Raw genomic sequence first — 72,089 nt, 5'->3', positions numbered from 1 at the left:
CAACAACAATCATGACTAAATGTGGAAAGCAGACAGATGCGGATGTGTCTGATGTGCGAATTAATCTCCAGCACAACAGACGCTCAACATTGCCAGGGGTTACATCGAAGTAAAATAAAAAAATAAAATAAGATTGACTTACTATTTAAACAGCTGCAGGCTTCAGTCATTATTCCAGTTGCAGGTAAGGTCTCTGGAAGCCATCTGGGCCTTGAGTGTGTGTTGTTGAAGCAGCTCTTCAAAGTTCAGTTTCAATTTTTCTCCATCACGTAATCGATTAAAATCACATCCACTGTGAGCGTCTTTAATTTGTAAGCATTGACTGGGGAACTCATTTGAGTTTGTGCACTCAATTTAGTGTGTCCTTCATAAAAAAACATCCAGAGTTGTTGTCTGGCGTTAGCAGATGCACAGCAGCAGGCCAAAAGGCTGCACCTGACGCATGTTAGCCGCTGAGATGCTAACGTTAGCTTTCCTTGCACCAGTTGACGGTTTATGGAAGGTGGAGGTGGACTTCAACTTCCTGTTAATGTATTAAAGTGTACCATATGAAGTTCTCATTCATAACACTCCGTTCGATGTCTCACTATGGGATGCGCCTCAACGCGTATGCACCAGAAGCATCAATCTCATTACGCCAATCCTGATTGGCTGGTGATCTTGACGCCAACGTCAGGGAATCCACCAACCCTATAAGTAGCTTGCGCCACGACGCAGGCGTCATTCAAACACCTCTTCTCGCTTCGGAGCACATCTCGAGAAAGATCAGTAGCTAGCTAGCTTAACGGTCCACAGACTGATTTACGAAGCTAACCTTCGGTCGACGGACGCTCGCCAGCTACTTTTGCTTCGCACGGGAATTCTCTTTATTAACACTCCAGTTAATATCAGAATCTACCCTGCCGTTTTTTTCCAACGGATAACGGTAAGGTTTTGGATTTTTTCCCACAAACGGTAACACGCCTGTTGCTCGTTTGTCCCTTCTACGCCGCACCAAGGCTAGCTAGGATGGACTCTTCCCTCCCTCACACCAGAGGAGACGGAGCCGCCGACCCCCCGTTCAGAAAGCGGAGCATAGATCTTGACCTGCGGAGAGACCGGCGAAGTCGGTCCCCTACAGGTCGGACCTACCCCGGTCGGCCGCAACGTGTGGCCGACGTCCAGGTGCGACTCCGCCCCCTCGCCACCGACGCCGGAAGCGCGGCCCCATCCCCGCTGTACCGGTCGTCGAACCGTCGGACCCCGTCCTGCTCTGCTTCTAAGTTAGAAGCGGGAGCAGACTCAGCGCTTCTGTCTTTAGGCGCTGCCTCCCCATAAGGTAGAGAGGAGGAGTGATCAGGTCGAGGTCTGTAGGAGCGCGCCCACTCTGGTATTCACCAGGTCAACCTGGGGGTTCGAACTTTGTCCGTGCCCCGCCGGAAGGGGCCCGACGGCGGCGGTGGGCCAGCGGTCGAACCTTGGTTGTCCGCGGCCCTGGCGCGTGGGCACCGCCAGCGGTGGTGACGGAGCGAGCGGCCGGCGCGCTTCAAATCGTCCCGTACTCCTCCAGACGCTCGGCCGTACGATCGGAACCGCACGATCGGCACGGCCGCCTCCGAACGAACCCGGCGCAATCTCTCGGCCCTTTTGTTCGCGCGGGCGCCCCCCACAGCTATCGGAGGACCCGTACAACGTCCCCCCGGACTCCGTTTCTCGCTCTCTGGCGACCACAACTCGAGGTCATAAGAGGGCTTATAGAAATTCGGCCGTCGCCCGTCTCGCTGCGGAGTTTTGTTCNTCTCTAAAAAGGTCAAACTTCACTTGTTTTGCATCAATCTTGATACAGGGTACTTAGTATATGTTATAGTTTGGATTCCTAAAGCTTTTAGTCTCATCCCATCAGGGATGAGACTAAAAGCTTTAGGAATCCAAACTATAACATATACTAAGTACCCTGTATCAAGATTGATGCAAAACAAGTGAAGTTTGACCTTTTTAGAGAGGTTTAGGAAAAAAAACACTTCTGGGGTCATTTGGGTGCATTTTCTATATCACTGGCCCCCTCATTCAATTTTGATGATTGATCTCTTTTTAACTGTTGGAGCCAATAGAATCGAGAGGGAAGTTCCTAAAATCCATCTAAACATTACCCATTGGTGAAAAACCCGTGGTGGCTATGACACATAGGTTGTTAAATGTAAAGAAGCCCTGAGACACAGTTTTGTGAAAGAAAAAAGCTTAACAGGTTAAAGCATGGACACACAACAACACAGACTATAACACTCCTTGTTGTGCAATGAGTGAAATATATATATGCTGTTAATAACTGTTGAATAAGAATTGCATTTGATGATACTCAATAATTACATTTAAATATTACCTACATATTTATTAAATAAAAGGTAAATATAACAAGTAAAACAACCTGAAAAGCCAAATAGTTGTAACTGGAGATTTGTAATAAGAAGCAAATATCATCTTAAAGGTCCCATGTCATGCTTTTCTGGTTATTACCCGTCCCCTTGTGTGTTATGAAGGTTTTTATGCATGTAAACGGTCTGCAGAGTCAAAACCCTCAAAGTACACCCTGTAGCGAGTAAAACTCTAACACAGAAAATACCTCCCCAAAACGCCTCGTTGGAGATACGTCACTGTCCATTGATTCTTCCGGGTACCGCATGATGTCATGCGTTACCCGGAACCAAATGGACCAATCCGTGGAGCCGTTACGTTACGTCCGCGGAGCCGTTACGTTAAGCCCCTGCTGATTGGTCCAAATTGACCAATCCACGGACTTCCTCACACACACACTCAGTGCAGACGGCTCTGCTGATCTCTCCTCCCTGGCTGCAGGCTGATAACAGACAGTTGGGATCGTGGCGAAATTCTCTCCGCAGACCCATTCTCACAGCGTTTATCAAGCTTTTTCTTACTCAATATCAAGCCACACTTATTGTTTTTACTTCGGCTGTGACTTTGTGTGTGCTCAGGGTGAGTTTGGCTGTGTTTCGCTGTCGCTAAACAAGGAAACCACACCTTCACGGAGCTCAGCGCGATTCACAACGTCCCGACCAATCAGAGCACACTGTGCTCACAGGGAGGGTGGGGGCTGGAGCTATTGGAGCTACAACGAGCCGTTAAAGGCAGAGAGTGAAATTCATTGAATACACGTAGTTTACAGAGATGCTGTATGAGAAACCAAATTGGTTTGGAAAATTGCACAATATAAATCTATTCTAGTAGACCTCAACAATGGAATTATGATCAGTGGAAATGGCCATGACATGGGACCTTTAACAACAATTTGCCTATTTCCTGCAGGATAGGTCACATACAACTGGTTCATGGGGGTTTTGTGTGGCAAGCTGTTCCTGGTTCCAGCTGTTGTTTGTCATTTATGATAGTTAAGCGTTGGACTGTTGGCCGATATGTTTAATTATTTCATGACATTTTAGAGTCAAAATGAAATCTATCTTACAACGCTTAACATAGCCTTTTACATAATGTATATAACAGCAGCTGGCTATCATACAAATATATTTGGCTAATAACCTGTTTATAACATCATATTACCTTATGTTATCATAAAATATTCCTCTTATACATGATCTAAAGAAGGTAATCCCCCACAGTGGATCAACAAATCATCACCAAATAAAAAATGCTGCTTATATCCCACTGTTAATCTTGTTATAGTGGGGCCGCAGAAATGTGTCCTCATACTTTCCAAAGCAATTTAGATTACAGCTTGAATGTAAATATGCTACTCGGTGTTGGGGGAAACAGAGCAAACTAGTCAGATATACGTTGAAGAGATTGTCTCATTTCCAACTATGAGATCCAGAAATCCTCCACAGCGAGTCAATACCTAGTCAAATAAATGCCATCATTTATAGATGAGGGGACAAACTGCAGTTTCATTTGAATGTGATTGACTGATGGACTTGCTGAATCAAGCATAAGTAAATAGTGTGTTAGTGCTTGAATGCAAATCTTTTTCATTCTGGCATTGAATTTTTAAAACTACTGGTCCATGCCATTTTCAAAACAATCACTCGCATATTATGTGATAATACACGTGTGTGTTTCCAGACACCTGCTGCTGCAAGTGAACAATGACACCAGGTGGGGGATGAAAGCCATCTGTTAATAGACGGGTCATATTGACTGCCTCTGGATAGAGAAGCTAACTATCAGCTCCGTAGGACGCTGATGAAGATGTAATATTAAGAGCCTCATGGCACAAAAAGGCCCTGATATTTTAATTAAAATGCTGCATCATCTCAGTGAAAGAGTGATAAAAGACTTGAAGTATCTGCTTTTCAGCTGGTTTGATATGCCTCATTGTAGAAATAGCTATTCTTTACCTTGTACTTCACATTTTTTCATTTTGTATCCATCCATCTCTCCTCTGCCAAACCAATCACCTGGGGAGGACATCACATTTTGAGAGTGTGAGACGACGACATAATATCTGTCAACATCAACCTCTCTCTCCCTTGTTGTCAGTGAACACTCTGTTCTCTCCTCTTTCACAGCCCCTTCACCTTCCTCTTCTCTCACCTTCCATTTCTTTCTTTTTCAGTATTCAGACGTTAAGAAATGAAGAACATCTCCTGTTTGAATACCATGCTGACCAATGTGCACTTGCTATAGCTTATTTTGGACTTGGGTCGTAATGTATGCATAAGTATTGAATTAATTAAGAATGATTAGACTTGGTAACAAAACTTTTGTAAAGCTTTAGACTTGTAAATTAATTGGCCTTTAATACAAATTACTACTCAGATGGGAAACCAACAGAAAAAAGGTTAATAATCACTAATTATTGGTAATTATTGGATATTTTTCTGATCAAACTGTTGTTTTTCATTTTTGGTAAATCTGGAAATTGTATATTACTTTTTTCATATTCATACTGTACCAGTAATATTGAGACATGTTAATAATTTATGGTCGTGCACAATTACAGTATGCCTCACAATGTCCACGCACATAATACACTACACAGCGCTTTATTAGGAGCCAAACAATATGTTTGTGTGCAATTATTATATATGTTCACCCCTGGCATGCAACATTATTCTACAATGCATTGTTTTTTGAGCTTGTGTAGCACATTTTTGTTTATCAACAGTTCTCTCTCCTTAAGGTGTTCAAATGTAAAAATACTCATCGAAGAGCAAAAGACCATTGTGATAATGAATGGGCATGGTGGTGCTTGTTTTGGGGGCTTTAAAGCTTAAAAGGGTTAACCATGTTTCCAATAGTCAGTGTCAGTTCTTTCCGTGAATAATTTAGGGGCACGGATCTATATAACACTCCTAATGTCATTCTCATTAAAGTAAATATCACAACACATGGGGTTTCTGTTAAAAGTTAGAAATGTAGGAAAATGTATCTTTGAAGTGTTTGCCGGGCAGGTTATCCACGTTCTTATGTTTATGCCTCCAGTCTATTTTCTTCTGTTTTATACTCAACTTCTGTATAGTGATTGGGTATTGGACTCTGAGCGCTGACCTGATGCATCCTGTGGTGACACGGATGTTTCTTTTGACTTTATACTTTTGGTGAAAGACTTAAAACAAAGTAGCAATTAAGCTACTATGCTTTGTTCGATTTGTAAGGGTGGTCAGAGACATTTTATTCAAGGAAAGGGGTTGTCTCTCTGAAAGGGGAATGGCTATAATAGTGTTTCATGGCTTATTAGTGAAGATTATTCACAGTGTCTTTATTAATTCAGAATCTTATCTAATTTCATTCGCTTGTTGCACAGAATACATGCTCAACATTAAGGATAGGATCTGGTGACAGCATTATACTCTTTTTAACAGTGAACCAAAGATTATTAATCCAATCAGATAAATCTGGCATTCTTAAAACATTATTGATGCTCATGCAGAAACTGAGATTGTGTAGCAGGAAATGAAATAATTAGCTACATATTAAGAAGGCCATCATAGATGTAGCTCATAGCTTAATAAAATAAAGAGCAGCAACAGTTGGGTTTTTTCAACTTTGTACATATATTTCTGTTTCATTTTCCAACATGCATGTACAAGGTTTGTAGACATATCAACAAACTCAAGTATGAAGAAACACTCTCAAATAAAAAATAAAGATGAATTCTATAAATTGGTCTGCATGTCATGATTTCAAATTGTTGTTCTTTATTTTCTATATGGAGTAGTTGAAAAGAAAATCACAGATGGACATTTTTGAACACTTATATTTCTCATATTGAAGAACGGCATTCCACTGCAGGCCACCGTGAAGGCAAATGTATATTTATTGTAGCCTTCAGCAGACTATTAAGAATAAGGGATTTACCGCAGGGCTTACTCTGGGTTTCAAAGCTCATAATTTCCAACAATTTATGAGTGTATAGTAGTCAAACTTTAGGCGCAAACTTGAGCATACACTAAAAAATAGTGTGGCCAAGCGTTCCAGTGCCCAAAACCAAATCTACTCTTGCACAAAATACAAATGAGAAACAAATGATTATAATTAATGGCAACAAAAGAAAATGGGCCTATTTTTAACAGTTGCTGGATGTTTAAAAATGTACTGAAATTGTTAGAAAGGTGAAAGTGGGAGCTAAGCAAGCAAATGTTAACATTGCCTATTAGCCCATGTTAATAATCATAAAGAGCTTAATGTTTATTTCAGAAAATACTGTAATGTATTGTGTTGCAACAACAAATCTGTTAACTATACGATTCTCCCTTCAAAGATGTTTCAGTATTCCTGTTATCTGTATTCATTCTCATTGTTTGATAATAATTGTATTTAAGATATTTTTATTTTCACCATCAACTTTTCTAAATATTTGATTGCCATCATTTTGTCACTTGTCAGAGACAACATTATAACCTTTTTAGAGAGTACACTGGCTTGGAAAAAATCAGGAACGTGTACTGTAATGTTCATCTTTTCCTTTCACCTTGACAGGAATTGACTTGTACCACAGTTTGACAGGTCTAGCTGGTAACAGACGTATCCTTAGACTAATAGACTGAATACATTTGGACTTAGCTCATAAGACTGTTTAAAGTGGAGTTAATCCTCCAAAAGCTGCCAAAATGGAAAGTAATATATTCTTGCTCATCGTTTTTCAAGCACTTTATTCTCCAGTTCCTTCCTATTCCCCAAGTTGAGAGCTTCAACAGTTGTGTCTCTTCTCGAAGTGAAGCAATATTTACCTTTTTAGGAATACAAATCAAAATGAACATGACAGAATGCACAGAACACTGTGAAATGAGATCAACAGGAAGCTTTGGAAGAAATAAACTGAATGCAAACAGAATACATTCTAATAGACAGACAGGCATGTTGTATAGGATCCAGAAATAGATGTATGTTCACACCCTTAGGATTAAAGAAAAAAAAAAGTAGAATATATTCTGCAGCTTCCCCTTGTTCATCAATGGGGGGTTACAGCTCTTGATAATTAGCACTACTACTACAACAACAGTTTCTGCATATGATTCTGCTTCAACCAATGAGCCTGAGTTGCAAATGTCACTTTCACATGTGTCCAAGTGTGTGTGTGTGTTTGTATGTGTATTCAAATGTGTCTGAATGAGGAAGCAAGGAATACTTGTCACCGCTGACACTCTGTTGTGGGTCTCTAGAAGTGTCAAGGCGCTCACTGCTGCTGGCATAATTGAGTGGAAAGATTTCATTTCCACTAACATGGAGCGAGACAAGCTACTCACACAAACACCTTGTGGAGTCAAATGTCGCATGGACGACTTTAGTTCACATTTTATCACGGGCCACAAATGAAACACGTATACACCCTGACACAGGCAATCCTTTTCGGTGCTTTGCGCCAATTGATTTCTACATCTGTAGGGAATTTCCACGGTTAACCACGATCTCCACTTCTTGAGAATGTTTTTAATTTAGGTCTGAGCCATAACATTTTCTACAAGATATACATGGGTCCATGGGATGTCACATTTATGATTGTATGATAGTGACATTGTGACCAAACATGTAGGAGCGAGAACAAAAAGAAAGTTGGCACCAGCCCCCTGGGGAGAAACCATTGTGAGGTGTCCATATAGGCAACATCGGAGGCTGCTGCTGGTGAGAGGGATGGAATGAAAGGACAAATCTAACAACTCACAGGTGAAGACATTTTTATGATGTGTCCTTTCTGTTGTTAGCTGTATTTTTGTTGTTTCCGGCATTGAATAAAAAGAAAATAATAATTCTTGCTTCTTTTGAAAACTTTTAATGGTTTTACATTATTTGTGAGATAGCCACTAACCTAATGTTTGTACTCCTAATATTTTAGCAGCATTCTTATTTTACTATCCGTGTGTGTGTGCGTTTATGTGTAAAGAGGCGTGTGTTGCAAAGCACAAACAGTTTAATCATGCCTGCAAACTCTAATGCAGCGTTTCAGAGCAGCGCGGCACACTAAGGCCCGTCTGGGGAGCCGGCCTCCCAACTGCGTCTCACATGAGCAGTCCAGTAAAATTTGTTGATGATTGATCCCACTCTAGTGGGAGTGGAATGTTTTTATTTTTCTAACTCCTAAATAGATATTGTATACAAATAGAAGAACAACCATTGACTTTGTAATCCCTGAGCAACTGTAGCTGACGAGCAGGAAGAGTCAAGTGTTGTATTTGTCTGTGTGCCACGCTTATCTCCTCTGCTCCCCACAGGCCTGGCTTGTCAATGTCTGTAGCTTCAAGCTACGCTTAGCTGTCTCTGATATTAAAGAGCACTATCTCTGAGGTGGCCATTTGGGGAGACAGGTTTCCTTTCAATACAACAAAGAAAGTCTCTGCCATAATATTGGTAGCATTTTTAAAGTGTCAAGCTGAATGCACTTTCACCAGAATATGACATTTGTGGTCTTTATCTCTCTGGATATGGTTTCCACTCCCATCCTGCCCTTCATGCAGATTTTAATCAATTTAATTTTCAATATTTTACTCTCAAAATGTAATCAACTGTATTAAAAAGATGCGTTACATTTTACAAATAAACTACTTGAAAAATGAATAAATACACTCATAAATAATCATCCTGATTGTATTTAGTGGTAGGCTGTAAAAAAATTTAATCAAGGGTTCTAACAATTTTGATGAAATGCAAAGGTTTTTTTTTTGTCTTTTGAAATCCTGCATTAAAATCAGCTGCCCTGCATGCCCCAATTAAGCAGTAATTACAAAAGCATCCAGTTTTATCTCTACTGGCGTGAGTCCGGTGGACTGTTATGTACTTATTAAAGTGAATTATCCCTGATAATCATTCTAATCGAGGTTCAGCTCATGTTAGCAGGCTTCCTGCTGGGTGCTAATGTCTAATTACGGTGAAGCACGTCCTGATGGGAAGGGTGCCCCGCAGCCCTCCAGCGCCATGTTCTGGTGTGCCTCTCTATCCTTGTCTAATCACACACTGGACTGTCAAGTACATATCGTGGCCAATCACTGATGATAAGCAGTTGATCAAAGACACTAGAAAGAAACTGATCAAAAAGACTGAGAGATGTGGGCAGGGAGTACATTCTTGTGAGATTATAGTTTTACCCTCAAAATGACCTTGATACCCTGAAGATGAGCCTGTCATACACTTTGCTCCTTTTCTATGAGTGTATGTGTGACTATCGTGCGTCTTCATGTGTGTCCATCGATGTATGTGCACACGTATGGGATAGATGGAGGGTGCGTTGTATTTGGCAACGACTTGAATGTGGGTGTACTCTCCGCAGGCAATCAATAACCTACTGTGCAGCTCTAAAGAGACATGCAGATACTCTGTTAAATACCCCCATGTAGGTGAAATGCTGACAAAAAGGAAAGTACAACTTTATATACATGTTCCTTAAAGTAATGAGCATTGCAAAAAATGTATTTACCTTTTTATATTGTAGGCAATCCATCATTACCAAGACAGGCGGTGTACATACAGTCAGCATATTAAAGAATATTATAAATATGAATCTTCCTATAAAAACTCTTTGTCTAGAACAGAGACGTTTATTTCCCTTACTGTTGTCTTTCATGAAAAATAAATTGAGTGTAAGTCCACTTCCAAGGTTGGTCATTACCAGTGGTAGAGTGATTTCATGGCAGCAGATTGGAAAATGCCCCTTTGTAGCTACTGCATTTACATAGAGAAGTGCTGATGGTTCACAATAACAAATGTGCCATAGTCGACAGAGAGCAGCTCGGCCCGTTGTCTTTCACTGACACTTGATAGTAGTGCATGTACAATTATGCATAATGCACTAATGGCGGTTTCTCATAACTGTCAGAGAAGCCGTGGGTAAAGTGTTTCCTTTGCAGACAACTTGATGCTAGGTCTACCGCCGGCACGTTTTGATTGTGCTGACGCCAGTACCCTTGACAAAAAAATAGCATTGTATCAGCTGAACGCCTTGGCCATCCTTGCAAAGTTATTGAAAAACGTTTTTGGTTTTTTTCTGTGCTTATTGGACTGTAAATAATGTCACAAAAGTGAGAAAGTTAAGACAGTTCAATATCTAATTTTTTGCAATTATTTAACATTGTTTTTATTTAGTGAAGGTTAAATATCCTCGTTTGACTAACTTAAAGGCTTTCCAGAACTGTGGGGAGCGAGGCAGACATCAGCACAACATTAAAGTATTTATGGAGATATATATTTCATGCTGACTGGTCCATAAGGATTACAGCGGGACACATTAATGGGGAGAAGCAACCATTACAACAACAAGCTGATGAAAAATTGATTATGTTTTCTTGCTTAACTCTGTTAACTATGTCAGAAGGTAATTAGTGACAACAGTTACAGTTTAAATTATACTAATTGCTCTAAAACACGTCTTAGCAATTAAAAAAAAGAAAAAGGCTCTCCTGTACACAATTGTTTTCTGAAAAACAATTAAAACTTTATACATTTGATAAATTACACTGTTTATTACTTTACTGTTTTTTAAGAGATGCATTTGGAAATAACAATTGCACAGTTTGATTGATTCAGTATATGTTTTAGAATTGATTATAGTATGCATTTAACTGAGAGGGAAGGACAATCATTTCAAGCATTTATTTAGTGTTTACCATCTACATTTCTTCAGAGCAAAATGAACAAAAGCACATAAAATAAATCCTTACAATGTCATTCACAATAAGAGCATTTCTGAGAATATTTGATTCTGATTAACCCTCTGATAACACAGTATTGCGTAAATCCTTTTTATTCCAACAGTTAAAACAACACGTGTATTTGGGATTCCACTTTGTATTTCTCCGATTTTTTTTTTACGTATTGTGATTTTTACAAACTTAACTTAAGTTTTGTATTCTTTGCATCGACACATCTGCCTTCTGTTTGTCACGTTGAAAATCTGACAACCATCCATGTCAAGTTCTGCTTCACTAAGTCTAAAACTACAAAGCGACATTGATCTAATATAAGAATAAAGTGGCATGTCTCGTGAAAAAAAATTCAAACCCTGAAAAAGTACCCCTTAATTCAGAACAATTTGTTAGTCCAGCTGTGGTTGCCACTATGCCGGTTTTCTTTGTAATAAGAGGGAAGAAGGTTTTGGTCCAGTGTGAAGGAATTATAGTGGCAGATCCACGTTTTTTAATCATTGCCACAGGAATTTACTTGCCAGTGTCTCATGAACTCCGCTGTCACACAAAGAGCAGTCTGAGTGGCACTGCCACAAACTCACTGAATTAGAAACAGTAGTCTCACACTCTGGTCCTTAGAAGAAAATGTTATTTATTTATTCTGGGCCTCCCCTCGAGTCCATCTCCAAAATCACGTAGCAAAACTCTGGGGGTGTGATGTTTCTCAATCGTTTCCATTCCACTGTTCACAGTTCAAATGAATTTCTCTGAAGACTTATTCTTCACAGCTAATCACTTGTTACTTTGATCGAATGAGTACAGTAAGTCACACTTGCTTGCACTTTAAAGAAAAAGAAAATAACTATGACTGACTGAACGCGTGGTGTGAGAGGATTCACTCAAAAGTGATTTCAGATTTCAGAGAATCCCCCCACCCCCATCTAATGTATGAGCACCTCATTGCTTTTTAATTTAAGATTAACTTGACTTTTTATGTCTCTAGCAAAGACGAGGGTTTATATCTGTTGGCTCTCTCTCCCTGGCTCTCGCCCTAATATGTTTTGTTCGTTCAGTGCCATCGGTTACATGTCTGCCAAGCATCACACGTCGTCAGCTTGCTCTCAATGACATCCCACTGTTCTGACCATTGATTGGCAGGTCAAGCAGCGAGCGCAAGCAGGAAATCAATAGCAGAGGACCTCTAGACAGTACAGGGGGAGTCTTCAAGGAACTGGCCCGCTGGACACTGCCAATCACCAACCTCAAAATGTAAGGCCAGCCAGCCATGAACAAAAGCTATCTCCAGGCAGAAACGCCAGCATGGAACATAGATGGATTTATGTTGAGGTAGAAGTTTCTCCGATAGTCTGAGAGAAGGAAGGAAAGCGGGGCAAAGTTTTCTTGACATATATTTGCATTACTTATGCTCATTCATATGCTAAAACTCAAGTGGAATCGGGGACCTTTGGGATTTGGCATTACCGAATGTAGGCTCTTTATCTTAACATGCAGTTGCACCAGGTCTGACAGTCTAAGCATGACAGAGCAAGCGTATTAGCATCTAGTCAGCCATTTCCAAACAGTGAAAGACATAGAAGATACAAGCGGCATATACACAGCTATATTCACCCGCTAGCCTCCTTAAAATATGGCCTGGGGGACCCTTGAGGCTTAGTGGAGTTATGTGTTGTCCTCCTTGGTGATGCTTTTCCCATTTTTTTCTCAGACACACTTTTGGATGCTTTTGGCGTATAACCAAAACAAACACTCAACTGTCACCGGTGACAATAATTCTGGAGCAGATTTGAAAATAAAACCTGGAAGGGAAATGGGAAGACTGTAAATTTAGCAGTGGCACTCGGATCTGCCGCCTCGTGTGAAACAGTGTTATAGCTTAGGCTCTTGGAGGACCCAAAGGAATGTTTTTTTCCCCTTCTTCCAGACAGCACACACTTCTCTTTGATACATTCCTGACGGTCTACTGTGAAAGCCAAGATCACTTTGTGCTTCTTTGTCTTGTCCTTCAGTGGTTGAGCTATGTTCCACCCTTGCAATGTTATCCTCGCACTCCTGCCTCGCAATCAATGACCTTTGAACCTGGTCATTTATCTCACTGGTCAACACGTATTGAGATGATTCATCGTGCACCCTGCTCAAGGGTGTGAGCGTGATGAATCAATAGAACAAAGAATAAAATGTAAACAACACTTAGGGCACGTGTGATGCAATATTCACAACAAGCCTACATTTGTCAATTTTCTAGATCGCTGCACTTACATTTTTTACACTGTTTGAGTAAGGTTTGCTTTTTAATTGAGGTGTCTGCCAAGCCGATATGATTTCATTGGAAAGTGCATTACTTCTACATTAGATTCCAGTCTCTAGTAAATCATCACATAATTATATATAATATAAAACATCATGGCAGACAGGGAATAATTTTATGTCTGTAATTCGTACATTTGCAATTCAAAGATTGCAAAATGATGGTTGAGCATATTTGTTTGTTCTGAGGTTCGCTCCTTCAGAGTAAAAATAGAAATGCTATGACCTTGCTTCTGGCCCCTCGCAGTCGCTGCAACATTTGAACGCCTCTCAGCTACTGTCACTTTGGGTCCCCGCCATGCACCTGCCTTTCACAGTGCAGCTGACAAGAAAACCCTGCATTTCCATGGTAACCACTGGAATTAAAAATGCATCAAAACTTCCCAGTGCTAAAGAAGAATGGCAGCAGAAAGACGTAATGACAGCAGGTGGTAGCGTATTCTCCGGATGCCTGACAGAATTGTACCACATTACGCCGATGTACGAAACAACCTCTCCCTCACATACATGCACCAATGTACTAACGATCACATACACATATCATCACCCTCACCTCACCTCTCGTGTGCACAAAACAATGGAACTGCTTTCACTATAAATTCAACTGTTGCTGACAATGGCTTCTCCCCAGCCTCTGCCCATCTTTTTACGAGCTCTTGTATCCACACCACATTCCTAATGCTTTGTGGATGGATGTTGTACTCTGAGCTCTTGCCTTCACCCTACATTCCAAATGTGGATGTTTTGTTAAATGGACTGGAATGAAATGGAAAAAATAACCTGTGTCTTATTTCCACCTCTCACCATCTCGTCCTCTCACTTCAGTTTCATTTGCCTCTCTCTCTCTCTTCCTGGAGATTAATGATAAAAATGTTCTGGATTTGAAATGTTGTCTTCCCTTCCCCTTCAATGACTGTTCATGACAGGGTGATCATAGCAATCACTGAAATGGTACATTATACCAATGACTGAGACAAAGTGATCCGATATGGAGGGTGTTAAAAGGCTCTAAGTAGAAAATCTGCAATCCTCAATTTCTTGCTCCACTTCTCTTGAAATTGTGAGTATCTCTCAAACCTAATTTTGGCTGTTGATTCCTTATCCAGTATCACAATATGGAGGAATATGTAATATTGTGGCTGCTTCTGAAGGGCAACATATTCTGGGCAGAGTAGGACGTGTCAAAACAACAACATCTTCTGATTTCTAGTGACGTCACGACGTGTGCCATCGCAGGTTGTTTTGTTTCGCCGCATCAAGATACTCTTATTTCCTAGTGTCACTATGCATCGACGCTCAAAATAATAGTCATTTCATCACGTTCACTTCCTAGATGCACACATCCTGGTTATTATGCAGAGAGTATTATTCTGTCTCCACGCCGTGTCGAGTGTGTGCTACAGGCGTCTCATGACACTACGCTACGTTTCGCAGCCTGCCGGTGTGTTTTCCCCTTATGATTAGTCATACTGTGACATCACCAGGCGCTGCACACTCCTGTATATTACAAGCATGGCAGGTACCTTCCTGATTTGCCTCATAAGCTTTCCACATTACTAGAAAGCTTCCGTCCATAAAGTATAGGTCTGAAAGTTTTTGTCGCACATAAAATTGAGCTGTAGTTTTTCATTGCTTTATATTTCCTTACTAACTTTAAGGTGTTAAGGAAGAGTGCAGCAAATACATTCAACAACAAATCTTATTTGTATTTGGTGTTTGTTTGGTTTTGTACAATTGAAAAATGTAATTGTAATATTTTGCATTGAATTCTAAAGTTGGCACGTAATCCATTTTAATAAACATTTTAGTGAGCCAAAACTCTTAAATACAGACATCAAATTACATCAAATTGTGAACCTTTTATTTGTCTGCTATACATTTTGATTTTGAGTTGTGCTGCATGTATCTTTCTTAAACTAATTCTGCTACTTCTCCGGTAACTACCATGTGAAAAAATATGGCATTTGTAGTGAATTACTGTGTCTTTTTCATAAAAAGGAGTATCTGTGACACGGCTTGAAATAATACATAGTCTTGTAAAAAAAGATAATTGAATTGTTTCCTTTCTTCAAATAAATCAGAAAGGGGTAAATTAATAAAACTAAGACATGCTGTAGCAATTATCCTCTGAGAATGAATCATAGCTATCGTTGTTGGTGTACCAGGTCTGTTGGTAACCCATTTTACACATTGGAAAAGCATTACACAGCACAGATTTGCTTTATTTACCTTTTTAATTGAGGCTTTTAATCCTGATTGAAATTGACAGTTGTGTAAAAACGATTTCATCCATCCCAAGTAATACATTTAACACATTTCTTGTAAGCGGGGCTATTTCGATAGCTGCTTTTTATAGTACAAAGACCCATTATGACTGAGTTTATAGAACTGGAAGAAAGGGACAGGTACACTATGTACATCATTTTGAGTTCAATTGCAGCAATTCAAACCTAAACAATACCTTTTGATTTCTCTAACAAGGCAACATTTGTGCATAAAGGCAGACCATTTGACTAAGATGGTACAACAGAATCACGATGTAATTTACAACCACCAATGTGTAACAATATACATTTTTAAGCAGACAAAACTGGTTATCTGTGGGTATATCCCTGAAAAATGTTCTACACTGACTGCAGACAATGAACCATGTCTGTCAGGGTCCGAAGATCACCAACAATAAAATCTCCTTTAAAGTAGAGAGTACATCAGCAGCTCCCAAAGCCCATGCTGACAAGCCAGGGACTTCTCAGACAACCGTTGTGCTGACAGGGCAATGTTTTGGTGCTCTGGCCTTGAGATTTTCTTCTTCTATGCCTTCATTTTTGCAGCCTGCAAGCTACATGTCATGGGTCAAGCAGAAGAAAATACTTAACTGCTTGTTATTCCTCTCTGCTGGTACTGGAAAATGATCTGGTGAGAGACAGATGAGCCTGTCTGCCTCAATAGAAAGGCAGAAGGCTTATAAAGCACTGCTGCCTATGCCAGTACCTTTTGTGTGAGTTTTTTTGCCGCTCTTCACCTTTGGGAGACTGGATGGAAATATTAAGAGCGGAGTTTAAAGGTACAATTCAGGGACAAACATTCCTCTGAGTCAGAGGGGAACAATGAAAAACTAATGTTTCTCTTATTGTACCCAACTCCAGTGAACGGTTTAATTACTTTTTTAATGAAAAGTAAATAGTGTCACTGAAACAGGGACGTTTCCTACTATCCAATTCATGAAAATGAAGAAAATTATAACCCCTAACTTAGACCCCAAAAATGAATGGCAAAAAACTCCCCTAGATACATACCTGTAGGTTAACTGCCGTCAAATTTTAACACAGCAATTGTTGCCAGATCGTAAGCTCACATCCAAGAGGAAGTTACTTACTAAATTATTGTTCTTTAACAAGATCAAATTGGGGCTGGCTGGCAAGCACCTGTCCTAAACCCTCATTGAAGCGGAGAGGAGGCCAACTTTAACCGTTGTTTACAAAACATGGCATGACAAATCAATTTCTTCTGCCCTTCAATATTGATTTAAAAATGGTGTGATTAAATAATATGATTATTATTTTGATTCTAAGATGTGTTGAAACAACTGCAATGTTAGTGCACAGTCAGAGCAACTTGTTACGAAGTGTTGGCAAATAGTTTTTGCATCTTAATTGGCCATGTTTATTAATAAGTAAGTCAAAAAGCATTGATTTTGACAGTGGAGGGTGAGCTTCTTGCTGTGCGATAGCTAGAACCCATGCTGTTCACTGTGAGCAGGACTCTTGCTGTGTAGCAGTGATTGCAACATATCCTTCTGATTACTGTCAGTGAATGTTATTAGGTGTTTTCTGATTGGGCTTGCATCGGCTGCATGGTTCACTCTACGGGCTTCATGGGAATATGCAAAGTGCTTTGGCAAGTAAACCACCATCTTAAATACAATGCCGCTACTGCTTTGCTTTTGTAGACATAATTTGACACAGATGCTGGGTCTGTCACAAAGCAGTGGAAAACACATTAAGCGATGGAAAAGCCAGCATGTCCTTTCACCCAAAGACAAAGCTGTTTGAGGATTGTGGTTTAACCACCAAAGGATGCCTCTTGATTTGTCTCCATACCATTCCCTCGTTTTCTTTAGTCCCGAAAGTACCGCTTGCTTGTGTGATTATGGAATCACTGGACTGAAAGCATATGTTGCTGGACACTCTCTAATAATTGGTGCGGCTTTAAAAGAATGATATTCATTATTTGTTTTGGAAGATGATGCTTGGTGTTGATCCCCTTGTCAAGCTCCGGGAGGTTCCTCTACCACAAAAAAAAGTAACTTCTAAGAAAACAGAATCCAGATGCCTTTTTTCTCCACTCCACATTTCTGAGCAATGAAATACCACCAAAAACTCTAGGCCCTGACACACCAAGCCGATTTCGGCCTTCGATAGATGTCTGGCCGTCGATGAGCGTCCTGTCGCCCTACTCAGATTGCTGTGCCCCGCACTTTCGTGTCTTTTCGGCCGTGCTGACACCTTACGCTCCTGGCAAAATAAATCACTCTGATTGACTGTTCAGATTAGCGAATCAGTGCATGAGAAGCGAAACGGAAGTGAGGTACGCAAACAAACCGTTAAGAAGGCACACACAGACGGCTATTATTATTTTTCATTTTCCAGGACCGCACTTAACATGTTTTCGATTATAAGTCGCTATGTGAAACAGTCTATGATGGATGAGAGTGAAAATGGAACCCACACGCTATTTGTTGTTTGTATATATCACGCAGTCTGTCTTCCGGTTGCCTCTTTTGAATGACGAATACACACTACGACCGCCTGCTGTTATGGAGAGTTATTGCCACTCACGCATGTGCAGTGCGTACGTGCTACTTGGCCGCCGGCTGAAGTCTTTGTGCTGTGTTCCAGTGTGACTTTTTTGGCCAAGACGCAGGTGACGTGTGGCGAAACAACAGTCTGGTCCGTCGGGACATGTTCTTTGGTGTCAGTTTGGTGTGTCAGGGCCTTTAACGTTTGCAGCTTTTCCCTCACTATATCTTTAGCAATAAGACAAGTAAAGAAAAGCGGGGATATACAGTATCGTCCCAGTGTGCCTCAGATGTTGTCCCACCCCCACAGGCAGTTCTCAGAGGATTACAAACACACTAAAGTATACATCAGCAGATATTCTCATTCCTTTGGTGTGCTTGTAAGTGTTTTTCCTATTATTCAAAAACCTGGCCAGTATTATTTCTTGTTGAGCTGAGAACCACATTCTCACATTGAAGACTGACACTATACTGCATGTTGGCTTTTTCACTTCCTACAGAGTTGTACCTGTATAATAGTTTTATAACACTCTTAATTTTAGCTCTAACAAATTCAAACCATTATCTCATCTTTCCAGTTTCTTTTCTCTTCCGACATGTAATGCTGGTCATTCAATCTGAAAGCAATTTAGCCCCTTAGCTTGATGTTTAGGAGGCTAACTAAACCATATGCAGCTATTCTCCACCTTTATGGAACTGAGGGGTCATTTGTTTGTTAATAATCCAAGCAGTTTTTCTCTGTGTTGGAAACGGAGCACTTATGAAAATAATGCAAACAACAGGATGTATGGAGGGATTGTGCTAATGCTCATTGAGCACGAGGAAACATTTACAGAGATTTCCACAAGGTTAATTGGCCAGGTTATGTTCAACACTGTAAGCTCTGTAATTAGTAAGGTACTTTTTCCATTGAACTATTGTTTTAAGTTACTACAGCCTGTGTGTATTCAGTTACCCCAAGACAGAGACTCTCTAAATTATCCCCTCTTAGAGTATGGTTTTATACTTTTGCAAACAGATCTTTTTAAAAATCAGCTCTTATAATCCAGTTTATCAAGACCATTCACTATTAGTGGTTTCCAGACCCTTTGGCCATAGACATTTTTTTTTTACTGTGATTGTTTGATGGAAGTCAACTTACAAACGTATTGGCATGGGTTATATAACATAGCCGCATACAAAAGCACTTATGACAATTTAAACATCTTGTTTTCATCTTTTTAACAACTGAAGTAATTATAATGTCATTTACATTTAAAAAAAAAAAAAAAAAAAGACCCAGAAAACTGTTCTGGGTGATTTGAAGTAAGAAATGGACGAACATAACTGGCAACTAAAATGCATCTAGTCATTGACATGGCACCATTAATTGCTGTTTGTAATTATTATTATCTTCTGCTCTTTCCGTTTACCAAATAAAACACTTTTCTTTAAATGTTATTTAATCAGGGAAATCATCAAAAATATTCCTGCCAACTACTGCCTACACTCCAGCCAATTAACATTTTAATGAAATCATGCTAGCTTTAAAGAAATTGATCCGAATTATTGCACTTTGAATTTGAGACCTTACTAAGGGTTTATTAAACTGAAGGGTTTTTCTGCAATTGTATCCACTCAACAGAGGCAGTGGAATAGTGTAAATGGATTTTACGATCAACTCTTTTCAATGCAGGTTTTCTGATAAACAATAAATAAAGACAGTTGCAACTTGTCTTAAGTGACCAGATAATTGTGTTATTGTGGCATTATAATGGATTTGCATTTGAGATTAAAGATCCTGTACACTCTTGTTTGAGGTGCTTCCGCCTCGATCGAGCCGCAGAATCAAACATGCAAACCATTTATTCTCAATATCCAATTATGATCTATGTGCTTTCCGCATGTGAAGAGTGTTTCTGTGCTATAGACGCACTTGAAGCTTTCAGGTAAAGAGTCATCAATCACTGGCCCTCTTCTGACATTAACTTTTTTGTCAATGCCACTGTCTCCAGTTTGTCTGCAGACTGAAAGATTTGAGAGGCCTTTTTTATTTGCACGCTTTTAACTCCGCCCAGCTGGGGTAATGGAGCTGGTTGTGTGCAAGCAATTAATGCAACCACAATGCCAAAAGTGGTGATTTGTCATACACCGGTGATACATAATCATTATATGGAATGTAACTCTGCTAAACTGCCCAGCCATGGTTGATGTTGTGATTCTGTCCTTGGGTTTCTTATGGTCCTGCCCGGTACTCCCATTTCCACATTCCCAGTCAAAGAGACACAAGCAAAAAAATACACAGATGTAGCACTGTTTCCTGTAATACAGTACGCGTTGCTTACCGAAATCTGTCTTCATCTGTGGTGTCTTTTATGTAAAGCAATATAAGGCTGAATTGACCCTCTTAAAACACATTTAACCTCCTTGTCTGAGTTTTTCCGTTTAACTTCATAGTACATATAATTAAAATGCAGCTTTTGCATGTTGTTGTATAATTCCTGACTGTCATTAGTTTTCACTGTAAAGCAACAGAGCTGCTAATTTATCGTACCTCTAATTTTAACTCCCTGGACTCTCTACCTCCTGTCTACTCTTACCCTTAATATGAAGGCATTTCACTTGCAATGAAGCCCCTAGGCTGACAGCCATGAGATTAGTATGAATGTATTACCCCCTTGGGTGCCATAGGCTGTAATAAGTTCCCCATTAATCGTCTCCTTTAGGGAAAATTTGTTTAGGCCTTAATTACATATCATTAAAATTGGTCTTGATTCTGTGAGATTTAAGCTCAGAATTAGACTGCACATTCCTGCTTTCTTTGCCTTTGGCCATTCAACACATTTATATTACTTTGCTTCCTCCACCAATGTGATTTCTCATGGCCTCCATGATTACACTAATGTTTTCCTGTGGCTTGAAACACAATTGTTTTCACTGGCATTTTAATTCATAATGTCATACTTTTTTCTGTATGTGTCTGTACTTTACACCTAGTCTTATTTTTGTTATTGTTTTAAATTACCTAATCTCTTAGAAATGTGCTTTTTTAGTAGTTAACTTGCACTATTAATGTGGATAGGGAGAAACTGTGAGCAAAATAAGGTTAATCGTTTCAAATGCAAAACTTGTCAAGCTCAGTTTGACCACGTATCTGGGAAACACATGTTAAATGGAGGCTTGTATTTCATACTACTTTCAGCTTGGGAACACTCTGTTTACACTATTGGAGCTTGAAGCAGAATCATGGTTGTCTTTAAATCCCTTTCCTTGACTTGCCAAAATTCTTTGAAGTCGGCTGCCAGCAGTGGAGTTCACGTCTGACTCGCTGAAATGAGCAGGGGGAGGAACTGGTGACCTCTAAGGGTTCTGCATGGCCGCTAATCCATATCAAATGATTCCAGAATATTCTGCATGGAAATACCTCTGCTATCCAAGGGCCCTATTGTGGCTCATTACAAAGGCCTTTTATAATTGTACTGTGTTCACATCCATGAGACCCAGCTGAGCGCAACGGGTTATATTGTGAAATATTATCATCGTGGTTTGAAATTGATTACGTGTTCTGGTTTAACAGTAACTTCATAACGGTATTATTAGTCAGTTATTCTTCCTTTTTATTTTAGAAGCCGCTTTACAAATGCAACCTTTTCATACTTACCTATACATACATTGACATCATTTTTGAAGTCCTCCAGATATATAATATTGAATAATTAATCAAACCAGTTAAAAACATTACTGGCAGTGGTAGTAATGGGACTTAAACCCCTGAAAGTAATTAGGGCAACAGTGCCTCAGAAATGAAGATGATTTGGTGATTGCTGATGACTCGTTACTTATTCAAGTCCCTTTCCTTTTTCGAGGATGTCAAATAAGTGACTCATAATGAAAACCTCATTAGGCAGTAAGTCTTAACTGGGCATTGTTATTTTGTTTTCAATGTTTTGCCTACTGGTTGTTTATATATGATACATGAACCAGATGTTCCCAAGGTTTGTATGCTCATTTCAGATTTTGTTTTTTTTAGCCTAGTAGGGATTCAATGGTTTAACATCTTACTTTAAACATTATTTTATATGTTAAATTATGTTGCAGGAATCAGACTATGTTATGTTTAGACATAGGAACATTTATTTTTGTCAATTCCTACTTGGCCAGGGAAGTGGCCATCTAAGTTTCTCTTTAGCATTCACGTTAATACATACATTTGTATTGTTCTTTTATATAGAATGTGTAAAATAATGGAGCAGGCATTTCTTTAAACAAAATTGTTTTTAATAAAAAATACTTTTAGCCGCATTAGTAAAGTATTGTATTTCAACAGACATAAATATTGTTTTGTAGTCAAGTTTTATATTGAATTAAATCCAGCTTTTTAGTTTGGTTTAAGATTAACCGTAGTAATATAAAACAGATTATCATAATATGTAAGAGATAGAACAACAAAGATTGATGTCAATGGTGGTTCACTGTCATTTTTTTCAAAAATGGGGACATCGGAGATTCTTTAGTTAGTTTCACACTTACATGAAGTTATAGTTGTTTTTTTCAGGATATAATCAGCTTTTTTTCGGGTCTCAGGCTCGAAAATGACATTCCCAGAACAAATGACCATATCTTCACTTCTAAAAGGGGTACATTAATAATATTTTTTCTCAAAGCAAGGTTACATCTGTGAGTTGGATGTAGAAGTGTCAGAATCAATGTAGATGATTAAAGTAAATTCAGATTGAACATAGTAAAACAATGTAAATTATAGTTTCCGTCCAAAAGAAAAAATACTTATAGTGAAAACCACCCTTGAATGATGGGATAGTAGACTAAAAGCTTTAGGAATCCAAACTATAACATATAAGCACCCTGTATCAAGATTGATGCAAAACAAGTGAAGTTTGACCTTTTTAGAGAGATTTAGAAGAAAAAAAAAAACACTTCTGGGGTAATTTGGGTGCTTTTTCCATAACTCTGGCCCCCCTCGTTCGATTTTGATGATTGACATCTCTTTTTAACCGTTAGAGCCAATAAAATCGAGGGGAAGTTCCTAAAATCCATCTAAACATTACCCATTGGTGAATGAGTGATGCGTAGCCAGAATGCCCAAAAGCGGAAGCTGCGATACACTCAGCTAATATAAAATCTCCAATTTTTACATAAAAATGTAATTGTGGATTATCAATACTTTTTTCAAAGTGACAGGCACAATGGATTAACCTTCAGCTGCGCTTTTATCGTTTTATTGCCATTGAACACGACTTTTGATCAGTATAACAGCTAAGGCAGGGGTGTCAAACTCAAGGCCCGGGGGCCAAATCCGACCCGCGACTTCATTTCATGTGGCCCCACAAGAGCTTGCAAAGAATATAATATGTTTATTATACGTTACATGCCGATTTACAGAAGCACGTTGCCCATAAACTACATATCCCACAATGCATCTCAAATTTGACTTTTTTCTCAGAATTTAACTTTTTTTCTCAGATCGAATTTTTTTCTCAGAATTTCACTTATTTTCTTCAAAATATTCATTTTTTCTTAGAATTTGCCTTTTTCTCAGAATTTGATTATTTTTTAAATCATTTTGTAACATTCTCAGTGAATAGACTTCCAATGATTTGCCCTAGACTTCTGCTTTCAGACGCAGTTAATTATGAAGTTATTACCCCATCCGATAATAATCCAATGCAGAGGCAATAATGTAATATAATACATTATTTTATATATATAAAATATGTATATATGTATTTTTATATATAGTCTTAAAGTTACAACCGGCCCTTTGAGTGCAACCGTAATGCTAATGTGGCCCGTGAAGAAATTGAGTTTGACAGCCCTGAGCTAAGGTGAGACAATCTCCCGTGTTTGCTGCGTAATGCTACGTGTTGTGATGTCTGTGTTTGCTTCCCCTGTCGTGAGTTCTGATCGCTCAGTGATGATACTAATACCTATATAATCTGCAATCTCAGTTTTAATCTGATATCTTGTATGTGCAGTTACGATAAGTGATAAGGGTATTTTTACCTTGAGTTCTGTGCTAATTCCGTTCCGGTCATTTAGATGCTTCTTATAAGGCTTGTGTTTTGTTTTGGTAAAAATGGTTCGTATTGTCAGTTAGCTAAGTTTCTTCCCGTTAATCTGGTATGACACATTAATAAGTTTTTAAATATTAAGAAGCCCTGAGACACAGTTTCGTGGAAAAAAAACCTGCAGCCCCCTCTACCGGGGGCTCTCGGGCTTAACAGGTTAAGGTGCTTTTATTTATATTGGTAACATGGATTCCCCCTTCTCAATAAAACCATATTTTTTTTACAATTCATAGTTTCAGAATGTTGTATTTTTATTCCCTAATTTCAAACGTATTTGAATAAAGCCAATAATATCATGTGCAATGTCTACAGCACAAGATGTTTACATTCCCTGATAGCTTGTAGCATGAGAGGAGCACTCAGGCAGGGACCCACATAATGAGCAGTGTGTTGAGTTGTCAGCAGTAACCTTTTCACAGCTCCCCCCCTCACACAGACCACCTGTAGAGCGGTGGATATTTTTTTGGCTTTATTAAAGATTCAAGGTAGAACCATCATGCCTTTTTATTTCGGCTGTTTTAAGATTCCAGCAAGAAGGCACAACATTTCAGCTGACAACTCTGTTTTACAAGTCTCAACAGTAATAAAGGAGAGAAAATAAACTTGTAGGGGATTAACGGTTATTTACATTGGCCTGCAGTATAGTCTGCTCCTCTAGTCAGGAACATGGGAATGGCAACAGTTCGTTGGAGCAATCTGACTCGATATGCCGATGATTTATCAGACCACTGGGACCATTTGGGCTTGTAAAACATGAGGTGAAGCCAAGACCATTAAGCTATGTAATCAGCCATGGTGAGCCTGATACCACACTCTTTTAGTTCAATACATTTACGGTCCACGGACCAAGGCACATACTTGTAAAATTGTTCCTACTGCACTTCAATGTTTTTCTTCTGTTTTTCTGAGCAACTATTTCCTCCTTACAAAAGCGTCTTGAATGCCCCATTTGTGCAAATTGAGCATGTTTGGGAACCAGAGTCCAATGCATTTCCTCTCATTGCATTTAATGTTGTTGTTTTAATGTAGTCACACAGCACTAGAGACAGCGTTAAGTTTGCCACATGTTTGTTCCACATGCTCCTGCTTGAAAAACATGATATACTCCATAATGTAATGTTCCACAAACAATCTTTAAGGAATTGTATTGACTTATTCTTCCTAATGATGCCTCTCATGGAGACTGTTGTATTTGGAAAGCAGCTACTTAACTATAGCTTTGAGTTTTTGAAGGTTCATTACAGTTACATAATGGTTAAACTTGGTGAGAAATGTCAGGGCAATAGTAATTTGTCAAATAACCTTTCATCTTGCGATAAAATATTAATTTCCATAACCTATAGTAGTTCCCTAAAGACTCTTCTTTTCAGTTGGCAAGCTGTAGGTCATGAAGGTATTCAGCAAGACCAGAACAAACATATACTATAGATGTATATGACTTGCTCAGGCATCACCTTCCCACTACTTTCATATAGCTGTGTGCTTTTATTCTGTAGAAAGAAAACAGAAAAAAGTAGGTCTTCAACAAAGTTTCTCCATTTGCATTAAATGAATTGCGAACTTCAAGGTTCATTAGCCTTATAGAAAACAGGATGCACAATGAGATGCACTTAATATAGAATTTAAAAGGAAAACATTATGACATTTACTAGAAAGATGTACAGTTACGTATATGAATATACATATAGAGAACATTTGAACTATTTGCAATTTAATTAGTTCTTACATTTGTGTGTAGACTACACTCAATAAAGTATATCTATGTAAAGAGGAAAACAATTATGCACACTTTGATATGGGGTTGCCTGTAAATCAGCTCTACAATCTATGTCCTGAATTCATTTCAGACAATTTTACCCAAAAACTGATTATATCCGTAAACGTACAACATTTAGCAGAGATTTGCTTTTGATTGCAGAGCTCCACCTAATACTGAGGCCCATGAGTTGTTTATCTGGAGGTTGCTTTATAGCCTTGTCGCAGGGATTTGTCATTAAAGGTGGCCTGTAGCGCTTTCTTGTTAACAGTTATGTTTACATTCAGTGTTACTAAACGAGGCGCATTGTGTGGAACCTTGAGGCATGAAAAAAAACATTGAAGGCATTTACATTTTAACAAAACATTTGCAGAGCAATTGCTCTTGAATATTTCAAATTGTTTACAGCTTGTTGTTGTCTTTCTCTCTGCCATTGTTGGAGCATTGCTATGCTTCTTTGTGTTTGAAGGCTTGATGCAATGGATGCTGTGTACTATTTGTGCTACCTCCTTGGTTTGGAAGCTCACCATAAACCTTTCCTTGGTTTTTTTCTCTTTAAATACCATAACTGTCATTTATTTATAGTGCCTTGTATATGCGACTGAGTCTGCGGTTGCAAATCGTCTTGATCTATCATTGCCTCAGTTCTCTCAGAAAGCGCTTACCTCTCAGAAAGGAAGCCTAAAAATGGCCTTTCCATTAGCTACCATAAAATAGGTGTTTTCTTTTGATGACTATGATAAAAGAAGTGAGGGGTTGGAAGCTGTTCAAGGACTTGGCCTCACACCCATCATTGGAGATATTGTGTATTTTAACATGACTGTATGGAAAATGCATTTGTTCAACCACAAGTTCATGTGTAAACAAGAGATTTCATAAACCCCAAGGTAGGGTACTTTTAGAAGGGGGAGATTTAAGGTCATGTCCCTCACATCTGTGGGATGGATCCCTGTTAAAGTCAATAGTGTAAGGGGCTATGCAAATATTGTGAGGGGCAGGGAAGTAAATGTTAAATGTTATTCAGGTTGAAAAAGGCCATACATTGTTACTTTCACTTGGTCCTTTTATTCAATAAATGAACTGTAGAATTTATAGAGAAATTCTCTTTTTTAAATAAAAAAAAAACTTATGTTTTCAACTGCTCTTATGATATATATCTTAGTCTTATATAACTGAATTAAACAACAAAACAAGATATTTAAATTATGTAACTTTCTGTTATCTTACATTTTATAACACACGTTAATAATGAATGACAGATAAATCGATAAAAAATATAATCATTAGTTACTGCCCTATTCATATTATTAACACATAAAGAAAGGACCTTGGGTTTATCAAAAAAGAAGTGACCAGAAAAATAAAAACTACATTTTAAGGTAAAAGAGAACGACATAAAAGTTGTCTTTTATTAAGCTTTCTGAACGTTATTTTGTAATGTTGATAGTGTCAGTGAGATTTTTAAACAGCTTAATTATAATGTGATCCAACACTACACCATCATAAGTTGTGAAGCCTCAAACTGCTGCTGTCCTGTCCACATATGGCCCTCTAGGCAGACATGACCACATGCAAGAAAACCTCGGAGCAGACTTGTTGCTGCATGTCTGCGACTATCTGCTGCTCACAAGTAGGCGGTCCGCCTCCTGTGAACCTCTCCACTCTGTCCCTTCCCAGAATTCCTCCCTCTATTTCAACCGTCTACTGGTCTTCTCATTTCACTGTGGGAGGTTGGAGAGCAGAGGAAGGAAGCATTTTGTGGTTCACTTGAACCAGAGTGCAATCCAAGACCTTATCAGCGTGTGGCTGCTTCAGACAATGGAAAGTACATCTGTCTGTGAATGTGCTGCATGACCATCAGCACTCCCCTCCGTCTTCTCTTAGAGAGACTTACACTCGGTAACACTGTGTTTATTGAACAAATACATGGCAGCACAATGCATTTTATGTTGCACATTTTATGTTGCCATTAATTTTGTGAAGTTCATCCATCGTAGAAATACTTAACCTCTGCATTTATTGTTTAAACACACTCTGTTTGTCACTGATATATTTCAAACTATTAAAGTAACTGTCTCTAAATGATTCTTAATTCTTCCACATACTCTAAGTGACTGTATCTTTATTTGACTCAGCCTGGAGCTGCAGAAGCGCCTGTCCTTCTGGGGTTTAGTGATATTAAGACATGGCTGTTGCACATTGTGCAATACAGGCCCTCTGGAAGAGACTCTCATCTATCTGTGAGGCTTTGAACTGAGGCCAGATGGCCCGCAGTCACCGAGTGCAGTAGGAGGTGTTCGCTGCTGTGGAAGTCAATGGCCTCCTCTGGGTGGGGAAACAAGGAAGCTAACAAGACAGCAATCACAATCCACCTACCCAGTTTGAGATGATAAGTAAATGTGTCAGTCTGGAAGTGTGAGTCCTACCCTTTTAATGCCAGTCAATGTCCGAAGGCATGTTCTTGTTGAGCATAACTGATCTCTGCAGAAGACTATCAGGAAAATAATGTGTAGCAAAGTATACTCATAAATGTATGGCTCCTCTGATCAGACAGATTTAATGTGACTACTGTGTCGTTGACCCTTTCTTGTTGTTTTTTCCTCTTTTTATCTTATAAATACAAATGCATGTATTCATATTCATTGTGACTTGACGATGGCTTATGGGGAAAACTTCTCTCAAAATGTTTTTTTCTTTTTCTTCCTTTTTTGTTACATGGACGTTTAGGTTTCACATCACTTTTGAACTATTGTAAAAAATAAAAAAAGGTACAAACATACATTTCATAATAAAAACATTGTTAATTTGTGTGCCATTTTGGAAATACAGGAATTTTGAAAAACAGGTTGTTGGTGTTTTTCCTTTCGTATGCAAATGAAAAAAGAAGGCCACGTAAATTATACAAACTACAAATGTAGATGGTGTTGCTAGGCGACACTGTTGGCTAAACAATGGATCACTGCCATACACTGTAGAGTCATGCATCAGGTTGGATACCGGAGTAAAACACATTTATGTAAAGTCATGGATGTGGGTGTGAAAAATAAATATATATAATAGTGTAATGTAATGTAAATATACATTTTCTTTCTGGAGAGATTTAAATGATGGTGCAGTATCTTTAACGTCACGATAAGTGAATCTGGAACATTTTGATAATGCTGTTTGCTGCACATTCTTGGCCCTACAGTGTGGAAGATCTTCCACGACTCATGTGAGGGTTGAAATAGTACAAGGTATGCACTTTAAAACTTTTTCGAGGAACATCCTTTACTGTAAACTATATTATTAGTTGTAGACCAAATAGGTAGATAGATATGTCACTATGTGTACAGATGTCCATTTTCACTTGTCACTTTAACTTATTCCGTACTTTAAAACTTAGATGACCAAATATGTACATATGCTGACAGTTATTTTACACTTATTTTTACTCATAGTCTTTTATTATTATTATCATTTAAAAAGATTTCTTGATTTTTGATTTTATTAATGTGTGTGAATCTTTGCTGTCCTCTTTTTTCACGCTTACCCTGTTGCTGCTTTGTACAACTGAATTTCCTCTCGGGATTAATAAAGGTTCATCTTATCTTATCTTACAATCTTAAGAGTGCAGATTTTTGTCAGGAGAGTTTTTTCAGTGCACCAGTTATTCACACCCGCTATCAGCTGTAATATGGTAATTGGCTTGAGTTAGCAAAGCTCAGTTGACAACACATTGTGTCAAACTGTATGCTGACATGGGTTTTGCTGGCAGGTTTGTCTCTGGATAAAAAATATTCAAACATTAATTTACGGAGGCATAACGTAAATGTGTCCTTTAGCAGAATGAAACAATAATAGACCGAAAGGTGAGTCCTTCTTCCCACAGCTCTGCAGCTTCAGGGGGTGAACAGGGGGTTAGAAAGTCTGCATCTGCGGCCCTTTGCTCAGACAAAGCTTGGGAAAAGGCAACTCCACAGGAATTCCTTTTATATAAATAGTAAAAAAGCACACACCCAACTGTGAATTTTGTGTACCGCTCCCCCCTTTATTGTCACTGTTTCCAAAGCTACGTTTCAGAGGCCGAAACCGGGTTGTCTGAGAGAGAAAGATATATTATGGTTCTTTCTTGTGGGATACTGTTTCATCCATCTTGAGAAGACAAAAGTCACACTCCCTCTATTATAATCTTCAGGATCTCTCAACACATTCTCCCTGTCTCTGTGAAGGCAAATGTGCTAATGAGTGAAATCCCACAGATGGGCAGTCATTGTTAAAATGCTTAAGCAGTCAGATGAAGACTTCAACCCTGACTTAACACATGCCATGGGTGGCTACTGTGATTTGGAGTCATCAGAGGAGAGAAATGTGGAACCCTGGGAAATCAGGGCAAATAATAAGGCTATTGTTCTGGGCAGAGTTGCAACGCCACAGATTTCCCCTCTGTAAGGTTGATGACTGAAGCCATAAACGGCTCTAACAACTGAGACATTATCGGACTTGAATAGTCTTTCATGCAGGAATGGAATTGATGTAGTGACACCGACACATTTACAACACAGCAAACTTTCATTTCAGCTCCTTTTTATTTGTTCTGTTTGCAGTATTCAGTGGAAGTTCATCCCTTGTTTGCTGTTCCAGCAGTTAATGATGTAGTAGGAAGGGAATACATTCGGTTCACATTCTCCTTTTTTTTCTTTTCTCTTTGTTGTGCCTCATTTTCAAAGGCAACATGTACATAACCCAGTAGTTGATGAAAGGAGAGGAAAAAAGACCAGCCAGCAGGTTTTATTTATGGATTCACTGAGACTGTTTTTTTTCCTTCTGACCAGGCTCAGCTACGGGCATTCAGGCCACCAGTGAATTTATTCCACACTCTCTAACATGATGACATACACCAGGCTTTGTTGTGGGGGGGTGTGTTTACTGTGAGGCTGTAAGCTTCCCTGTGCAGTTGTTTGGTCTGACCTCTCCTCCCCGTCAGTGACATACCATTAACTACTACACATGCTTCTCTGTGCACCTACCATCCCTCGTCAGCGCAGGCAATATATTTTGTTTGTCTTTTTCAAAGGTGGCCCTGCAGGCACTATACTCCCAGCCGCTTGCTCCACTGCTTACCATACACTATGTTAATGGACCCTTACAGATGTCCTTCAAAGGATGGGGGAAAATGAGTTTATTTTGTAGTCATGTCACATTACTGTTATTTCAGAAGTGATGTTAGCTGCTGACAGTTGCAATTAAGTGTAAAATAACGTTCCTTTCCTGTCAAAGCAAAGGGCTTGGGCAGAGGGATAACCCTTCTGCACGGCCCCATTTATAGAGATGGTAGAGTGTGCCAGTGGCTTTTCCAAAATATTATGGTTGCTAGATAATTTCTTTTGCCATTTTTTTTTTTCTTCTGTTGTGACACCTATTCAGTCAATTTCACTACCCCTCTTTCTTTGCTGCACACTATCCTGCTGTGTCAGGAGAGGGCTGGAAACTCATCTGACACTCAAGTTGAGATTTAATGTAAAAGTGTAATAAGAGCTTTGAAGAGAGTCAGCTCCCCTCTTAAATGCCGTCCCTTCAGAATTCGTTGTTTTTGGAGGGTATTGTTATGGGTCGTTCAGGAACCGGTGCTTCTCTCCGGTGAGAATGGTGTCCAACATATTGGCCTGTCGTCCTTGGTGATGATGGAGCCCATTCTTTATGGGGGTTGCTCTCTAAGTGAAACTGAGAGGCGTTCCTGCAAAATGGGAGATGGAGGGGCCGTGGGGTCACAGTGATGGCAACTGTATTCCCAGCGGCCAATTTCAACTTTGATATGAGTGTATGGACTCCCATGGTATCAAGGAGAGCAAAATTACTTTTCAGCATCCAGACGCGAGATGTGTGTTTCTCTTACACGTAAAGTCTCATATCCAAATAACTTCGTCAATAAAACGGTTAATGTTCAAACATTGTTGGTGACATTTGCTACAAAATGGACACTTGAAGATGGGGCTACAAGCTGGAGTGGGGTGGTTTGGAAGGACTTTTTTTTATGACATCTCTACATCTTTATCATGGGGAAATATAAATGAACCCTATAAATCCTTGAGTATTTGTGGTAAAAAAAACAAACACTCTTCATAACTCCAATGTTTTCATACTTCGAGTCAACATCAAGTCAATACATGTATGATTATAGTACACAAATTAATTTCCCAATAAAACAGCAGAACCGTTCTATTGTGGCTGCTGTTCTGCATTTTTCTTCACTACATTTAAAAATGCATTGTAGAGTTTAATGATTGGCTTGGGCTATCTTTTAATTAGGTTTTTTTTGCATTCCACTGTTGCACAAAAACTGCAACGACAGAAGTGTCAAGGTCAGAACAAGTTGTATTTCAATTTTATATTAAGACAGGGAAGAAATTGTTTTGTGAAAAGCACTGCATCTGTTTTTTTGGGGTGGAGAGGGGGGGGGGGGGCAAAGTTTGGAAACTAGAGAGTAGGAATTGCTAATCAGAATGCAGTTTCTTTCGAAGGATTGTATAAATATAATATATAAACCGCACCCTCAAGTGTCAAGAAATGTGTGTTTGTCATGTCTGTGTTAGTTAGGCTGACAGTGCTTCCTCCAAAGTGGGCAATCTGGATCAGGTTTGACTTTCTATATGACAAGACCCACATTGTTATAACAGAATAATGTGCTTTGTGCTCACTCAGTTAGAAGCTGTAAGGCGGGTTGATTTGAATGTCATTTAAATTGAGTGCTAGAGATTTTTGGAATATAGTGTGACTCTTGAGTTGGAAATGAAAATAAAGAAAAACATTTCAACAACACCACGAACAGCTTCAGAACCAACCTTGAAAAACCTTAACATAACCCTTGTGAAGATTCATTGTCTTGGATAACATTAGCTTTATATAGATATACCTAATATACTTGGAACTGGATCCATTGTTTTCTAGAAAAGTCTTTGCTATTTGTGCAGCATAAATGTATATTATGTTGTGCTGTATGTCTATTTGGTCCACTAGTTATTTGCATTGGTAAGCTATTTTTCCGTTGTCTCTTAATTATTGTGAGTGTACTGTATGAGATGTGACAAAACCAGTAAGAAGGGGTAGATGAGAATTGCCAAGCCTTTCTGCCATAATCTGTCCCTTGAGAGTGTGGCGTTATTTTTGCAGTAGAATATTAGAGAAATAAAGGAAACCCCTAAAATATCACATTTTTCATCGGTCCTGACAAGTGAACCACAAAGATCCTGCTTTTTAAGCACATTAAGAACCTGAAAAATGTGACTCATTTATAGGAATAATAATAACCCTAGGGATTTCCATAGGTCCTTCGCTCTGACTCCGTTGGTGCTCCGGCCCTAATAAGTCTGCTATACTGCAGTTTACAACCTGGCCTTGACAACACTGAGTGAGTTTACAGAGAGACGCGTGCAGGGGTGGAGGGGTTGCAGTTGTGCAACTGGGGAGCAGAGAGTCAGGAAAGGTTCTGCATTGTTGATCCAGTATGACATTGATAGACAGAAGCTGAAGGAAAGCTGATAGCAATGTTTGGCGTGCTGGTTTTTAAAGGACAGTCGAGACTGGCGATTCAAAGTCGACTGAGCATGAATTCAGCAGGTGATCGCCCCGAGTGGTTGTGCTGAACAGAGGTGAGGAAGGAAACTTTCACATCCGACTTGACTTTCCATCTTTTTCTCCATTATTATTCTCCCCTTGAACTGCTTGTTTCTGCCAGGGTCTCTGATACAAGTCTGCTTTTTCTTGTACACTTGTCACAAATGTCAAACTTCCCTGCTAAAAAGAATTGGTTGCAGAACGAGTTGTCCACATGAAGTGAAGTTGTCTATCCTTATCTTGTGGTCATCTCGTCAGTAGTGTCATGAGACTATATCTTTTTTTAAAGCTTGACGTCAGTGCCTGGTATGTTGTGTCAAGTGTTTGGTTTAAAGGGTATAAACCACCTTGCTACAAAATATATATACACACCATAAATACTGCTTATAACACTATCAGCAACAAAATGCCACTGAATTTAAGGATTTGTTATCCTCTTGTGAGATAATTCCCAAAACATTGTCTATAATGGACTGAGAGACTTATAATTTTATCGGAATTATATAGGTCATGCACCTCATACAGTTGTTAGTATATTAATTCATTTAAAAAAAATTTTTTTTTTAATTTAGATAAATGAATGAGTAAAACAACTGTAAGGGGTGCATGACCTTATGCGTTTTGTAAGGTCAACTGATGTGAAAAAGATTTAGCTTTTGAATGAACTCGTGATGAATTGCCTTGAGGTTTCTGTATTCTGTACAGCGTGAGAAACTGTACCTCATCTCAGGGAGTACTTAGCATTGTGTCAAATCCTAACAAAAACAATATCAAATGTAGTTAGCTATCTCGCTACAGCAGGTCTCTGGTTAGCCTCCTTTTTTTAAAGGCCACTTGACACTCTTTTGGGGGGCCTATAGCAGCTGCTGTTTTTCCAACCAAAACAGTGTAATGCAAGCTAAAACACCAACTAAAAGCCCCCTGCAAATTCATCTTAAATGGGGACTGAAGGCCATCAAATGGACTGCTGTAGAGTTTGTGAGGTTCTCTGGGCTGCCTTTACTCTATCAATTCAGCTGGTTCATTCAATAACCCATGGACCACTACTAAGTCATTTTTTAAATAATTGAATGAATTAATAAAATTAAATCTCTCATTTATTTGGACTGAGAACAACTATTTAAATGTTGTGTATTGTAACCAGAGTTTTTTGCTATCAGGCTATTACTGTTTTTTCCCGGGAAGACTATGGTAAAAAGCGCTTTTAATTGATTCTGTGTGAAGAAACTTGGTTTTAGAGAACTGTTGAATAAATCAACTAAGTTATTAGTCCACAAAAAAAGGATCCTCGACAGCAAAAGCATAATATTTGACTTGGGCTATAGTTACCCTACATCTTTCTTTTTCTGTCTGCAACCAAAAATATTCCAAATATGAATCAATTCACAAGTGATCAAAGACTACCGTGTTACATCATAAGAGAACATTGCCTGTCATTCTGCTCAGTTCACTGGGGAGTTTCTATGAAGCCAGTGTGCAGATTGATGACAGTGAAACATTGATGTCTGTTAAGTAAAGAAACTGCAACTAAACGACAGGCCATTATACCTTGCTAAGTGAGTTGTGTTTCCTCACATTTTCGGAGCCCTGAGTGGTTGAAGACTAATTAATTTAAGAACAAACGTCCCCAAAGGCTGCAATTAATGATAAACTTATTAGACATGATGGTGCCCATGAGGTCTGGATCTCATTGTGATTTCAACGCTGCTGGTGGCGTTGCTTACCCAGCTGTCGCTTCAAATAAAGAAAAAGGGTACTTAACGTGTTTTTCTGCTTACGTGTATGAGTCTGATCATGCTTTATTCCAATCTTCAAGACACAGTTGGCCTTCAAATAACCCTTAACTGTAGTGCTATAATTTGACATCACTGTTGAGTTATGACACCATGGCCAACACTGAGGTGAAGCGATAGTAATGGTAACATATAGACCAGTGGTTCTTTATAATGAGTGTGTCAAAACTGGCATTTCAAGAGCGTGGACGTCTTCCATACTGCCTTGCTGAGTGTGTCAATGCCCCAGAATGAAGGGTGACTCAATGACCTCCTTCCTTGTTAACTCTTTCAGGCTAGAACAGCTGCACCCAGGCCAGCTACACTTGACTTTAATTGCCCCCTTGTTCACGGTCAGCCTACCTTTACGTACTAAACAAAGAATTGCAAGTGAGTGTATAAGTTTACGTGAGAGAGAGGAGAGACGGAGAGTCTGAGAAAAATAAGATATGAATCTCAATTCAGGCAGACTTTGTTCAGGGTAGCCTCACGCCTCACTAGTTTCACCTCAGTTTTACATCCTCAGGGGTTAATTCCTCTCGATGCGCTGCCCTGCTCCCTCTAACGGTGCCACAGGATCTCACAGATGTAGAGCCAGTGTCAACAGATGTGAACGCTGTTTGCGAAGTACTTAAAACAGGTGATGCAGGGACTTTGGCTCTTAAAAGTTCTACTTGCCTTTTTATACACATGACTTGACTTTACCAACAGGAATTCCTCAAAAAGAATATTAAACCTTTGTTGAATTTAATAAAACTAATACCTCACAGCTTCACTTTATATAGCCTCTATGCTGAATGCAGCAATGTATCAGCAAAGGCAGCCAGAACCTTCCTGCGCATTGAGATGCACAACTGTTTTATAAGCAAATGTTAAGACACACATTTCCATGACAACCCTAAATACTGAGTATTCTTTTCAGCAAAAACATACAAACAGTTCACACGTAGCTTGTGGAAGTTAGTGGACTCAAGGATGGAATTTCAAGCAGGAATACTTCGAGGGTGGCCTCTCATAATAGGTTTATTAATCTTTGCTGTTAGATGTGGTCGTACGACCTGGACTATGAACTCATTTGTTTAAGCGTGCTGAACCCTTTCCACACCTTCACGCCGCCCTGTAAAATGACTGAATAAACTGCCAAGCAGCCAGTTCTTTGCTTTAGGGCTCCTCAGTGCTGGTAAAATGGAAGAGGCAACTTCTTTACACCATGGTTTTTTCCAAATTTGATAAACATCAGCCATCTGGCTACTTACATGTTGAAGTTAACTTGCTGAAAGACTGCCAATCTTTCTTAATGTTTATAAGCAGTGGAGCACTCGTTTTTTCCATTTTGCAAAGTTGTCAAACTGAAGAAAGCCAAATGTATAAAAGTAAACCTGGCTCACATTATGGCAGGTTAACCAAGGTACAAATCAGATATATGAGCTCTTTGCTTCATTTCTTTGGAGCCGTACATTCCGGTCTTTGCTACGTGACATCCTCCAGCCTCTTTCAGAGCCTCTCCCAGTAGCTAAGGCCAAATAAGCTTTCCAAATGTGCAAAGAGTTTAATCCAACTTCCAGATCCTCCAAACTACTTGATGACAGTCCTCCTTCTCTTCCCAGCTCCTGTTTCCTGTCTTAGAAAAGGAGTCTGCATGGGGGAGTCTGTCTCACTTTTAAAACAGCTAAATTAGGAGTTGGACGGGTTGTGGGCGAGAAGGATGTGGTTGTGGTGGGTTGTGCTGCTGCCAAAGGGCGTGTCAGGGCAATTTATTAGCTTTCTATGCATGTGTGAGTGTGAGAGTGTGTGTTCCCAGCCCTTGGCGGCTTTGCAAACTCAATGGCAGAGGCACAGCTGTACCGCTATCCTAATATGGTTTCATTATGGCCATCCACGGTGTGCCTCCAGCTAATTTACAAAATTTACGTTTTTTTCCTAAACCTTTTTTAGGTTAAATTAGCCTGAAGCAGTGGGGTTACCTCACTTGTTTGGCCTGGTTTGCGTGTACCGCTCTGACCATGCAATACATGCACAGTAGGTAACAGGTGTTCAATATAAAACATAGATTGGTCCCTCTGGGAGGGGGAGTTTGAGTATATGCTGCAGTGCTGTCAGTGCTGTAGTTTTCTCTGTGTGTGTGAATACTTGGTTGTGTGTAATTACATGTTAATGACCCCCCTCCTGTATTCAGCTGTGTGTCGAGGAGAGTAGGAGCCGCCTGATCAAGGCTCAAATCGCAGAGGAACATACTGATAAGGTTTACATACTGCCGGCACCTGCTCCGCTCCCAACTTCCTTCAGCTTTCTTTAGAGGCCAAAACAGATGCTCGGGGACACTTAGCCTGCAAAATGCAATCTGCAAGACATGTTCACTGTGTTTCGGGAGCAAAACAAAACAAAACAAAAAGCACAATTAGGCTTGGTATCAATGTCCATAAGCACCTGCAGGTTTTGCTCACACTGAAACATTTTAATTGACCAAGCAAAAAATCAACCGGTACAGGGAAGCGCCTGGACAAACATCTCCAACGTGTCTGAACCAATGGCTGGTTTCAAAGCCCCATCAGCAGTCCTTTGCTGTAATGAGGGAGTGTTGGGGAAAATTGGGATATGGTGTCAGTTTGCCGTCTCTGAGTTGTGGGTCCTGCTGTCCAAAACGTGGAGTAGCGGGAGATAGGTGCTGTCAAAACACAATAGGCGCAGACATCAGCACAAAGTTAGAGAGAGGGAATCCATGTCAACATGCCTAGACATGCAGTTCTTTTGAGCGCCACACAAATGAAGTCTCTAGACTATTATATACTATAAAAAGCAAACAAAAACACACACACTTACTGAGTCAGTCACAACAGCAACACAAGTTATTTTTCTCTAGCTTGTTGATTGACTAAGTTTTACAGCGCAGGACCAAACCACCATTGACAAAGGAACCAACGGCCCTTGTTTGTCATTTATTTTGAAAGTAATCATTGCTCACCAAGGCACAGTGGAGGTAATACATATTTCTACCTCTTTTTGGAAATATAGACCATATCCATTTTTTCCAACCTTTGCTTTTAAAGCAGCTGCCCTTGATGATAACGGTATAATTTAAATGTCTTTTCTCTCCATTTCTCCTTGTTTTCTCTCTCCCATTATCTCACTCTGTTCTCTCCTTTTTCCTGCAACACAATGTTAACAAGCTCCTATTCTGCCCTATCTGATGTGGGTGAGACAACTCCACAAAATGACAAGGTCAGAGGGTGCCTATGTGTGGTGTATGTCTATTATCTCTCTCAGTGTGTGTGTGTGTGCATGTGGTTGTGTAAGTGTTTTTGTGTGTGTACTTGTGCACTGAGGGCCCTGTGTGACCACCAACCACTGTCAGGGCTCATGTTGCCCCGACAGTAACAATAATCATGGGATTTGATTGCCAGTTCCCTCACCTTCCATAATTGATGACTCCAATATTTACTCTGTTACCTGTGTGTTGTAAACATTCATTATGGGGTTCCTTCCCTGATAGGTGAGCGGGAGAATAGGACAAGTCCGGCCTGCAGGGACCAGCTGCCAGTTTGAGTAATGACAGAAATGAATAAAATCTCATAATTGCTTTAGAAAAAAAGGACAGTCTCCACCTTATCTCGGGCCAATATGCATTTTAAATTTTTTGGGAGGGTTTATTAAATTCCACCCCCTCCACCACCACCACCTCCACCACCCAGTCCCCACCATAATACATTACAGACAAAGGCAAGTTCTCAAATTTCAAATTTAATTTTCTACTCGTCATACACACACAGGCTCTGTAATCAGATTAGGACATTATTGTGTTTCTATTGACATTAGCATTGTTATTATTTTGTACTGTGTAAATATCAGTAACCGGAGCACGCCTGCTGTGCCAGGAAGGGGTTATTTTGTGTATTTATTTGGTTGTAATGTTTTCAAGAAATATCTTTTCCAGACGATATCTCATACATTCTATTATCAGGAGATGCTGTCTCTATATGCTATGATGTCGAATTATTAATGTAGAGCTGCGCCTAACTAAATTAAATTGGCTACCTGGGGTTATCATGTCTTCTTCATTGTGACACGAAATACATGTGATGAGACACAGCCACTACAGGGACCTATTGTATGCTACAGGGCCCCAAAATGGGATATGAATGAGACACACCACATTTGCTATTAGACAGAAAGCCACCACAGGTCAGTTCATGCTTTTAAAGCTTCTTCTTGTGTGTACGGTTTTTGTGTGTGTATAATTGAATAAGTTTCCAATAATGCGTATGTGTTTTTAAGTTGGTGCACTGTGAACCACCGTGCACTAAGTCTCAGGAAAGGGCAGAAGTGTAGTGAAGTGCAAAGCTCTCAGCCAAATCAGGTATTCAAGATAGAGGGATGGAGGGATAGATTAATGGCACAGGGGATGGAGAGAGAGCAGAGGGGTGGGAGGGACAGATATGGGGAGAGACAGTGCAGTGATATACAGTAGGCTCTACTTAGACAAGTCGACTCCTCCGTGCCATTAGGCCTAACAGAGGGGGCCGCCTGTGGGAGAGCCAAAGTGTAGGAGTAAAAGAGCGGACTGCTGTCAAATAAACAGGAGCATCTACCACTGTATGTTTGTCTTTGTACACATGAATAATTTCTACCATCTTCTTTCTTTTTAACACGGATGCAACTCTTAATATCAGGCAAAACTCCACTCAAACTAATTCCATTGGAGCTGCTTTTCTCTAATGTCTTCTTTTTTTTTGTGGAATCCCACATAGAAGCGTCTAATACGGCATATTTGTGTCCTATGGAGGCAGACAGCTGCTCGTGTCCATTTGTCATGCTGTCAAGTTAATTACTAGATTGAAAAGGAAAATGAGATTACCCTCTCCCCTTCCAACGGACACTCACACCTCCACACTTGGCACACACACACACATGCACATGAACAAGCACACACAATCACTCAAAAACCCCCACTTTAGTGTCACACTGCCATTGTAGCTCTACCGGAGTGAGGGAACAACATCAGAAATTAAGGGAAGAAACTGCACTAGGTCAGGCTAATGTCTTCTGCTGTGAGTGTGTGTGTCTGTGTGTGAATGATGCAGCAGGGTACCTTTTACATATTCTACTTCATTTCCAGCGTGGGGAAAATCTTGTGGCTCTTTTGAAGGTCTCCTTAAAATGTTCTTTGGCTTGATTCCTGTTCTCCCTCCCAGTGAGAAACTAGATCTTTGTCGCAAGAGAAAACTAATTCTTATGTACTTTAACTGTGTTCTGTGCAAAGAAGTTTGTGTCTGTACTTGTATAATCAAAGTGGACACTTGAAAAAAGCAGACAGATCATTAGAGCATAATGAGCTGAAGTACTTTGGGCAGTGAGGTGGATTTCCTCAATAAGTGATGGCTTAAGGAGATGGATACAACAACAGGGTGGAAATCAGATTCTCTCAGCTGCAGACAACCTTTCTTCTCCCCAGGTGAGTCCTATGTCTATGCATGTTTGAAGTCAAGTAGAGCTCAACCAAGCTGGCTAAGAGAATTAATAAAGCCTTTTGGTACCCCCACAGTTTGTCACCAGGTCTTGATAGTTCTCTTGTGCAGCGATCGCTCCTATTATGAGGTGACATGCTGAAGATCTGAGTTATATGTTCACTAGGCTCCAGACATGTGAGGACGGCGCCTACAAAGAGTTTCAGCCTCTGTAATAATTCCAGGATGAAAAACGCCATGTTTCACTGAAAAACAGAAGTATCATAGGGAAGAGCAAGGGGCTTTGATTTGCTTCTAGTGATATGAGTTACAACAAAGGACACATGCAGGCTTGTTGCAAACTTGGAAGACAACCCAAGACCCTTGGGAGCAAAGACAAAGTGTAAAGGGATATCAAACAAGTGATAAAAGGGAGGTGATTCAGTCCTGTGCATGCGAGAAGCTCACATGAAAACCTTGATTAAACGCCAACTATCCCTCTTTCTGTCTCGTCCTGACAACCAGGTTTTTTTATCTGAGAGGCCGGGGTAATTTGTTTACCTGTTTCAGAGCAGACCCTCTAATGCAACCATTTTTTATATATCCTTGCTGATTATGTAACGATGCAGCTCTATTAATATCCCTCTCCCCGCAGGGTTTTAAAAAGTCATGGACTGCTTAGTTAAGACGTGATGAGGCTCGGTGACGGCACCCAGCTGGCCGAAGTTCTGCCAGTGTGGCCTCGGTGACATCACAGCAAGTGGCGCGTGACAAACCGCCAGCATGCCAGTCGCGACCCACAAAATAATCTCCGACAGACGAGGACAAGGGCCATCTTGGCTCGCACTCCCACCCGATGCCTTTTCCCCCATCCTCTGCCATGACGAGAGGCAGGCTGGGCTTTCAGAGAGGTGTCAAATGCACAGCGTGTATCGCCAAAAGGAAAGTTGCTTCCTGTCAGGGGATGACAAGTACGTGGCAGGGGAGGAGAAATTAAACCCATCACCCTGAATTCTTTTTTTCATCACTACTTTCTCATGCTGTCAATTAGTCTCAATCAATCCCGTCGTTCCTGTTTAGAGTTGTTATAACAGCTCCAGTCCGTCTTCCCATCCATCAACGCATAATAAATATGCTGTACAATAAATGTTATCTCACACTTTTGTCAACTGTTGGCAGCAGCGGCCCTCAGTAATTGTCCTGCGACGCTGGACAAAATATGCGCTGCTTCATTTGATCTCTACTGGAGTGAATACAAAACAAGAGAAACCCCAGTCCTGTTTTTTTGGTTTGTCAGGACATGATGCTCTCGCTAGACACTCTAATGGGGTCTGAGTCTTCCGATCGTAGATGTGAGACAGGACTTGGAAGAAAAAGTGTCAGAGAAAGTAATCTCCTCACACGGGAAGACGTGATTGGCTTCTAACGACTTTCCTCTCGGCTGTATTTGACTAAAGTGTGAGTTGAGGCGGTGAATCAGTAAATTAAGTCTGCAGCAATGTATTATTAACAGGTGACGGCGTGCAGGGAGTTGTTTGGCTAAAAAGGACTTAAGTGATGTGGTAGCACCGTTGTCAATCTTAGTCTTCCTCTGAGAGTCAATTAGGTGATAAACAGGACTACTTTTCTTTGGCAGTGGGGAGAATGCTGATAGGCTGTCCTGTGGATGTCCTGTGGATGTCCTGGGGCAAGGTAAACTGACAGTGCAGCTCTGCCCTCAGGGAGAGGGTCACAGAGAGCCATGTGCAGCCACTTTGAAGAGAAGGCTATGTGTGTTTTATGGCTGTATGTATGTATGCTATAACGCGCTGGCTATTTACTGTGTGTGTGTGGTTGCCTGCTAAACTGACTGTGATAAAAAAACGGAATGTGGTAATGATGTTTGCATGATAACATGATTGGATGGCTGTGAATATTGATTAGTCATTTTTCTATATAAACACATTCATATTTACTGCTCCAAACGTACATAGACAGTGTAAATAATGTTCACATAGTGTATGGATGCGTGAATACATTTTATGCATTGGTTTTCATGAGAGAAAAACATGAGAAAAAACAGAATATGCAATACTCAAATAACAGAACAGTCTCTATGCATTATTTATATAAATACACTAAACATATATTTTCTAGTTTATATGTAGTGTGCGTTGTAAAGTCAGAAAAGTAGGTCTGTCAAAAGCATGATTACTCATTAAATATGTTCATCACAAGCTCACATATAGCAGCCCATTCTATAGAATACATTACATATCTAGAAACGGTGTATTGCATGTAATCAGTGTTGGTCCATGCGTGGTCCTGGTACAGTTAATTGTTTTTCACCAATGTATTTTTAGCCAGCATGGCAAAGCGACAATTTGGTTGTGTGAGGGAATTGTTGCATGCTCATTAAGTATATAGATATTGAAGTCATACTCCAATAGTGGCTTTTTTCTTTTAATTAAGTGTGTCAATATAATGAGATAGTATTTTAATATCTTCTTTCTCCATGTTATTGCATTCACACTCAATACTAAATTGAAAAGAAGCAGGCTCAACAGATGAATTTTAATGAGTGGTGAGCCATTATTACCCTCATTATTTTCCAATTAGCAAACTGTACACTACATCAACACAGCACAGAAAGATCTACTACTGTGCCATACCATAAATACATCTCCTCTCTTATCTGTAAATAACAAGAAACCCAATACTAAGCACTGAAATACTTCACAAAGGAAGGATCATTGTGAGTGCACAGCACGTGAAACCATCTCAGTGAGCTAGGATAAAATGCATTAAAGATAATGAAAGCTATGTTAGCCCCAACCAAGAGCCATCCAAGGCTAGAAATACAAATAGAAAATAAAGGAATATCTGAATTAGTAGCATTCATTCCGTTTCCGTTTTTAAGCGTGGCTTAAAACATGAAATGTAAGAAAGAGAGCAACAGAAAAACCCTGTGATGGCATGACCCTGCCTGTTTCAATCTCTATAATGGCAACAGGCTGGTTAGTCTTGTCACTGTGAATTAGGAAAGTAATGGTTTTGTGGTTTGAACGGAGAGATCTAAGTTAAAGGAAGCACATTCCTTCCAAGGTTTCAAGTTGAAGGCATGGTGATATATATATATATATATAAAAGACGGAAATCCTTAAGAAATAGAACTAAATAAATACCAATACTGAGCTGAAAAGGATGGATATTATTGATAAAGGTAATGTTCATTCAGGAATAAAGAAATTAGCCCCCTCTTTTTATCAAAATAAACCAGAAGGATGCTGTTATTATAAAATGTTGACGGGCTGTGGGTAAAGTTAGAGCGCCGCCCATGTCTGCTCGGTGCTATTGCAGCCGTTCAGTGTGATAAACACACCCTCCACAGCAGCCATTTTCAATTGAACCACATCTGCATGGTGTTTGACCTATTTTTCTGCCATCTTGCCTTCTTTGTGTTAAAGAAAATATACAAACGGCGTCACTGTATTTCAGTCAGCTCAGTTATTTGGGGGCGAAAAAGAGCCGTCTCCGGGCACATATGTAGCGTGAAATGCAAGTGGCGGACGAGTGACACTGTCAGCTCGTTTTCTCCACCTTGTCTGTTGGTCGTGGAGCGTAAGGGCTGGTTGGCAAGACAGGCGGGGGCTATGGGGTCATTGTGTGTGTATGAAGAGATGCGCTGAGTGAATAACCTTCCCTGGTAACGGCTGTCAGATCCACCGGAGCAGAGCAGAGGACAGAGAGCAGGCCCGTCCCAGATACCAGACTGATAGGGGTGGATGGCAGAGGGGTGGGCCGTTCTGTCTGCCAGCCTCCAACGCCGGGCTCAAGGGTTTCTGATGGGTGGCCACACCGAGCCTCCTGACGGGGGTCGAAGCACCCGGGCAGCTTTTTGTTTAACACATTGCTCATCTCTTTTATTCCCCCCAATGCAGATTCCATGCACAGCAGTGCAGAGCACACAGGCCCAACAGTGGCCCGGGTCGCAGCTTTTGTGGAGGTGTCAGTTGCCAACGCAGCGTCTCAGCATGGTTCACCACTGGGCCTGACAGGGGATGCAGGCCCCATGAAGGGGGATTAGCACCGCACCTATTGTCTGAAGGCACAGCGGTGCTGGATTTGGCTGCATGGCTATTCAACGACTGTATTTCTATTCTTTGGCAGTTGACAGGGACGCTCAGTGGCCCCGCTTTTGTTCCGCTGCACTATCAGAATGTGTTCATGTCATGCCCCCAGCCGAGGCCCTTATTATCTCAGTTGACATGACGAGGAAAGGTGCGATGGTAGATTCTGTTATTGCTGTCTGCTGCCTGACCTGCAGGTTAGGCTGTTTTTTAATGGGTTAGGTAGAACCTTGCTTCTCATGTATAATTTACTGTTGATTCTGTTAAAGCTGAAAGGAGAGCATGTTGACCGAGACTTAACCTATGAGGGTTTGATGTTATGAATACAAAATTAAGGGATTTTTTGGGGGTTTGTTTGTTTTGTTTTATTTGCCTTCTTTTATCATTCAAATTAAATCTAATCCATTCTGTTTCACATGAAGCGCGTTCATTTAATCACATCATTTCCAAATGACAGATCTGGTAGTGAAATACTTTTTTCTTTCATTTGCAAGACTAATCATATATATATATTAAAAAAAAAGGGATAACTACATGACACATAAATGTAATCGGATTTTAATAATAAATAAAACGCCATGCATTTAAGATTTACATAAAATGTAATTAATTGTTTTTGTCTGTCTAAAAAAAATCTAATCTAAAAACAATAATTGATGTTGAGTATACCTCGCTGCGTGTGTCGAGTTTTTCCATAAGCCAGAGACCTCTGCTCCGACCCACAATGCTTATTCCTATGTTGAGAGAGCAGTTTGGACTATAAAGCACTGTGGAAAATAGTGATGGATGGCTCCTTAGTCTCTCCTAGAATAGAGAGGCAGTGGAAGTTTTTTCTTTTTTAGATTAAGGCAGCAGCTCTAGAAGATACAGGTTTACAGTAAATGTATTTGGTCCCTGCTGTGCTGTCTGAAAAAACCTTTTCAACTTCAGAGTTTCTTACATTTCTGGGCATTTGGGGCCACTCATGCCAACTCTATTACCACAACATGCTGACTCTATTCATCTCAACCTTTGCATCTTAAGAGATAAGGCATATAGGTTGTCTGAAATCTTACTTAGCTCTTGACTCATTATTTTAAACAATAAACAATGAGTCATTTGTACAATTTCCCCCTGTGAAGATATATAAAAAACACTTTCACATGCAAACAGATTATGTGATCGCTCTGCAAATGTGCAAGCTTTGCCAAAGAATGCTCCAATGTTGATGATACAGTAAACAAAACTCCATTGTGACTTCATCCGGACTTAAATCTGAATTGCAGACATATGCTTCATTGTACACTCTCCTGGTCTGAATTTGAGTTCCCCCCCCCCTTCTCAGCTCTGTTTATCGAAAGATTTTCCACATACCTTTCCAACGGATGTTAAAATAAAGACAAAAAGAAATCCTGTGAAGCATAGCTCACCCGTGCTTTGCAACGAAGCAATCCCCAGACAAAAGGAGCTTCATTCCTCAGAAGAACTATAAGTGCTGAAATGGATATTTCTATTACCAGCCATTACAAACAATGTTGCCTCACAACTGCTTCTCATTTTTGGGGATTAAGAGGAAATACTCAGAGAATGCCTTATTTTGTTTTTCTCCCTCACCTCTATCACTTGTCGTGGAGTTAATGTCACTGCAAGGCGAGTGACTGGGTCATGACTAGCTCAGAGTTTGTAGAGGTTCTTCTGGCCTTGATCCCTGTCAGGCAGCCATAATGAGGAGGTTCCGCGTTCCCCATCGACTGAGGGTAATGGCCGCCATAAAGGCCTTGATTGCAGCTGCTGCAGAACACTCCTCCACATTGCAGCATGGCTCTTGAACTCCCTCAATCATCTGTCTGGCTCATATACAACCTGCCATCCCATCAGACCACTTTGTCATGTATATATCACTTGTAGACCCGCCACTCCTTAAACATACCAAGTGAAACTATAATGTCAAGCACTTAAAATTTAAAAACGAAATGTTCTCCCATGACACAGGATAATAGCTTTCTGATCTGTTACATAAAGTGCTAATGTTGTTTTACCTCTTTGAAATTCAGCCGAAATCGAAATTTATAATGTAATTATTATATTAATCATATATACAATTACTTTATAATTGTTAGTTGCTTTTGATTTGTTTCACTTTTTTCTTTTTTACCCAAAAAACAATATTATTTTTAAATTCAAGGCGGTCAATTGCTAAGCTATTTCTTTCAAATCACCCAAAGGAGAGACGGCATGAAGGTTGAGGGTAGAAATATACAGTGAACTTGCTTATCTCTCTTTATACAGGCTGAAAAAAACAATAATGTTTCACGTTTACCTGTTAGACAGAGCATCATGTCTTATTTAAGCCGCGGTCCATGACAGCAGGGTGTCTCCGGCTGCTGTAAAAATGTCGACAGGCTGTGCTTACACAGGGTTTTACAGTGTTACAAATATAGATTGCATTTTTGATTTGCTGTGCTCTCATTAAACTGACAAAGCCAGCCTAAAAAACATTTGGTATAAACATATTAAGGATATAAAGAAAATGTTACTAAATTCATAAATCAAATCAAGATTTACATGTTTTAATTATAAAATTTAACAGTGTATAATTATCCATGACATTTAGATGGCTAAATAAATTCCAGCTTGCCTTGTATCTCTAACAGGATAATATGAGTGTGGTGTAGGGGGCCAGGCAGGGGAAGATTTCTTCACCGTCATTTTGCAGCCACAACAGTGAGTGGGCGGTGACCAGACATGGCAGAAATCTGAAAGAGGTGTTCCACTATGTGTAGGTGGCTTCCAATTCACTGGATCACCATGTTCGTTTACAATCAGCCCCATAATTAAGGGAAACCAACCCAGAAATTATCAATCAGTTAATTACTGGGATGCTGCAAAACAAATCCAGCTCCTGATTGAAGCCCACTGGCTGCCCTCACAAGATGCTGCCGTCATCCAAAAGAAACCAGAAGGTTCGTGAATTTTGCAAAACAAACAATTGTCATTCAGTGTGGCAATGTATAATATTGTTTAAAAAAAAAGTTGTATGTTTGCTTTGCCAATATTTCCTACCTTTTTTTATTTAGATTAGTTAAAGATAATTCATTTCTATTTTTAAAGCTGCTCAGATTTAGCTTAGATTGCCCTTTTTCTGACTGTTAAATAATTTTTAGGGTGAGGTGAAAATGTAATCCACCTTTAATTTAAAGTGCTGTTCCAGTGGCTTGGCGAGCATCCAGGTTTTAAGCACTGATGTGTGTTTTTTGCAGTCTTGCAACCATTGGCACAATAAATATGTCATACAACATGTAGAGGTAACATGTAACCAGCTATTAACTCCCCAATGACTGGGAAATAGAGAAGTAATTCAATTGTGGGATGCCATGTTTAGTGGTTTCCTTGTGCTTGAAAATTGTACAGTAGGAAAATGCTTGTGCTGTAAAAAGGCAAAAAATCTTGAAGCTTGGTTGGAAAAACTTTGTATTTATTTCACTTTAATGGTGGATAGAAAAAAAGGGCAAGCAAAAAAATACACACATGCGCACACACTTTGAGAGCTGGAATATACGTCCTTTCATTGTTATATTTATTTCTCACACCCTCATTGATTAGCTCATTATTATACCTTTTTTATTAATTCATTTATTGCACATAAATGCATAACATCTCCAAACAATTATATTGCTGCTTTATGCATTTCCAGTACATTTAACACAGTTAATACGTCATCTTTTATCTAAATCAAGCATTTGTAAACAGTCCTTCAGAAGCAGTGGGGCCCCAGCTGGAAGCTCTGCATACCACAGCGCTTATTGAGATTCACTTAACTTTTTCCCATAGCGCAAAGGGAAAGACCTTTTTAAATTGCTTGACTCAGGACGTCTATTTCCCATCAATACATTTCCTCTGCATTGGACCATCAGAACTCACATCAATCCCCTGATAGTGTCAGCAGCTCATCTCTTAAGTAAATGCTGGCCAGATGGAATTAAAGGGAGGTCCTGGGTTTTTCTTAGCAAAAACATTTTCGAACCATTTCTCTATTAGAGATGTCATCGCAGGAGACAGAAACAAAAAAAAGAAAATCAGATTAGCAGTCCAGCAGATGACAACCCATCAGGCACCTATATGTGAATACTGAAGTCCCTCAGATAAGGCCTGTGCAATAATAGATCTATTAATAATATTCGCAGAGCCCCAATCTTTCTGGCCTCCACATATATTATGATAACACCTATCATTGCTAAGAGAATAATATTTCCTTACAATGGCTCTAGATCCATGATTGCTTTTCTTTTCTCTTTTCTTTTTTCTTTCCCCAACTGCTGTTTCTCTTTAGTCACATCTTGTAATTGGTTTCCTCATGGCTTCTCAGAGTATAACGAAGATTGCAGAGTGCCACAGACTTGAGCTTGTTCCGACTTGTTTGAAATGACCCGATAGTCAGTGACTTCATGTTTTTTCTTCTTCTGGGAAGTGCATCCAAATGGGGCTGCAGCAGGAAAAGGTTCCTGTGCATGGGGACAGCAGGGGGAAGCTTGGAATGAGACTCGAGAGGCAAAATAACCAAATCTGGGCCCAGGGTTTTTCGGCAGGCAGCAGAGTTACATTTACAGAATTTCTCATGTTAGTTGTGCAGCTGCCTCTTTGCTATCTCATCGGTATTGTCAGACTGGCTCTGGGAGAAGATTTAAGGGCTGGATAGAGGCAGTGGGAGAATTCAGATGTTATGTGTTGCCAGCTTTTGTACAAAATATTACAATGCAACAAAGAGTTGGTTGGTGACATTGAGTTTTGATTTTGACTTCAGTGAACACACTGGCTGATTTAATTATTTTAATTATTTCTATTGTTTCAATAACTTTTGTACGTCTGTCTTTGTAGTTAAAAGAACATTTACTTTTCAAACACTTTAAAATCAGCCATAACTGCAAAATAAGAAGTGGCAAGAATCAAGAATGAGCATGTAAAAACCATTTCAGTACTTCACTTTTTCTCCTTTACTCCTCTTTACCCTGTTTTCCTTTTCTGACTCCTTGTCACAACCCAAAGCCACTTATATTTACATGGCAAAAGAGGTGGAAGTGCTGCAGCATGCCTAATTTGCAGCAGGCCCCATGTTTTCTTTACAAATTGCAGTCACATATCATTTAGTTTCCCTGTATTATTGCTAAGAAAAACAATCAGAAAACCTCAAATGGGGGGGCCAGCGTACTCTGATCTCATCCCTGGCTCCGGCCCCCCTCCCAGTTCATCTCACTAACTGTCTCTGCCTCTGCCAGGATTTGCTGGAACAGATGCCTTTTTATTTTGACGGCCTGCTGCTTGCCTCAGTCAGTTGGGCAGCGGGTCACAAATGCTGACATACTCGCAAGGACACATGGGCACACACACTCACAGACAACGACACACACACACAGACCTACGCAGCGATGGCTGTGAAGCATGTGTGTTTAACTTACTGGTTGTTTAAGTAAGCTGAGAAGAATCCCCTCAGGTGATTAGTTCATTTGCAAGTCCCCGGCTGTGGAGGCTAGTACAGGCCCGCTGCCCCACTCGCTGCCTCTCTCGCTGCCTCTCTCTGCCCTTATTATGTTTCTGTCTTGTTCTTTTGCGACCAGCGTCGCTGCCTCCATCCTCTTTCTCCGCTCTGTTCTGCTGTTTGTTTATGTTTCTCTGGACTCGGAGGGAGGAGAAAGAGACAGAAAGAAGAAAGGAAAAAAAAAAGCAAGGGAGAGAAATGTTAAGCCAGCTAGAGTAATAGCGCCGGTCTTTGTCCGGCACTCATTATTTTCGCTTTGATTACAATCTGGAGCAGCTCAAGTTACCCTAATTCGGCCGGCTGAGGCTCCGGCTGAAATTGTGCTGCGCTGAGTGATGGTCGAATTGAAGCTGCCAGGGGGGGGTCAGCACTGGATCGGGTGTGGAAAGGAAAAAATCATAATAATAAAAGAAATAGATACATAAAAATGCAAAACAAAGGCAATATCTGTGGTAATGATGTGGCAAACGCGCAGCATCATAATAAACGCATTCTCCGTGTAAATTTCGGACTCATCCAGCATGGAGGAGATGTAAAACGATGAGACCAACCGTGTAATTCCTTGAGGAACACTTTCATGCCAACGGGACGTCTTGTTTATGCCAGAATGAGAATGTTGAGAAATGGTTTTGGTGTTGCACAGCGCAGGGTGGATGGAAGAACAGGCAGGCATGCTGGGATTTTCAGGGCAGTAGCGGTGGTTCCCTGGGAGGGGAATGAGTGCTGAGGACGCCGCCTAAGGGCCAACCGCCACTAGACACTAAGCACTGCGGAGGCCTGGTCCCCATGTAGCTCTAATCACTACCCCATGCCCCATCCATCTGTTCTCCATCAGCGGCCTTACAGTACCACTCCACCGCTCTGCCACTATCCACCCTCCATCCTCTTCCCTTCTGGCGATCAATCTCAGTGTCTCCTAACCTCCCCTCGTTTTCAGTTTCTAGATATTTCCCTGTCTGGTATTTTTTTAACTTTTTAACAGGATGTGTTAAATCTAGCAGGGGCAGACACTTTAACCCTCAATTTCAGTCTGTGTTTTCAAGCTATTTCCTCCTGAAGCTAAATTAAAACACCTATAAAACACAATTTATCGATCCGGCACTCGCACTTTCTCTCCCTCTTGCACCATGTTGGTCAATAAACGTCCCTTTTTGCCTCCTGGTCACAGCATGTAATCTAGTAGAGATGGCAGAAAGTGTCATCAGACAGATGTGAGTTTTCTAACTACCACGCCGCTGTCACTTCAATTACTAGCAGTGTTCACAGTTGTACTATAGCTATGCTGATTTTGTTCTGCCCCTGATGATCAGATAAGAGGTACTAATTAAAAAAAAAAAAAAGGAGAAGGAAAAAAAAACAATATTATGAGCTGCCCTAACGCTTCTCTGGGTGGTGATGAGTGAGGGCAAAGTTATTATTCTTTTGAACTCCTGCGGTGTGGGGGAAAGACGGCAGACATTCAAAGCAGCATGACGTTTGGTGTTTGTTATTTCTTTTTCACTTTTTTTAATTCCCGGGCTAGAGATTTATGGCTTGATAAGTGCCTGAAACTTTTCCTTTTTTTTCAAATGGGGATAATTTAAATACACCTACACACAGGCAGATGGGTTTTTTTCTCCGTTTCTCTTTTTCTTTCTGTTCGTATGTTTCTCTCAGTCTTGCCGTGTTGCTCTGGTCTTTGCTCTTCTTCTTTTATTTTAGCCAAGGTTTTATTCCCTGCCATCTGTAACATAGTGGCCGAATCTGTACCTCTACAGATTCGAAGGCAATTCAATCTCAGTTCTTGCAGCTTTGTAGTCATGTTCAGAAGCTCATTTGTTCTTGCTTTTGAAAAAATGTCTCTCACAGCACTATAGTAACAGCGCACAAATGTTTTTGAGTAGAGAGAACTGTAAATAAAATATGTTTGAGGCCAAGAAAATGACCCGCATACACAGACATGCTCTCCCGCTGTGCTTTTAATCCATTTCACCCACTTGCCTCAGATTTTAACAACTCTCTCAGAACTTTTGGTCTTTTTTCCAAGTGTAAAAAAAAACTTTGATGTTGGTCTGAATTTTTGGATAGAATATATTTCTCATACATTTCCCTTACTTATATCATCTCACCCAGTAGCTTCCTGTGGTTGCTAACTGAGGTATCGGCAAATGGTACTTCCTCATTCAGCCATTACAATATTTGTTTCCATTTCCTGTCAAGCGTGACTGCTCGACAGCCCATCCGTATAATTAAAACAACCTTTAAGCAATTTGCTGCAGAGTTTCTAATATTTTTAGCCTGGTCATTATTCCCGATGTACAGATGTGGCATGTCAATGAGGAAATGAGGGCCTGACAGCATCTCACTCCTATTGTTCATTGGGAGAAAAAAAAAAATTGGTGTAGGTAGTCAGATTGGTGATGGAGCTATTGCCCAATTTATTCATTCAATTGTCAGATTTACCGACAAATATGTGTAGCGCCAATGTGGGGCTGAATTTTGAAACTGTTACAGCCTGTCAACATAGTGAGAGCGCGGTCATTAATCACCATACATTTGATCAGAATGCAGCAAACCTCTACTGTTTCCTGTGATGGAAGGACAATGGAAGGCTGTGTTAGATCTTGTTCCGCTAATTGGGTTAGTGCAGCTAATGGCCATTTAGATGGAGGATAACAGGGAGGCATTTTACTCCACAAATGTGGTGATGGAAGCAGAAGCTATCATGTATTTGAACTCGAGATACTTGAGATAAAAAAAAAAGAAAGAGCTTAGATTTGTTGTAATGCTTTCTTCACACTTCTTAGTGGGTCTACTTTGGTCAATTCTGCAGTGCATTGGTGCCTTGTTGCAAAATCATAATTTTTTTCAAAGTGTATACTCTGCAGGTATTTGTTTTAATTCATTTTTTTTCTCACATTAAATCTGTGATGAGTTTGACAGCATAAGTATGCTTAAAATTGTGTAGAGTGAAAATCAGGAGCGGACTAAGTGGTTTATAATTTGAAGAAAATGCTATGTGAAATCACATCAGCCGCTACTCCATAAACCCCAGTTTCAGCACTCAGAGCAATTTTAAAGAAATGTTATCTCAAACTTGTTTGAGAAGAACAACAGCCCACTGTACAGGGATGTGGGAATTGAGAAAGGAATTAAAATTGCAATACCTGCATGCTCTGCTGCCCTACTCAAATTGCTTGGCTGTTCTATGCTTCTCTACGCAATATCCTGCCATCAAGCTCTGTGCAAAGGACGATAATAATGGATCTGGCGTCAGGATTTCCGTGTGCAGGTCATGAAAATTGGAATAGAGAGGATATATATGTGACTGTGCCGACCTAAATGGGCTAAGGGGTTTGCTATTCCCCAACCAAAGTTACGGCAACTGTTTCTGTTGTGTCCACTAGTCTGCCCAGTTGCTGAATACAAATGGCTTCTACTAAGACTAACCCAAAAAGTGATAACAACCCCAGGAATATTAAAGCACACACAGCTGTTATTAAAAAAAGATAGAGAAAGATTAAAAAACAAACAAATACTGGCTGGCGTCCTTGGTTGAGTGTAGTTCTGGGCGCAGTTTCAGTTTGGCTGCCAGTGCATTTTCTGGCCCCGTTATTTCTTTCCAAATGAGAAAGAAATGTTGTTTGTCCCCACCATGAGATGAGGAATAGGCCTACTGCTTCACACAGACTAACGTGACAGGCTGCATGACATCACTTAGCCAAAATGGATTGCCACTTCAAAATGGGACTGTTCTGCCCAGTGTTAGCAAGGCTCTCACTGGAAGAAAGGCTGGTCGCTAATTGACTCTGAAACTTATTCAATGTGTTTTCATTTTGTTTTAGTTCTGGCAGCAGTGTTGTTATTCTGTGGGTGGCAAAGATTAGTTGGCAGCTTTGGTATTTCAGTCTTGTTGGGAAAGTGAATTAAAGACAAAAATGTAAATCCCCTAATTAGAGCTGTTGACATTTTTTTCAAGACGTCCTATCGTGTGTTTAATTACTTTCGTTCAGCTGTATTTCCCAGGTATGATTTCTAACTAGTGAAAATTACCCTGTAAACTAGACAATTTAATTTAGGGAAATCATATTGGTTGAAAATATTTGAATATTGTACACCCTGGGACGCCAATAGTCAAAGTCTGATGGCAAAAGACTGCCGGTATTAGATTATTAACTCCCACACGGTCAAAAAATAGTCATGTCTGTTGGCTAATTTGCATTTACTTACACCAAAATACCCATCTCATACCCAGGACGAAAATGTAATCAACAATATTTCTCTTCAGGAATCTCGTTTTATATTTATATACTCGGTATAATCATAGACCCAGCTCTTACTAGTTTTCATCCATGTAACAAATATTGGTATCTCAAAACTTTGGAAAGAAAACAAAAAATAACTGGAAGTCTAGAATACCTCTTGGTAAACTGGGGAAATGTGTTTTTTTGTATTTTTTATTAATTTATGAATTTTTCCCAATATGTATATAGAAAAAACAGCATGCAAGAGAAATGGAGACTTGAACATACTGTCTATAGATAAAAGATAAAGTAAATCCTAGAAAAAAATACAAAGCAAGGTCACCCGATCTGTAACCCTTTTTGGGAGGTTCATATTAGTCAGATGAAATGTTAAATGCATATAGCTGTTTTCCCAGGAGTGTGTGTGTGATCCTCCTCCCCACTCCACTCTTTCTTAGTTGACCTGTGCACCACTCAGGCCCTGGGGGCTCAGGCAAACACATGGCCTGATCTGTTGCTCCTAAACACTTTCACCCTGGCCAGCGCATATACACACACAAATACACACAAACTCTCACAGAACGAGCACATCTGGTTTCCAGGGCGGCTCTCATGAATGCGGACCTTTTAGCTGCCAGTGCAGGCAGGCTGCTGGTGTTAATGACTGGGGCATTCCTCTGGTCCCAGGATGAAAATGGTGAGAGGATGCAAAACAGAGGCAGCGATCGCTTCTAAGGGGTAACCCAATCCATCCAGCAAGAGCCGTGGTGTGTGTCTGAATTAATGGCCGAAGGGGGTAGGCCAGCAAAAAGGTCCTTGGGGTCAGGACAGGCTGCCGCAACACCCCAGCCCGTATGTGCCAGGTCTGGCTTCCTCCCAAAAGCACAGAGAGGTCACAGCAATTTCCCTAAGTCAGGAGTGGGTCAGGGTCCCACTTCCCTTACGTATCAGTCACTAAGAATGAGGGGGAGAGCGCAAGGCATGGTCTTTGTAGAATAACCTCCCCTAATCCCCAGAGTGTCAGTACTGCGAGGAAAGTATGCATTTGTTTGGCAGAGGTTATGTGAGGAGAAAATGTGAAAGCTACATAGTGTATTTTCCAGCCTGCAACTTTGAATGTAATTATTCTATTCATAATGGGTGGGAAATGTCCTCACAGGTGTCATTATCTTTCTGATAATTGGCACGGTCCCTGATGCTTTCCGTTAAGTTGTTCTCTAACGTCAGCACGTCACCTCACCTCACTTGGCAGCACTAAGTGAACTGGGATACTTTGCTCAGGAACTGAAAGTGAATACATTAAGGGTGGAAGTAAAACGTTGCCCCGAAAAAGAGCTCAATAATGATTTAAGTAGCTTGCGGTAGAAGGGATTATATTACTGATCTTTTGATTTTTTTTCAAGTTTTTACTTGACCCAAATACCCCTCATCTCTCTGTCTCTTTTCAGCTCACCTCTTCTTTCTGGTTCACTTTTGAATCACATAAAAAAGGTAGGAGTCCAAACATACTCTACATTCATTGAGACTGGTCGTTGCTAAAAAAAAAACAACCTAGGTACATTTCTTTGATGATTCACCATCATAAAAATCTACGCTAAATATAACTTTTACTGTCATTCCGTAGCCTCAAAACATTTGCTGAAGGGCATAGATGTACTGCCACTAGTGGCAAAAAACAAAAAGTTATTGGTAGTCTCTCCATGATTAATATGAACTAAATATTTATACATTTAATATATATTTATGTATTTAATTTCTTGATAAGGAAATGCAAAAGCATTCAGATATTCCAAACCTGTGGTCTAACACGACTCAATCAATATCTGGAGCAGGAACGACTCTAAGCAATAGGGCATAGTAAGGAACATTTCTTTATATTCAAGAAAATGTATCCAAGGGCAGAAAAGAAACATCAAGAGCCATGAAACCTCCATTGATATTCTTTCATATTTATTTTAGTTTATTTCCAAATGTGCTACAGCATTTAATGCTCCGGCAGAAACCTTACGTTTTACTGTGCACACACCCAGCCCATGTCATTAAAAATTAAGAAGTATTTATTGGCACATGTAAAAAAGTGATAAACACGTATCCAGGGATAGTTTCGTGCTCTGTCGCTCGGGCAGCCGCTGCCCTGCTCAGATCGAAACCCATCAGAGCTCTGTTCTTTCCAGCTGCCAGAATAAATCTTGACGTGAGCGCCCAGCGCTGCCTACACTTTTTTGAAAAGTGCTAATCCCGCAGTGTGTGTGTGCCATAAACAAAATAAGAGAAAAAATTGAAGTGGCTAAAATTCTCCCATGCAAATAAACCATGAAATAAATGCAAAGAAAAACAAATGCTTTCCTTCTTCCTCTCATGGTCTGTGTTGCAAAAACACATATCAATGGATGCATGATTAACTTCTCGTCTGAAAGCACGACCCGGCCGCCCAGACGCTGCAACAAGCAGGCAGCAGGCTGCGTGGCACTCGAGCTGTTGATAACAAAAGCCATCACCCTGTGCACCGCTAAGCAGTTACCACATGATTTTATGAGAGCCATGCTCATTTATGAGTGCAATCAGTTGCAACCCAATGCCCCATAGGATGTCAGTGTTAGCGCCCCTCTTTGTCCTATGATGATGGACTGTCTGTTCAATGGCATTATTGTAGCTCTAGTGGCCATCCAGGGAGTAATACATTGATAACAATATCAGCTCATAAAGACGGGCCGTTGAAGAAAAGGTCACTCCCTTTCTTACGTGTACTGTATCTCCCTCTCCCCTCGCTGGGTCTCATTTCCCTGTCACTCCCTCTCTCTCTCTCTCTGTCTCTCTGTGTCTCTCTATCGCACTCGCTCTGGGTGACGAAGGCTGGCCCTCGTGTGTAAGGAAGCTGGAATGTCATGTTTTAACTGGAGTTAGAGGTATGTTGACAGGCCAGACAGAGGGAACAGATGGCAGCGTGACATGCCCAAGGTCATCTGGCATGCCACTGTCGGGAGCACTGGATTTGAAACCCAACACTTTATCGCCTGCTTCCTTTTTCTTTCTTTAGGTTTTCTGCTGTCCCCCTGCCTCCCTCTCCCCTCCTTCCTCCCTCCCTCCTTCCTTCATTCCTTCCTTCCTTCCATTTCATTCATTTTCTCACTTCCATCTCACTCCTCTTTATCACTTACTTCTTTCTCAGTTTGTTGTTCCCCAACCTCCCTCCGCTGCTTGCCGTGTCTCTCACTCCTTTTATCTGTTTATCACCCCTTCCCTTCTCAATGTAGGTCACAAAGCCTCCTGTACAGGCTGCTGCCTATCTCTGCTTAAACACACTGCCCCCTAAACTCTCCTGACTACTCTATACACACACACACCTCCAAGAACCTCCGTATTCTTTCGCTCTTCCTTTGCTCATTCTCTCCCAAACATGCTCCTATGGAGTCACATCGGCCCCGTTACCTTTGTCTCCCGGAGTCTCGCGCCCAAAAAGCCCTGTCAGCTGATATGTAGAAAGAATCCAAATTAGCTTTAATTACCTGTGCAGCCATGCCTGGAAGGTCGTGCACCGGAAATCCCAACCACATCGGTACAGTTAGCATGCCATGTCGCAACACATGGCTTCTTTGTCTTCCAGCTAATTTCTAACGGAAGCATGAAATAGAAAGAGAGAAAAAACACAGTGGGAAAAGGAGGGAGGGAGAGAGAGGATGCAAAGGGAGAAAACCGCTGTTTCCGCTTGCTGCTTACCCATCTTTTCTAAAGGTTTTTTAGGGCTCGTACTAAAATCAGAAACAGAGCAGCTCAGAGAACAATGTCCTTACTTTACCCAAAAGGTGTCAGGAGTGTCTGTTTCAGCTCAGCAGGCAGAGCCGTTTGTCCCAAAACAACATTGGCTTTTTTTCTCTGATAAAGAAAACATTGCAACACTGATTCAAAAGGCAGTTTGAAAGGGTTAAAAGTCATTCATGTAATCAACGTGTTGGGAATTACCAGCTGCACTCGGTACAGTGTGTTCGAGATTTGATTGTTTATCGAGCATGTCAGACAGCGCATGTCCATCCCGCCCGGTAGTAACCCCTTGTTATATTGTTAATGTTCCCCGGTGAGACTCTTACGGGTGCTTTAGCTCCATTTGCAGCTTTCACAGGCAGCTCTCAACTACACAAAGGGCGGCCCGTTACGAATTCTAACGAGGTGAGAAGTACACCATGACAACAGCAGCCGCCTGAGGTGACGTTTCCTCGATATGAGCTGCTCCAACAAATATATAAACAAATGTGTTTTTTAGAGACCTCTTTTAACTACGTCTCACCCCCCTGCCCTGGATCACTGACTCAAAACAGTCTGCGTTGTGTTTATGAGCATGTGTTTACGGTCGGTGATCGTAGTCATCAGGGCTGTTGTCACTGCTGTTGCTCAGGCCCTGTGATTATGCCTGTTGTTTTTTTGGCAGAGGGTTGTCTGAATATTAACAACAATGCTAAGGCTGATTAGTATTGAACGCATGCATAGAAGGCAGATCTCTATCTGGGTGATACAGCATTACAAATCATACATGGGAGAAGTAGAGAGAGAGGAAGCAGGGCAGGGGGGAAAGAGGGAGGAAGGGAGGGAAAAACTGTTTCAAATCTTCTCATCTACAAAGGTTATTTTCTGAATAGTAAGTCTTTCAGCATAAAACCGCATGTTTTTCCTTGAATAGAAATATGCATAGCCACAAACAGAAAGCATATGGACGTATTTATGGCAGGGCTTTGTTCTTGCAGTGTTGAATGTGTAATGTTGAGACTTTAAAAAGCCTCTTTTCATCTCTTGTTTTTTTTCCTGCTTTCCTTCTGCGTTTTCAAAAAGGCATTTCACTTGGCGAGAATGGAATTACAAGGTATATTACAAGTAAACGCTAGAATAATTTGTCGCAATTACACCTTATAAACCTAGTCGCTGCTCGGTATATCCCGGACTCTAGTAGATTCCCTGCGGTTGTGAGAATGCGGAACATTTGGAGTTAGTTAAAAAGAAAAAAAGGAGAAAGATTTGTTTTAAAAGCTGCATTTGTCCACTGCGGACAACAAAAGTCTGTGGCAGTCAAAGTTGGTCCGTATTGACGTCTCGGTGAGAAATTTGATTTTGTGAACAACTCCAAAGTTGTTGCTTCGGCCATTAATCACCCGTCCCTGGAGAGGGGAACTCAGCGGAGCACAGGGCCCTCTCTGTGCTGCACGACAGACTGAAAGCCAAACCCAGCGTTCTTGAACAATAGATGCCCCAACGTGACACCATTTTGCTACAGTGTGTGAGTGCATGTGTTTGTGCAAGGGGGCAGGACAGATTCTTGAAAGTACAGTGACACCTAAAGGCCTAATCCTATAGGCCCTCTCCCTCTCTCCCACGAACACTTGAGTCAAGGACACGGTGAAATTTGGAGAAAACTGATGAGTTTTCACTTTTACTGCACTTGATAGTTCTAGGCGCTTGTACAGGGCATCAAATTCCTCTCCTAATGACATGCCTCGGGCTGCCTGCAGGAGAAGTGGCATTTTCATCTTCCATCCTGAGCATCTGATTGGACATTGGGTGGAAGAGCCAAAAAAAATGGATCTTGTGCTTTTTCTTTTTTTTTTATGTTCAATGTGCAATTGGATTGCACTGTGTGGGTCCTGTTTCTATGCCCTCGAACCAGTTATTTCTTTTTCTTTTTTTCTTATGTTGTTACTTTGTATTTGTCTTAAATGTTGCCACGGTGAGATCTCAAGTACTTCTTGTGTAAGTATTTGGGCAGCTTTTTCTATTATACACACAGGACGGACTGAATAACCAACAACGAGTTTACCTCTTAATTAATTATAAATAATTATTTTGCTCACCATTTTATTATGACATAAATTCACAGGTAAACTACAGAAAGATGTAGGCCTGAAGAACACAAACATCATGAGATTTAAGATATTTTTTAAGGCTTTTTTATTTGTATTTATATATTATTGTTGGGATGTCCTCATATGATCAACTGAAGGTCATATTTTATCTTTATTTCCCTCTCCGCAATTGCTAACACAGTGCTATTTGTTTTCCAACTGAGTCTATTTAAATGTACAAATCTCTCAACACACACACACACACACACACACACACACACACACACACACACACACACACATATTCCCCAGCTGAACAGTACCACTGTAGTGTTGAGGTCCTCACCGGGCAGCCCTTTGATCTTGCAGCGTCTCTTGTGTCTACTTTCACGGCCAGCTCTGCATGCAGAGCCAGTTTTTAATATGGCAGCGCACCCTGGGTCTCAGAGTTACAATAAACTTTACCTTCAACTGTCAGCAGGTCTTAATCACTGGGATTACGGCAGCACTAAATGTTGGATTCCTGTTAATATTCCTGCCGGTGAAAAAAGGTAAACAGACCCAGAGAGATAAATATCGCCCTCGTCTCAACAGAAATATCCTTTGGAGTTCAGAATCTCATTTTCATCACTTGCAAATATGGCGCGGAAGTCAAAAGGGGAAAGAATAAGCCTCAGTTTCGATGAATGTGGACAAACACAATGGAATTCTTTTTAGGCGGTAAGCTTTCTCCTGCAAATGTACAATCGGTCATTTTCAAAGTGCCTTCAGCAGAGCTGTTATTTGCTGTCCCGGGAGGAACCATAGCTGGAGCTCACCAAGCTAATGGAGCTTCTGAGGCCTGCGAGTGGCAGGCAGCGTGCAGCGTGCTCTGTGGGCAAGAGGGATTTAGATATCCATTTAATTTAGTATCAGCAAGGAAAATATTACAGAAACAAACTTCAATTATTATATTATAGTAATTAAAAATATAGATGTTTTTATTATTATTATTAATATTATCAACTGTAGCTAATTCATAATAATATTAGTTGATCGGACAATCATACTGTATTTTTTTTAAAATAATTTATCATAATTATTCATTTGTCGCAATGTTTTAATTTAATAAATGTTTATTGTAAATAACATTTTAAAGGGGTGCATTTAGAGTTTTGATACCTTTTAGTTATTTCGTTAACAACGTTGCATCTCTATGTGTAGGGTTTCCTTACATTCTCCATAACAAAATATTCAAAATGAGCCCGAACCCAATTTGACAAAAGCCAGTTTCATCCATATATTCACACACCCTAAAAATGGCGTCTAGTGGAGTGGAGCGTGCTGTTTTAGAAGCTAAATCCGTGCTCTGCTGGGTCCAAATATTTTACCATAGCTTAGCTGCTCCACTAAAATCTGCACTTGTGTGCACTCCATTGCCCCTTCATCTTCCTTTGAAAAAACCACTGGATTAGAGCCCGTTGTCTCAGGATTCAGGCGGCTTGACTCCTTGGCGACACGGGTCCCATGGCTGTGTCGTGGTGGGGGAATAGATTTAAACAATTCAAGAGTACAGAGTCCTCAGGGACGAGCCACTGCAGGCTCTGAAAGGTTGGGACTGTGAACAAGTGTTCATGCATTTTCAACAGTGAGATAATTCACAGGGAATTCAGGTTGGTTTGAATACATTAAGTATCAAGGAGGCAGCCATTTATTTAGATTGTTCTGTATGGTCAATGTTTAGACTGTGCATGGCTGCGCTCTGGTTACATGAGAAAATGATTTACTCCGTGCATTTATTTTCCTTCACTCTTTTTCATCCTCATTCATCCAATTGTATTCCATGAAAGTGACCCTACCTCTGTTCTTTGTAGCACCCTTAAACATATTTGAATGTATGAATAAACACATGCAATCCCATGCCTGCAAGATCCCCAAAACTAGAAGCACATAAATAACTTGTTTTTCACTTGAAAGGCTAGTTTTTCTTGTACGTTTGTCTTTGCTTTTTGATGCAAAGCTCGGCGAGTAAAGCGAATATCAGCAGGAAGAGACGTTTCCTCCCCCTATTCCTTTTTAGTTAATTGAATCGCCAGGAATCCTGCTATCACAGTGTTAGCACCACGGATATATGGTGGCAGTCTTTATTGAAATTATTTCCATGGGTATTTGTCTCACTTCTGGCTCTGTGTCAGGCTTTTAGGAAGGGAGACAGAGGGAAAGGGGCGGGTTAGACAGAGGGGACGTGGGGAAAAGAGAATATGAAATTGATTAGTTAGCTGGGATGGAAAATAAAGACTTCATCAGGATCACTTTGTGCAGTCTTCACAATCAGCTGTGAGACAATACAGCCTCCCTAATGAGGACAGAGAGGCAGGGACTGTGCATACTCGTGTACCTGCATTACGTGTGTGTGTGTGTGTGTGTGTGTGTGTGTGTGTGTGTGTGTGTGTGTGTGTGTGTGTGTGTGTGTGTGTGTGTGTGTGTGTGTGCTACTGTAATAAAGGTGAAGGGGATCAGAAAGAGAGAGTATGTGTGGGTGTTAAATAGGGTTCTGACTCTAATATTAATTCATATTTACTTTTGGCTGGATAGAAAAAATAATTATAATACCATTTTAATAAATATTAATAATGATGTAACATCTTCCAGTGAGCCATTGTCAATTAGGAAATTCTGCCAATTCAATTCTATTTCAGTCCTTATTTAGGATGATCACTATTTAGAACAAAATTGGCGACAATTATTTAATCTTCTATCCTAATACTTTGCGCTTCTTGAATTAAATAAACATTTATTGTATGATTATTTACTAAGCATAGCTATCTGTGCAGTGAACTCTGTTGATGCATTTAAAATTAAAATTATCTCTAACAATTTAGATTTCATTTTCATTAGCGAATATAGAAATGATGTGATAAACATTAATAACTACATTGTTTATCTTACTATTAAACTACTTCAATTGAAGATCTCACTTTAAATGTTTCTCATTATAATCAATAGAAAAGCAATCAGAGGAAACAAACCACCTGTATTTCCGTACTGGTAACAGTAAGGTAGTTCCTGTTTCTTCTTCTCTCTCCGTATCATGGCAGCTTGACATTATGTATTCAGCCGTGTGGTCGCTGCTGTGGGAACATTAACGGCAGACCTCCATATACCTGAAAGCCCACCGAAATGATTGAATAATCCTGCAGTGATAGCATGACAGAGACGCCCAGGAGATACAACTTGAACACAGACGCAATAATTGACACATTATCAGAATAACAAATGTTCTCGCTGTGCAAAACAATAATACATTAAAATACATTTACCGAGCAATCATAAATGAACAAGATGAAATATTCTCAATTTTCTCAATTTGCCTCTCTTTAGCTCATCATCAGGGTGCTAATAACGCTGCAAGCCTCTGTATTTATAACACTTCAATACACAAGAGCATCATTTAAAGGATAATTGTAAAGTTCTTATTATCAACACCATGGACAGTTTTGAGATTCATTAAACTCAAGTCTCTAACCGTGAGGGAAAGATATGCACCAAATTGGAGCAGGTTGTAACATCCAATCAGGACAGAGCACTGACATCAGGCATCCAATCAGGAGCCTTCTCCGGGTCATGCTGATGAATCACTCTAAACTTTCTTTCTCTCTTCATTCCCCCCTCCTTACTTATCTCTATGCTGATAGAGTTTTCTGACTGAATGCGAGGATGTCTGTATTGCCACAGAGTTGCTCTCACACTCTCCCCTCCCCTGGTTATTTTCGTATGGTACAGAAACTGTGGCTGACTCCTGGAAGAAACCCTCTGGCGGCTGCTATTTATAGGGAAGGGACACATTCACATTTGCATCTGGAGCTTATGAGACACAGTAAGACAGAAAGAGAATGAGAGAGAAGCATGAAGGAAACAGTCAATTAAAAAAAATAATAACAATTTATCCTGTAACCAAAGCCATTTCTTTCCAGAACAAAAAAAGGAAGAGAGCAGAGAATAATGAAAAGGGAGGGGAGGGAGATACAGGCGGGAGAGTGTAAGAGACACTTTGTCCAGATTCTCTTTTTCTTGCCCGTGAGTGAAAAAAAAAAAACCCAGCTTGAAATAAGACAGGCTGACCCAAATTGAATTAAATCGATTTGGATTCTCCTGAGCCAGCTTTTTCCACAGTGTACACAGTATTATCCTCCATTTCCTGTGACAGTGTCATGAGCAGTATGCATTACTCAGCTCCTTATAAAAATACTCCGGAGCTTCGCTATCGATTCTTGGGCTCCAATAATTGAGCCGCCAATGCAGAACAATGACGTCGCCATTGTTCCCGTTGATGCCGTTAAAAGCACATCTCCCTTAAGTCCTGCACAGGGGGGAATAGCAGCGGCCTGTAGGTACGGGAGGCATGCGTGACGCTCACCATGGCATCGGCACAACATCTATGGATGATTACTAAGACCATAGGACAATCCCTGGGCCTGCCCCCTTAAACCACGGGGCCTGAATGCTCATTACAACCTGGTTTATTTCAGGATTCAGTGGAGAAAATTATGGGAAGAAGAAAAATCTAAAACCGCCTTGATGGTTTAAACCCATTTTACGCCAGTGTTCGTTTCTATGCTTGCATGTGGAAGTGGGGTGCAATCTGCATGAGTCGTGTGCAAAATTCAACATAAAATGGAGTGCACAAATGCACCAATCGCTACGTCACTTGGCGCATCATAGAGGAGCGCATCAGGGCCTGTGTGACAGATCACAGCACCTTAATCTCCATCCACAAGGCGAGACACCGAGTGTGTGTACACAGTAGGACCTCTCTACATGACAACCACAGCAGCCAAAACATCCAAGTGACCGTTCCTGGAGCAGACTTCGGGCGCGTTAGGGTTCACCGGCACATTAAGAGGGCATAATTAAAGAGCGGCGTCGAAGTGTGAAAGGAGTTGTCTTCTCAAAGCTTTCAAATGAGCCCATTTACATTGGCGTTGTTGTCACCATTTTTTTCAGATTGGGGCTTAAGATATAAATATGTTAATGCATCTTTACCCCCATTCACCACAAGGGCACGGGCACATTGAGTGTGGTGGAAGGGGGCTGAATGGGGAGAGAGGCAGAGGGAGAAGTGGGGATAAAAAGACGGAGGGGGAAGGTGGGGGAGGATGGCGTATACATTATTAACTACGACTTCATCACATGTTCCCAGTTTCTTGGGGACTTATTATTCCGATGCGCTTTAATGAATAACAAGAAGAGAGGGCAGAGGGAGAGAAAGCGAGTGATTGATGAAGCGAGTGCAGACACCGCCACCAGCTGGTCTGCTCCAGTACTACTCCACCAATAGCAGGGAGATGTTTGAGAAAATAGCCACAGAGGGCATCAACCTCTAAAGTGTCCCTGGCATTAGCATTTGACAGGGTCCCCGCCTGCCACGCTGCATATAGATTGGGATTTGCTTTGTCAAGGATACCTGTCAGGCGGACGCGTGACAGCCAGATTTCATGAGCTCTGCGCAGCGAGGTTGGACATGGAGTCGAGCGCTCTGCAAAGCCCCCCAGTTGGTATGTGTATCAGTTGGTGTGTGCGCCTGCAGGATAGAGAAAGAAAGTATATTTGAGTTAGGGCAAGTCTTTGTGAGTGAATGTGTTTGCAGGTTTGTGTGCCAGTGTCCGTACGAGTTTGTGTGATTGCTAAAGAAAATTGGAGGGTAAGGTGACCGCTGCCGTTTCTTTTTCCTTTCTAAGAGTGGGTGGGGGCACTTCTGATCACCAGCGTTCTACTTTCCACAAAGTGTATCCTCTAACGTGAGAGATATGGACATTTCTGTGTAATTCCCCAACATATTACTCACTGTCTGCTGGTCATTATGAATGCAGAAAGGTAGATGGAAGAAAAGAAGCAGAGGAAGTTAGAAGGAAGAGCAACTTTCTTTCTTAACAACCTTTTGACATATGAAAAGGTTGTTCTTAAAATGTGTCTTTCACCGTTGGCAATGTGATCTTTTGAGAACTTGGTAATTTGAACATTCTGAATATCTGGATGCAAAATAACGTTCCAAAAGAGTTGCCACTGAGCGGCCTCTGCGCACTGCAGGGCCTCCGACAGAAGAACGAAGAGAGACTGAGTGAGCGGGTGGGAAAGAGAGGGCCTTTCAGGGGGAGAGGGAGATGAAGGGATATCAGAGATGTTTAGGTCAGTTTACAGGGTGCTGAGACTCAGGCCTGTGTGCCCCCCTGCTGGTGCTGCCTTTCATTTCGACTCAATGGGGAAAGTGTGGCATGTGTCGAGGATCATTACATGGGAATTCATAAGAGCAGAACATCTTTTCCACTTCTATGTGATCCCTTCATTTGTCCAGTCCGCTGACCCTTCTCAGCTTTTTTTTTACCTTAAGCTCTTCCTGACTCCTATCCATACAAATGAACAGACTGGGCGTTTATGACCAACATATTTTATCATGAAATGGGTAATTGAATATTATTTATAATGATATCTCACAATATTGCGTGTTTACTGGTAAGTCATTCATTAAATTGTGTAGACCGTTTTTGTATACTCCAATACAATTTCAAAGTACATTTCTTCCTAATTTTATAAAGAACTACACTGCCAGATCAATACCACACCTTCGAGAAAAATTTAAATAATATTTCCATCTAACAAATTGGAGCAGATGTAATAACTGTAATTGTTCCAGTTTAAGTTCAGTTCATAAATGACATTGCATTTGAAATAAAAAATGCGATCTTCAAATATTTCCTCAAAGAATATGAAAAATATTTTTGGTGAATTGTAGTTACGGTGTGCTTGTAACTATGAAGTTAGACAACTTACTTGTGTATTATGATATTTTGTTGTTTTATTTCATCATGGTTTGATTTGATTTATAAGACAATTAATTATCATATTGACTTATCAATCAGGGATGTAGGGCACAACCACGCGTATGCCAGACGTATCCGAAACTGTCGATGGTTCATGATAAAGAATCTCTCAGAAATATTCATTGTTATTTTTTTAATGAGGGCATCTGGGTTTCTGACTGATCGTCGGACAAAATAAGCATTCTGAAGGTGACAATTTAGAGTTTAGGAAATAGGGATTTGCAAGCTGAATTAAGTTTTGGCAGGTTACAAGATAGAAAAGCATTACTTTCAGCACAAAGTAAAAGCAAACCATCATACCAGAAAATCCATTAGTCTTGAGGAATGTGCATGAAGAAATGTTACACATGTGGGAAAAGAGGAAGTCAAAACAGCAGGAGTGTTTGCATTGAGGAATGACAATAAATGAAAAGACAGGGTGCATAATAAGCTCAGTCGTCGCCTCAGTTTGGATGCCTCTCCAGATCAGAAGCAATTTTGCCGGCAATAGTTAGTGAAAGGTGACATCTTGTCAAAACTTGAATACCAGTCCCTCTGCAATGGCTTTAGACTTCGACAGTCAGTCTCCCACAAATGACCACAGTCTGGCCTGGTCCTCGTCATCTTTATTTTGTAACTCTAACCCCATCTGCAGCTGTTTTCGCAGCCCTTTGATTTCCCTTTTCTTCCCAACAATCAGACCAACTGGTACTGTGGTGCACAAAAGGCTGCTACTTGTCTCCTCTGATGTGTGACAGCTTAACTGTTTCTCTGCTTGGCCAAGACTAAGTGCAGCAAACAAGCAGCAAAGACCCAGGGATTCAGCTGGTGACTACCGGCAGCCAGACTTCATAGACCTGGCTAACCGTGTTTATTACACAGGGTCAGAGGTCATGCGTTGCCTAATAACCTCAGGCGGGGCACGCCGTCGCGGCTGGCTGCGAAGACAAGGCGATCGCCACCAAGAACGGCTGTCGCACTTGTTCCCTCAGAAGAAGAAAGAAGGGGAGTGTCTGGAGAGCTTGAGTTTAAGAGTTTTGGGAATTGGGAGGGTCTCCACCTGTAACCCGTCACTCAAAGCCTGTCATCACCGATATCAGCCATTCATCATGTTTGTAAAATCATTAATCTCATTCCTCCCAAGGAGCAACTGGTTGCAGATGGGATCCATCTCTGTCTTGTTCTGCTAAGCGATACCTTCATCTGTTGTGTCTTGGTACTGAGGCAGCTTACATCTATGCTGACAAGCTACAATCTGTAATTAAGGCCTGTAGCCGCTCTTGTAAAAACTCTTCTCTTTTGTCCCAAGGTTGTAGAACGCACTAGCAATAAGCTGTGACATATAAAGGCATCAGAGTTTTCTCCAGGTGATGAGAACCAGGATGCGTTCACATGCAGCCTCGAGACTAAATCATCTATCATTTTGTCGCACAAGACCAGACAAAAAGATCACACGCACAGAACAGAAAGCAATGGCTTTGTACGCTGGCAGGAGCAGAGGAAATCTCCCAAGACTCGGCTTTATTGCCTCTCTCAGCCCTATAATGATGTTAGGACTCTGGGCTGCTTTGGTTTGTTGCGCTCCGGCTCCCCAATCAACATCCATTTGGCTTTGGGGAAGAAGCTGATATTGGACCGGATGCATTGAAACTACCCCGAACAGGTTAAACCCCAGACTGCAGACACACACAATAAAAATATGCATGTTCACACACACACACACACACACACACACACACACACACACACACACACACACACACACACACACACACACACACACACACACACACACACACACACACACACACACACACACACACACACACACACACACACACACCAAACAAACAATATTTCCCCAAATTCTGCCTGATATATTGCGTATGTTTAAAAACTTGGGCAAAGTTCTGTTGGTTTGAATTTCGTTTTTTTTTCACAACATGAGTTTGTTATGACCGACTGTTGCTTGTTAAAAGGTTTGAAATAGGATTAAAGAAGGATAACACTTTTTGGTTTGTGTCTTTGGTCTTATTTTCTTTTTCCGTCGTTACCAGGGGTAATGATAACGCTGTACCTACCAAACTAATTGCTGAGATTTTGGAACATTTTGGCTATCTTACTACTAAGCCGTTTAAGAGAGCCAGAAACACGAGCATTCAGATGATCAGACAGGTTGTAAATAAGAAAGCTCTCATTACCATAAAACTCTGGGTTAACACATTAAACTTTAACTCCAGCCTAAACTGTGATGGATGTTTACAATGAACAGATTGGGAATTACTTTACGGTTCACCTTTCTTCTGTCTTTTCTTTGGTTGCTCATATTTCTCATCTTGTCCAACTTTTTTATGTCTCCAGACCTTAGCAGTTAACTTTGTGAGTATAAACGTATTACAAATAGGATTGATGGCCAAATGTAAGAAAATAAGACCCTCTTTAATAAAAGTGGAATTTCCTTTTAAAAACATTGGGAGGATAGAGTGGGTGTAAATGTGTACATGTTACTGTTGCCAAACAAAAATAATTAAATGATGCAATTACTTAAAATGTACTACACATCCCTCTCCCAAATTGCACAGCTGTGACCATGTGTGTGTCTTTGTTAGTGTGTGGCCGCTCATTCACAGGCTGTCTTCTGAATTTATCATGTCACATAAACCCATAGTTGCTTAACTCATCAGGGGCCCCTTTTAAGGGCTGTATTCTCTCACAGATACACACAATCTCACAAAATATGAAAACACACAACCAAAGCCCCGCTTCTGGGGTTCAACAGTTCACATGGTCACCTTGTGAACTATCCTTCAACCTCCGTTAGACATCAGTGGTCCCTCTTCTCTCCAGAGCGAAGGGAGGACTTAAATGAAATAATAAATATCCGCAGTATGGCTCCCACTTGCACACCAGGCCACTCTGACCCCTCTCAGGACCTTCCCAAGCAGGCAGGAAGAGCCAGCGAGGTGCAGGGAGTAGGAGGAAGTAGGGGAGGGGGGGCTGTACGCTGCTCAGGTGACCCAGGAAATGCCTGGAAAAGGCTGGGGAACATATGATTGTTTCAACGGGGCCGGATGGTTCAGCAATGGCCAACAGAAAAAACTGGAGCCATGACTGAGCTGGGGTGAGCCAAGTTAAGCCAGGCAGCTGGCAGACATCACAGAAAATATGTTTGTGTGCTCTGGACACAGCAGGTCAGGAGGGCGATGATCCAGGAGGGAGTGGGAGATGGAGGAGGCAATGAAATAAGGAGATAAAAAGACAAATAAACTGGAGGAAAAGGCAAGAGGGACCTGGAACAGCTCATAAGTTACAAAGATCAACTAGAGAGAAAGTCATTTCCACAATATAGACTTCATGTTTTTTTTATAAGCTTAGTGTGGAACTGAATTAATATTTAGGTAGAAGAAAAAAGGTGTTATTTCTAAAACTCTTGAGGAAATCTATAAGATACCTCACAGCAACATCTTCTTATGTTAACACTCGTTCATCCACTTCACCAAGGTATATTTTCTTTACCAAGTGATATATGTCGACTCCTTTTTGATCCTCCAATGTGTCCTTGACCCCAAACAGGACACCGTAGGTGTGACGTCTACAGGCCCAGATGCTGCGGTCTGTGAAAACACGGTGTGGGCGAGCCCCCTCTCTCCGAGGGCTAGGGTTCAGAGCTGTTATAACACAAGAGGACAGCGGGACTGGGTGAAAACCTAGCTGAAGCTGGAGTGGGTGTGGGTTAGAAAAAAAGGATACAAAAGATTAAAGGATGGGCGGCAGATTGAAGGATGGAAAGATTGTGTTTGACATTTGTATGTAAGGAGGTATATGCATACTCTTGCTATGTGTGTGTACATATGGAGGGGTGACAGGTTAGTTGCTCGCGAACGGAAGATGACTGTAATTTACTGGGCAGGTTTCAGTCATGAATGTGTGGAAGTTTAAATGGAAATATGTGTTATGATGAGGGCAACCAGGCGCAGTGTCCTTCAAAGGATGAATACAAATGTTTGTAAACCTATGAAACTAGAAAATATGCATGTGTACGTGTGGATTTAGTAAGTGTGTGTACAAAAGTCAAGTATGTGCCTTTGTAATGATTTCCAGCACAACTAAATTACAGTCTATTTCCCCTCTAAATTTAGTAGGTCTGTAATTGTTTTTGGAAATGTGCCGAACTCTCACAGTCTGAGGGTCACGCTTTGCCGAATACAGTGAACGTAGATTGATCTGTGTTATAAGGAACCAAAGTTCACAGCTGCCAGTTCCACACAAAAGGATAAATGATACGCTGTTATCCCAAAAACAAACCTCTATTGTTCCGAAAATACACACACTCCGAGACATACTGAGAAAAACAGACACACTTATGTGATCAAGCAAGTTTTGCAGGCTAAAATGCGTCTTCATCCTTACTTTAACAGCGCGTTTATGTCTTTATGCAGATAGCACATGGATGGTAATAATTAAAAGGAACATTTTAAATGCCTGGAAAGAACAGTCAAACAGCAGAAAACATGGCAGCAGCGTCAAATCGTCCACCACATCCTGAACTGATTCCAAACCGAGCTGTTTGCCAAAACTCATGCCAGGAACCAAATAACCAGCTATGTCACTTACAGAGCTGACATCAACCAACATCCAAACATCAGAAAATGTCTGGTAAATTGTTGCTACAAAGTGCTGTAATTCAAGCCCAGGAAAAACACTGCTCTTTCTATCATCCTAACGCACTTGCATGAAAACATTTTTGATAACAAGAATAGTTTGATCACAT

At 40.5% G+C, this 72,089-nt stretch overlaps 1 long non-coding RNA gene across 1 annotated transcript; it reads right to left on the bottom strand.

The window, feature by feature from the left end:
* Positions 1-49,134: 49,134 nt before the first annotated feature.
* Positions 49,135-58,253, bottom strand: LOC104945196 (uncharacterized). The gene is made up of 4 exons (XR_798313.1): positions 58,164-58,253; positions 50,721-50,804; positions 50,355-50,568; positions 49,135-49,403 (listed from the first exon to the last, which is right to left on the bottom strand). It is a non-coding gene; the product is annotated as an uncharacterized lncRNA (long non-coding RNA).
* Positions 58,254-72,089: the final 13,836 nt, after the last annotated feature.

This window comes from Notothenia coriiceps, unplaced genomic scaffold, assembly GCF_000735185.1.
Source record: "Notothenia coriiceps isolate Sejong01 unplaced genomic scaffold, NC01 NC01_scaffold00009248, whole genome shotgun sequence".
Lineage (NCBI taxonomy): Eukaryota > Metazoa > Chordata > Actinopteri > Perciformes > Nototheniidae > Notothenia > Notothenia coriiceps.
This window is presented reverse-complemented; position numbering and strand designations above follow the sequence as displayed.